Source organism: Lotus japonicus, chromosome 4, assembly GCF_012489685.1.
Source record: "Lotus japonicus ecotype B-129 chromosome 4, LjGifu_v1.2".
Classification (NCBI taxonomy): domain Eukaryota; kingdom Viridiplantae; phylum Streptophyta; class Magnoliopsida; order Fabales; family Fabaceae; genus Lotus; species Lotus japonicus.
The window spans coordinates 26,886,198-26,958,286 of record NC_080044.1 but is presented as its reverse complement, the minus strand read 5'-3'; the positions used below and the strand labels follow the sequence as shown (position 1 = coordinate 26,958,286).

The 72,089-nt window shown below is 40.2% G+C and overlaps 3 protein-coding genes and 1 long non-coding RNA gene across 4 annotated transcripts; 2 read left to right on the top strand and 2 right to left on the bottom strand.

Annotated features, from left to right (window-relative positions):
- Window positions 1–16,712: 16,712 nt before the first annotated feature.
- LOC130712563 (uncharacterized) lies at window positions 16,713–17,813 on the bottom strand. Its single transcript, XM_057562391.1, has one exon. The coding sequence runs from the start codon at window positions 17,811–17,813 to the stop codon at window positions 16,713–16,715; it is 1,101 nt and encodes a 366-aa protein (XP_057418374.1).
- A 28,275-nt stretch (window positions 17,814–46,088) lies between these two features.
- LOC130711383 (protein NSP-INTERACTING KINASE 3-like) lies at window positions 46,089–56,649 on the bottom strand. Its single transcript, XM_057560969.1, has 11 exons — window positions 55,900–56,649; window positions 50,215–50,347; window positions 50,003–50,074; window positions 49,549–49,692; window positions 49,354–49,425; window positions 49,185–49,244; window positions 48,990–49,084; window positions 48,749–48,895; window positions 47,612–47,953; window positions 47,074–47,465; window positions 46,089–46,696 (listed from the first exon to the last, which is right to left on the bottom strand). Exons 1-11 carry the CDS (start codon window positions 56,000–56,002, stop codon window positions 46,379–46,381), a joined length of 1,878 nt encoding a protein of 625 aa, XP_057416952.1. The 5' UTR covers window positions 56,003–56,649; the 3' UTR covers window positions 46,089–46,378.
- LOC130711384 (uncharacterized) lies at window positions 50,242–60,614 on the top strand. The gene is made up of 3 exons (XR_009010687.1): window positions 50,242–50,369; window positions 59,802–60,197; window positions 60,340–60,614. It is a non-coding gene; the product is annotated as an uncharacterized LOC130711384 (long non-coding RNA).
- Window positions 60,615–64,222: 3,608 nt separating this feature from the next.
- Window positions 64,223–65,314, top strand: LOC130712562 (uncharacterized). Its single transcript, XM_057562390.1, has one exon. It carries the CDS (start codon window positions 64,223–64,225, stop codon window positions 65,312–65,314), a length of 1,092 nt encoding a protein of 363 aa, XP_057418373.1.
- Window positions 65,315–72,089: the final 6,775 nt, after the last annotated feature.

The following is a 72,089-nucleotide window of genomic DNA, read 5'->3' as shown; positions in this document are numbered from 1 at the left end:
GTCTTATTTTATAACCCTTGTTGTTTGTGCGTTACCTTGGCAATATAGTGGGTTGTATTACCTATATGCAGGATTTTATCTGTGATTTGTTTTTACCTTGGCTATGTAAGATCAAGTTTTGATCGAGTAGTACAACTCTATGTTTTGATGATTACAAGTTAACATTTTAGTATGAACAATTATGGTACTCTAACGTGTTTTTCTGAGTGTGCTATTTACAGGCTCTGACCTAAATTTTATCTCACACAAATCAGAAGCACTGTGCTTAAAGAGTGACCCAAGCAACGCTTTCGCAACATCTATGTTCACTCTGAACAGTAGAAAAGCTTCAGAAGATCTGAAGTCAAACAAGCTCTGATATGGACTCAGTCACTTGAAGTTCTGAAGATCCAGACGTTCTGACAACCCAGACACTCTGAAGGTTCAGATGTTCTGATGGTGTAGAAGACTTTGAAGATCCAGAAGCTGAAAAGTGGAGACTCTGAAGTCCAGAAGCAAGATGGCTCTGAAGACCAAGCACTTCCCTCTGAGTTCAGAATCAGAAGGTACAACGGTCAGAGGATCCATGCTTCCCTCTGACTCTGATCAACAAGCTTCACAAGTTTCAACATGAAGCATTCCTCTGATCAGAAGTCTACTAGGTTAAAGGTCAAGTCACTTTCCAAAGTACAAAAGCAAATGTACTATCCTGACGACCTACCTAACATTCTCAGCCACAACAGAAGCTGGAATTTCCAGAACTGCCCTCCAACGGTAGCATTCTCATGCAGCGTTCAAACCCTATTCCTTGGAGTATAAATAGAGGCTGAAGATTGAAAGATGCGATTGGAAGAATCTCACACGCGCAAGCTATATTCAAACCTTCTAAGCATTCTTTCATCTTGAATTCATTGTGTTTACCATTAGCTTTTCAGAAGCAATCTCTTTGTAAACATTCTTTCTTAAACAATTGTTTAGTTATCTTTAGGAGATCAAGTTTGATCGGATCCTAGAGAAGACTAAGAAAGTGAATCTTAGTGTGAGCTAAGTCAGTGTATTGTTAGTCACTTGTAGGTTTCAAGTGCAGTTGTAACAAGTACCTGATTAGTGGATTGCCTTCATTCTAAGAAGGAAGAAATCACCTTAACGGGTGGACTGGATTAGCTTGAGTGATTCATCAAGTGAACCAGGATAAAATTCCTGTGTGCTTTTCTATCTCTTATCTTAAGCACTTTATTTGTTCTCGAAAGATTTGCCAAAATCTTTAAGGTGGAAGTTTTATTCTGAAAACGTTATTCAAACCCCCCCTTTCTACCGTTTTTCATACCTTCAGGCTAATGTTACTCAATTCAAGAGGATTGAAATACATTTCCGTCACCAGCCTGTCGCTGCTGCATCGCGTCCATCTTTGGTGATAACAAATACCACATGCGCCCAACCTCTAGGGAGCTTCCTCCGGCCTGGGCTCGACCTTTTCCAGATGTGGTGAAGGTCAATTTTGATGCTTTTGTTTCATCATTTATTTCAACTAGTTTTGACTTTTTGTTTTGAATTATTATTTTTTTTTGAAAATTGTGATACAATATTTTGATGAAGTTGAAACTTCCTGTTGTTATTGTCATTCCACAACAACAACTTCTTCTCCAAAAGGTTGGTTGAAATTGAGCTTATTAGTAAATATTATAATATCTTTGAGTGTTCAGTCTACAACTTCAAAATAACGCTTGCAAATATTGGGTTCTTCGTCCTTTGATCTTATAGATGTTGTTTATACTCTCCAAATGAAAGTTTTCTCTGTTCCTCCATAGCCATAGAAAAAACAACACCCATTTATCTTAATTAATTGTTGACATGATCGTTTCATAAACATTTTTTTATTCCGGTGTCATGTTAGATAGAAGATGTACATACTATGCTGGTAGTTCTTGTCTATCATAATATAATTCATCCATAATAAGCTTATTTTGAGAAGTTGGTATTGAGGACCTATCAATTTGAGTCATTTGAGGGAAGCCGAACTAATGACCTGATGTTGCTTTGCAATAAAGTGATTAGATTTGCAAATGCGAAAAATTTTATTTGCTCCTTAGTAAGTTATAAATCTACAAGAATATAAGTAGTAGTGTAAGAAAACTATTGCATTATAATTTTTATTTTGAATAGTGGTGTTTTTATTTTTTATATGCAAATGTTAGTTGTTTGTAATGTTAGTAAATTAGTCCCTCCTCAGGATTCGAACCCTGAAACCTTCACCCTTCATTTTACTCAATCCTTATATCTCATAACTCTTACCACTTGAGCTAACCCTCGGGGACATTAAAAGTCTTTGTCTTGCAAAATAAAGCATCATTCTAAGAACTTTTTTTTAAATTTTAAAATGACATTGTTTATTTTTTATTATCATTTTTTCTTTTTAGTTTACACTCATAAAAATATGATCTTTTTTTATTTGGTCTATGATTACTAAATGTTATGAGTGCATAATATGGAACCCCTGTTTTACATATTAAATATATGTAAATATTACACATGTTTTATGGAGTTATGAATGCGAAAAGTTTTTTGCCTCATGAATTTAATTATTTATTTTTTGTGATTATACATTTTAAATAGATATTCAAACTCAAGTATTGTTATATCAACCTTAATTATTCATTCAATTACACAATCAAAATATAAATAGATTAAATGGTATTTAAATGATTTCTTTCAGTTTCAATTTAATTAAATTTCTAATTGTTGTGTTTTTAAACACAAAAAATTACATTAGCTTTATGAGTAAATGATATTTAAATCATTTATTTCAATGTAATTGAATTTTAAATCAATGAAATATGAATTAAAATTAAATCAAAATTTTATTTATTTTAATTTAAAACTGTAATATTGGATACTTAAAATCAAAATTAAAGGAATTTTTTCTTTTAAAATTTAACGTTTGTATTTATTTCAATTTGAGCATATACTTTGGTATGATACATATCTCATATCTATATCTCTGACATTTCTTTCTTAATTATTTTTAATCAAGTTTCATATATTATTCTTATAATTTAAAAAATTTCTAACATTTTCGCATATCTCATTTATATTATTTATTCCATCCTACCACTACAATAAAAAAAAAGTGAGTGTCATATATTAAGATTAACTATGACATCAATTATTATAATTATTAATATAGAATGAAACTTGAAAAGTTTGTATTCTATATACTAGAAATTTATTGAATGCACTTCAATTTTATAACTTATGCCCCTTTACAATCCACTTGCAAGCTTCACCCAAATTCCATGTAAATGACATTGTCTCAGGTTCTATGACTCATATAAATTTATCAATTTATGATTAGATTTAAAAATATTATTTATATTTATATGTCTTGATCTGTTATTTATTTTTTGCAATAGTGACATAGAACAATTTATTTATTTATTTTCTCTATTTGAAACAAAATATGTGTTTTAATATATGTTCCTTAAAATTGGAACAACATAGAGTTCACTCTATTTAGCTCATGAGCTGTCAATCAATCTAATGTAGTGGTGCAATGCACAGGGTCCAACTTTCGACAAAATAGATCGGGAAAGCAAATACATATTATCCACTAACAATCACCAAATGTAGATAAAAAAACATTAACCACTAAATTATTGCCTTAAATCAAATAAAAATATTAAACAATTTAAGTTTCTTTGTTCGAAGAGAAAAATGTATAGCACCGGATAGCAACCCCCAAGACATATATAATCTAGTCCCTTAATGTATCAACCGCATGTCATAAAAAGTTTTAAACTTCTTTAAGACAAAATATCCAATTCTTTTATGCAAAGAGGTTCAAACGTTATAGTCACCATAGCCACCGCCACGTGAATTGTGACCTCCACGTCCACTGTAACCACCGTGATTACGTGAGTCGCCATAGCCACCGCGATCATCACTGCGATCTTCGTAAGATCGATCATCATAAGATGAATCCACGGAACTAGAAGCATAGTTCGCTTCAGAAGGCACAGGCAACGATGCTGACGGTGGCACTGGCGGCACTAGTGGCGGCGCGGCCTGAGTCAAAAGTGCTGAGTTTGGATTCGCGCTCATCTGAAGAGAGCAAGCACGATCTAAACACGCTTCATGCGCGATAATCATTGCCTCCACATGCGAGATTGGACTAGGAGCCTCACGATTGTGTACAATCGTCATAAGATGACTATAGTCATCAGGAAGACCATATAAAATGGCTTGAAGATGCTCGCGATAGATAACTGGAACACCGATGGTGATCAACGCATTTACAATTGACTTGATGCGTTTAAGATACTCTGATGTGCTCTTCGAGCCTTTGGTTATGGAGCGCAACTCAGATCGAAGTTGTGTAGACTAGGCAAGTGAATGTGCTTGGAAGAAATCGAGCACAGCCTCCCAGATCTGCCATGACTGAGTGCAATTGACCACTGTAGGTAGCACAGATAGCGAAAGAGAAGAGAGAAGTCATGTGAACAGTGCAGAATCTTGTTGTTCCCAAACTAGATATGCAAGATTCTCCACTACATTCACGCGATCTTCTTCATTGAGAAAACGAGGTGGAATTTCGGGACTGTTAAGAAAGCTCTGCAGTTGATGAGTACGAGTGATTCCTACTATATGTTGCTTCCAAGAAAGAAAATTGGAATCATCAAGCTTCAAGGTGAGCTTGTGTACCAAGGAAGAAGACCTCAATTGAGGTTAAGCCACTCGAACTGGAGCTTCTGGAACTTCACCAGCCATGGTGAAGAAGAAGAAAAACTAAGAGAGAGATCAAGGATCGAACCTTGCTCTTGATACAATGTTAGAAATGCTAAAATGATAAACTGAATTTCATTAATTGTAAAAACTAAAGAGTACAAGAGTGGATCTCAGTATTTATATAGAATCTACAAAGCTTGCATGAGAAGCTAACTCTAACTAATTTTGTTATATGACAGCTAAGCTTGAAATCTAAGATAACTAACTTGACAGCTAAGCTAACTAACTTGCCATAACACATTCAGCAGTTACTTAACAGTAACTCTACTAACGTAACTATAAACCTAGTAACCTACTAACAATAACTTTATCAAACTATATAGTATATTCTAATAGGGAAAAATGTTAAGCGACTCAATGAAATCAGAGATCATAAGTTATATGCTGCTTTGGTAGAGAATTTGCCTCAAGATTGTTCAAAGGAAAATAGTCAAAAAATATTTCATGAAATTGGAAATATAAAGAGGATAACAATTCATGATTCATCTTCTACGGCAGATACAAAATCAAGAGTGTCCAACTATTAAAGTCAAGAGCAAATTTGTTGAGAATATGCCTATAATAGCTGAAATTAAGAGGAAATATTTAGTTAGGATTTAATTTTTGTTTTAAGATATTGTTTAGATTTATTTTCAAATTAGGATAAGATTAAGATAATATTAGTTATTTATAAAATTAATATGACTTGATTTTAAGAATCACATTTTATCTTATATGAGTTTATGAGTAGATTTGTTATCTTTCTATTATGCATTTGCTTTATATATAGAGATCACAATCATCAATAAATTTATCTCCTTCAAATAACAAATTTTGTCTATATATCGAAAAAACCCAAACAAAAAATGATACTCCCTGTGTTCCTTTTTATAAGAGTAAATTGAAACGCATCTTAGTCTTTTTTATAAGAACCAACTTGAAATTTGTAGTCCATCAATTATTTTTTGACAAACTTACCCTTATATAATTGGATTTCTCTCTCTTTTAAAATCTGGGTTGGGGCAATTTTGAAAAGTTGATATAAATTGAGAACAAATTTAATGCTAAAAATTTACTTTATCGACATTTCTTAAAGGATGTGCATTGGTAGTATTGGACTGGGCGAGCCCCTAGGGGGCCTACGCCCAGGGGCTATCCGTCGAGCGGCTGTTGCCCAGCCTGGGAATTGGGTCTCCTCCTGCGAGACCCAACAAGCCCAACCGAAGCAGTTACGCATGCTAGGCTCAGCTCCCCCGCTATAAATAGGGAGCGGTTACTATTTGTAAGGGGCTCTTAGCTCATTTGCTAAATAACACATGAAATTCAGTTATTCTCTTTCTCTAACTTTCTCTCTCTAAGTGCAATGTCTTTTACTCTAGGGACTATACATTTTCTCAATGTTCATGGTAAGAACACGTGTATGTATATATAGATACACGATTTGTGCTATAAATAGGTACAAGCTAGAGGTGCAAGCAAATGAAATCCATTGGAGGGGCATGTATAGTAGATTGCTGAAGAGGTGAAACGTGGCTCACCCAAAAGAACACCAACCGAGCTTGGTGTGATTGTGAGCGATGCTTCTTCTGTTAAGTGCGAGGCATGCGGTGCAGGTTAGCACCGCTGGAGTTGCCCAATGACACGACAACACGTGGGTTGCAAAAGTTAACTTTGCTGTTAAGCATGAATCATGGTGTAGTTTCGGAACACACAGGAGCACGCCGTGAGAGTGGGACCATGCCATTGATTGATGAAGAACAAGTATAAACAACAGAAGTATATAGCTATAGCAGCTTTGACAAAATTATAAAAAGGAGAACATAAGAAGCGACACGAGGTCGTAAATGAGGCAGGTTTGCAGTTCCATAGATAGTCACGAACTGGCGCTAGTGCCACTGCAACATCCCGGTTCGCCACGACAACCTGCCTCAATTAAGTTGAACTCCACCCATCTTTGTATGCTTCTATTTAGTAACAGGTCTATTGATGTCACACGTTAAATATGTTTTGGAGTTCCCATGTAGCCAGTTTTTTAGTTTTGTAAGGATTAAAGTTGTATTTGTATCTTCACATTAGAAAAAAGTTGGTTGCTGTCATACTTTAAGAGAAAGTAAGGTGCGGTCCCTAAAATAATATAAATTAATAAAAAAAATACACAATTTGAATTTAGAAGAAGAGGATGGGTAAAGATTTGCAAGGTTAATGTTCCGGTCTAGAACTCCGGTCAGGGCTAAGCAATTAAGCAACAAAAGTAGAATATGACAAAGTAGCAAAATGAGTAAAAAGTGTTGGATTCCCCACCGCATGGGCGGTGTCCTCTTTATATATCATGATGTTTTGACCCGTTCGGATCATGGGTCGCCTGGCCCAATAGTACAAATTCAATAAGCCCATTAGACTACAAAGGTTGTAAGCCCAATAACAGTACACAAGCCCACAAGACACCTAATCTTAAAAGTCATTTTGAGATGTAGTGTGTCATTGACGTAAGCCCACAATACAATACTCAAAGCCCCTCAAGGTACAAAGACAATAACACTAAAATTACACTAACTTTAGATAATTGTTACATGTAAAGAAAAAATAGCTTATAATAAATGAAGAAAGCTTCGCCCTTATCATTATTAGTACGCCCCTGTCATTTGCTGATGCTTTCTTGCCCGCTTTCTTCACTACGATTCTGACCATAGTCTTTGCCTGTCGCTTCAGTGTCATGTCCCTATCATAATCACAAACAAGATATGCAAATATTTCGAAACTTGAATTTACCTTCCCTAACATTTGATGGCACAAAACCTGACGACTCTCATAATTCCTTTCCACTCAGCATTTAATACTCACTATCTTAACCCTTTCAAACAGCACTCGTAAAAAAGTAATTATTACATTCAAACCTAAAGAAACGCGACTGTTTACTTCCACGAGACGTTTCACCAACGAAATTTTACCGGTCCACCAAAGGACACGTCTCCTCTCTTAAAGCCTAAAAATTTATGTGAAACCACGCGACTACTCCTAGTTATGACTATAAAAGCACCACCTCTCCTCATTTCTTACCACTTTCAATCTCCCCAGTAATTTCCTCACAAAATTCCAACGAGTGCTTGCTGCCTACTTTTGGGAAACAGAAGAACCTCTGAGAATTTTACAAAAGTACCCCGCATCTTCTTCAAAGCTCTACTCTTTTCCTCCTGGTAAATCCTCGTCCCCTTCAACTATTTGTTTATCAACTTTAATGTTCACATCCCATCTTCTCATATTTCTACTCTTGGATTCAAAATCACATCAAATTTTTTGCACACAAACTCTTTTACCCAGAATTCTGAGACCTAACTGCCTAACATACCCATAAAACGGCTCATTCGCAAACTTCTCCACCCTGATAACCCCCTTTTGCTTTTAATTTCAGGTAGGTTCTCAAAAATGGTTGCAAAAAATTCTCGTAAGGCACCTAAGAACCGTAAAAACCCCACGGCTGCTGATTCCCTATGGGTTTCACGAAAAATCACAACTAGATTCAGTGATTTCCGTACCATTCCTAAAGTAATGGACCTGCTAACCAAATACACTTTTAGGGCTGACGGAAATGATGCTCACTTAGACATAATCGCATGTGCCCCTGATGAACCTTGTTGTTTTGGAAAACCTGACTCTAGTGGAAGAAACCACACATATTTTTTCCAAACCATATTTCTTGATCTCGAATACAAACTTCCCCTTTCAGACTTCACCTGTTCCAGCCTATCCCTAATGAATATCGCCCCAACTCAGTTATCTGCGAATGGCTGGGCTTATCTTAGGGCTTTTGAGTTGTTATGCATCTGCCTAAACATAGTTCCTACCTGTAAGAAGTTTTTCTCCTTTTTTGAAACCTCTGGGATGAAAGTGAAAGGTGAGTACATTTCTCTATCTTCCGCTAGAGGAAGTGGGCTTTTCACTCTGTTTAGGAGCAACTACAAACACTGGAAAGAGAAATTTTTCAAGTTGAGGGAATCTGAGAAAAGTAAAGACGTTTTCTACTATGATGACGGCACTCCTCGGTTCCCATTTTACCAGACTGATAAGCCCGAACTTATTTACAAAGTACCTGAATCTTCCTTAACTATTGATGAAAAACATGAAGTTGATTTCTTGTCAACAATTAATTTAAACCTCTATGACTTTTATGAAGCGTTTAAAAAGAGAGACTTAGCCAGATTTGTTGGTAGGAATCTCCTTTTATATCTCTCCCACCCATCTCTTTCGCCCCAAAGATTTATGACTTTCTACTTCTTAATTTCATTGCAGCTAGGATGGCACGCCTCTCTGAAGATGACATTCTCCGCTTCCGTCGCGAACAACAGGCGTTGAAGAACAAGCCCTCTCCCGCCAAGACTTTGACTGAACTTGAAGGAAGCCATTCTGAAACTGACAAGAATCCCGCCCAGAAAAGAAGAAAAAGAAATCAAGATTCTGAGAAACCCACGGAGAAGAAGTCACTTCTTTATGGGATTCCCGTATCAATTTCAACACCCTGGTGGACACGAACCTTGTGTTCGAGGCTGACAGAGAGAAAATAAGAAAAATTGGGCTTCAGGAAGCCTGTCAAGCTGTTATGACCAAGAGCTTGGAAATTGCTGCGATTTCAAAAATGATAGAGCTTGAATCTAGTAGCTTCGATGGGCTTTCTACGGCCAAGAAGCTTGAAGACAAGGAAAAAGAGAACGCCAAATTGAAATCGACCATGAAGCTGTTGGAAAATCTAACAAAGTCAACGAGAAAAAAGCCGCGGACCTGGCTTTGGAACTTGATAAATTGAAGAAGACTTTAGAAGAAAACCAAGCCTTGATGAAGGCGAAAGAAGAAGAGAATAAGAAGATGAAGGAAGAGGCAAATCTTTTCACCTCTGAGAATACAAATTTGAAGGAATTTGTTGCCAACCTTTCCATCGAAACCACCTCCTTGAAGGCCTCCATCCTCTCCCAACTTGAAGCTGGCTTTAACAAGGCCAAAGAGAAAATTCTGTTCCTCAATCCGAACCTGCCTATCAACACTGATGGTATTGATCCTTATGCAAGGATCATTGACGGAAAGTTGGTTCTGCCCAACTTTGAGGAAGAAGAAGAAGAAGATGAAGAAGAAGAAGAAGAAGATGAAGGAGAAAGAAATGACAACAAAGGTGAAGATGCCAATGACAAGGAGGGTGAAGGAGAAAACCACTAATCCTTCGCCAGAAAAATAGAGAATGATGTTTTGTTTCCTACTTGGTCTTATACCAAGTGGATGATTTAGTTTCTTGCTTTCCTGCTTTTCAATTATCTCCGGTCTGTTTAAGGCGTACCGCCTCCCCTTTATTTTAATACAAGCGTTCTTATGTTGAAAATCTCATTGTTGAAAACTCTGCATCGCCCTTCCTCACCTAGACTCATCACCTTTTCTTGTGATAATGATTAACTCCAAAGCTATTTTGCTTTTTTTAAACCTTAAACAACATATCAATAATATGAACAAATGAAAATCCCTAAGCCACATATCAATACTATGAACAAATGAAAATAATTCACAGCACAGATACCTTTCACCCGGATTCTTTTTAATCACAGAACGATGGGTTCATTCAAGCTTTTCACGCAAAAGAAACTTTCCCAATTTTAACAACTATTCTTTGAATTCATAAGGCCTTTGCAATTTTGAATTGAATCAAAAATAAAGGGATCAGAAGCGCAATTTGTTCTGATACAGAAATTTGCTCGCTTGGAGGCTTTGTGCTTAAGTTGGACAAGCTTAATCCAAGTTAAGGCTTTGCTTATGAATTCGTGGCCAAATGCTCTAGTTTTAAGAGACTTACTCTTTCTCAATTGTCTAGAATCGCCCAATTGATAGACCTAAGTTGTAAAGTAACTTAAATGCGAACAAAGCACTCAAGAAATTTTTAAAGGTTATGCCTCGTTAAAAACTCTCCCGCCAGGGGTAGAGAAAAGAGTGCATACCTGTTTTTTCGGGTAAATAGTCACATTGGTCCCTGGATGTTCGCACCGACTTCAGAATCGTCCCTGGATGAATTTTATTAGGCTCGCGGTCCCCAGATGTGGCAAAAAATAGTCATATTAGTCCCTGACGTTAAAATCCCCTAACGTCCGTTAACCCAATTAATAAAAGTCAACATTATCTTTCTAATTTTCTTTCACTTTGGTCCCTTTCTTCTTTCTTCCACCCTCTTCACCCCCTCCTTCCATCATTTTCACCAAAACCCACCCCCCATCATGCTTCAGAAACCCAGAACGTAAACCCACAATCTTCACCTCCTTCATCTTCATCTTGTTAAAATTAAAAACCTAAATTTCCTCAAATTAAAAACCTAAATTTCCTCAAATTAATCAATTAAAGATATTAATTAAAAATCAAATTAAAACTATTGATTTTAAAAAATCCTAAATCCTAAAACCCAGATATCTTCATCATCATCCATCATCGATTCTTTTCTGAGTATATCAGTGTTTTCTTTAACGGATAAAACCCAGATATCTTCTCCATCTTCTCATCTTCCTCCCTCTCCCACCTTACCCACCCACTCCCCACCGCCACCCTTAACCTCAACCCCACCGCCACTGAAACCCAAACCACTCACAACCCACCGCCATCCTTAACCTCAACCCCACCGCCACCCTTTACCTCAAACCCGTCAATCTGAGTTTATGAGAGAAGAGGGTGAGAGAGAGAGGATCTGCGATTGGATCTGCAAACACCGTTTTCGCACCCCAGAACCCTAACCCCACCCCCACCTGCAACCGATTGCAAGAAAGGCACTGTCGTTTGCAAAGGATTTGGGTTCTATTCGCGATTTGGGTTCTCCTGCGATCTGGGTTATGGTTATCTTTCTCTCAAATCTCTATTTCTTTCTCTAGATTTTCATTCTTTTGCTTGGGTTCCTCGGTGGGTTTTTTTGTTTCGAAAGATAAAGAAGAAGATGGTGGGAGGGCGAGGTTATAGGTTGTATATCAGTGTTTTCTTTGACTGTTTGTATGGTATGTGGCTGCGTTTGTGGGTGTATCTGCAGCACTAGGGGGTGCTGGGTTTTGTTTGTTTTTATTCACTGGTTGTTGGGTTGGTGGTGCAACTTTCTGATTTAAGCACCTGTTCTATGTAATTTGTTTTAGGTTTTGTACTCTTGGGTGAAGCACCCATTGTGCTTTGATAATAATATCTTTTGGCTTTTTCCAGAAAAAAAAAATAGTGTCTCTCATTCCCCAAAGAGCAGTACCCAAATCCGGGTTTAGGGATTTGGACACAGATCTGAGATTTATCTTGGGTTTGTGTTAAATCTGGGAGATAAGGTTTGAGCATGGTTGGTTGAAGAAGGAGAAGAAGAGTGTTGATGATGATGATATGAAAAAAAAGAAATAAAAAAAAAGGAATGGGTTGATGAAGAAGGGGAGGAGTTTTTGGTGAAGATGATGGAAGAAGAGGATGAAGATGAATAAAGAAAGAAGAAAGGGACCAAAGTGAAAGAAAATTAGAAAGATAATGTTGACTTTTATTAATTGGGTTAACGGACGTTCGGGGATTTTAACGTCAGGGACTAATATGACTATTTTTTGCCACATCTGGGGACCGCGAGCCTAATAAAATTCATCCAGGGACGATTTTGAAGTCAGTGCGAACATCCAGGGACCAATGTGACCATTTACCCCTGTTTTTTCATTAAAATTTAACATCATGCCTCATTAAAAACTCTCCCTAATGGGTAGAGAAAAGAGTGCATGCTACTGAGTTTTACTAAACAACCACATAGTCTTGACACTTAAACAAGTACAGGAACCACCAAACAAATAAACACGACGTAGTCTTTGAACAGAATAAAACACACTGAAGCGAAATTTTTCAGAACACAACTTTAACTGTAGTAGTAGCGCAAGTGTTGTGCGTTCCATGCTCTGGAACCCTGCGCCCAGATAACTCCTCCAAGTGGTAAGCCCCTTGTCCCAAATCTCGCAGAATTCTGTATGGACCTTCCCAGTTAGGTGTCAGCTTTGAATCAGTTGGACTCTTTGCCTTTCTGCGTAATACCAAATCGCCCACTTTCATTCTCCTAGGCACCACTTGAGTATTATAACGCCTTTCTGACCTTTGTTTGACTGCAGCCTCCCTTAAACGAACTTTTGCCTTTACCTCATCTGCCAAGTTCAAATCCACTAGAACATTTTCTCGATTCTTGTTTTCTTCATATGTAGCCACTCGAAAAGTCATGTCTTGTATTTCCACTAGAATCATCGCATCAACCCCGTAAGCAAGCTTGAAAGGTGTTTCTCGAGTAGTGGATTGGGGTGTTGTGTTGTAAGCCCAAACCACTGTGATCAATTCATCTGCCCATAATCCTTTTGCTTCGCCCAATCTCTTCTTCACACCATTCAAAATCACCTTGTTTGCTGCTTCCACCTGCCCATTAGATTGTGGGTGTTCCACTGAGGCGAACCTGTTCTCAATCCCCGTCTCTGCACAAAAATCTCTGACCTTCCTGCTTGTAAACTGTGTTCCATTATCAAAAACAATGGTTGCTGGCACTCCAAACCTGCATATTATTTTCCTCCAATAAAATTTCTTAACCTTTTCCACTGTGATCTTTGCCATTGACTCTGCTTCAATCCATTTCGTGAAATAATCCACTACCACTAGAACAAACTTGACCTGTGCCCCGCTGGAGTGAACGGACCCAAAATATCTACGCCCCACATTGCAAATGGTCACGCAGAACTCATTGAACTCAAAACTTCAGGAGGCGCCTTATGAAGATCAGCAAAAACTTGACACTTTTCACATTTCTTAACATATTCCATACAATCGCCCTTCAAAGTTGGCCAATAAAATCCTGCCCTCAACACCTTCGAAGTCAAAGATCTTCCCCCTATATGACTGGCACAGACTCCCTCATGTACCTCAAACATAATTCTTTCTGCATCCTCTTTGCTAACACATCTTAACAGTGGGACTCCAACGCCCCGTTTGTAAAGTTGTCCACCCATCATTGTGTAACGACTCGCTTCTCGAATCTGATCCTTTGAAAATAGAGCTAAGTCTGATCCATCCGCTTCCAGACACATTCGAATTCTATCCATCCAATCTATAGTTGCTCCGCCCGTTGCCATCACAACATCATCCTCCTTCACACTTGGACCCTTCAAAGTCTCTTGAATCACAGACTTGTTGTTACCTGGTTTCTTTGTGCTTGCTAGTTTGGATAATATGTCAGCCCTTGTATTTTCCTCTCTTGGAACATGATTTACCTGAAACTTGTCCATCTGCTTCAACAATTCTTGAACCATCACCAAATACTTAGCCAACTGAACATCCTTCGCCTGATAATCTCCCTTTATCTGATTTGCCACAAGCTGAGAATCAGTTTTTATTACAATACAACGTACATTCATCTCCAAGGCCAGCCTCACCCCTGCTATTATTGCTTCATATTCCGCTTGATTGTTGCTCGCCCTGAAGTCAAACTTGAGAGATTGCTCAATAATTACTCCGCCTGGTCCCTCCAAAACTATACCAGCTCCACTTCCTTTTAAATTTGATGAACCATCAACAGACAAAAACCATTCCACTTCTTCTGATACTCTCTCTTCTGGAGACATCTCATTCACAAAATCTATTAAGCTCTGCGCCTTTATTTGTCCCTTCTTCTCAAACACTATACCAAATTCTGACAATTCGACAGCCCAAGAAACCATACGCCCTGCTAAATCAGGCTTTTGAAGTACTTGGCGTAGGGGAAAGTCAGTTTTGACTTTGATTTGAAAACCTTGAAAATAAGGCCTCAACTTTCGGGCGGTGATAATCAAAGCTAGTGCAGCTTTTTCTATTTTTTGATACCTTGACTCAGCCCCTTGTAAAGCATGGCTCACAAAATATATAATTCTCAACTCCTCTTTACATTCTTGCAATAAGACAGAACTCACAGCACTATCTGATATGGAAATGAAAATTGACAACGGAATACCTGGAATTGGTTTTGACAATATGGGAGGCTTAGCCAGATGCTCCTTTAGAGTTTGGAAAGCCTGCTCACACTCATCTGTCCATTGAAAAGCTTTGTTCTTCCTCAAACACTGAAAGAACGGAGCCGCCTTACTCCCTGAGCATGGTAAAAATCATGACAAAGCCGCAATTCTTCCTGTTAGCTTCTGTACTTCTTTCACTGATGTTGGGCTTTGCATGTCTAGAATTGCTTTGCACTTATCGGGATTAATTTCAATTCCTCTTCTAGTAATCATAAAGCCCAAAAATCTTCCACTCTGAATTCCAAAAGAGCATTTCTCCGGATTCAAACGCATGTTATGCTTCCTGATTTCTCCAAATGCTTCAGCCAAGTCCATACAATGACCGCCCATTTCTTCTGATTTGACCACCATATCATCCACATAAATTTCCATGTTACACCCTACTTGCTTTTCAAAGACTCTGTCCATCAATCGCTGATAAGTTGCTCCTGCATTCTTAAGCCCAAACGGCATGGTTTGATAGCAATAATTTGCTTGGTTTGTCATAAATGCCGTTTTCTCTTCGTCTGGCGCATACATTCGAATTTGATGATAGCCCGAATATGCGTCCATCAAACTCAACATTCCCAATCCCGAAGCCTGGTCTACCAACTTATCTATGTTTGGCAGTGGATATGAATCCTTTGGACAATGCTTGTTTAAATCTGTATAATCTGTGCACATTCGCCATTTTCCATTACTCTTCTTGACCATGACAACATTAGCCAACCAAGTAGGATACTTCACTTCCCTTATAAAACCTGCATCAATTAACTTGTTAGTTTCTGTTTTCACTGCAAGTGCTTTATCTTCTCCCATTTTACGCTTCAACTGGGCGATCGGCTTCACACCAGGATTCAATGCCAATTTGTGGCAAATGAACTCTGGATCAATTCCTGGAAGATCTCGTGCACTCCAAGCAAATAAGTCCATGTTCTCAGCTAACAGTTGCACCAGTCTGTTTTCCTGGATTGGAGTCAAGTTTACCCTGACTTTCAAATTCCTCTCGCCCACTTTCGCTGTCTTTGTTTCCTCTTCTGGAGTCATCTTGAAATCAGAAAAGCCCTCTCTCGGGTCCAAACTAACCTCATCTTGATCAACATCAACCCCAAAAACTCTATGTCCCTCCTTCACTGCTCTCTTTCCCATGTGACCATACTGCTTGAAACTGTCGGAATAGCATTTCCTAGCAACCACCTGATCAGCCTTCAAAGTTCCAACTCCGCCCTTGTCCAATGGATACTTAACTGTTTAATGTCTTGTTGAAATAATCGCCCCAAGTTTGTTGAGCGATGGTCTTCCAATAAGCACATATACGGCGATGTACACTGTACCACAACAAACTTAATGGCAAAGGCTTTCTCATTTTTACCTTCACCTAACACGGTATTTAGCTCCACATACCCTCTAACAAATACTTTCTCACCTGAGAAGCCAACTAACGCCCCATCATATGGTAATAAATCAGTTTCTGTAAGCCCTAATTTTTCAAATGCATCGCCATATATCAAATCCGCAGAACTTCCCTGATCCAACAGTACCCTCTCAATTTCGTAATCAACAACTTTTAACATCACCACAATGAGATCATCTTCATAAGGCTGAACTCCCTCAAAATCTCTAACAGTAAATGTAATATCGGGCTGATTGATCCCCCAGCTTCCCCAATCATTAGCATATACTGCATTAATGGAATGAACATACCTTCTTCTTGAAGAATTAGTCATACCACCTCCTCGAAATCCTCCAAATATGGAATGAATGCGCCCTTTAGTTTCACCTCCAGCTTGCTTCTTTGGTTCAGACTCTCTCTTTCCCTGTGTCATCACGCTTCGTTGAGGTTCCAGCTCCCTCTCACTCCTTTCGCCCATCCAGTTGACGCATGTAGCCTGCCTTTATCAAAGCCTCAATTTCTTTCTTTAGGGTAAAACAATCATCTGTATTGTGTCCCGCAATTCAGTGATACTCACACCACTTACTTCCGTCCACGTTGCCTGGTGGGCGTTTTGGTTGTTTAGGAAAACGAATTGTGTTAGCCTCCAAACACATGTGCAATGCTTCAGTTAAATTAACCGCAAGTGGGGTCGACCTGTCTTGTTGGTTTCTGGCCCACGTCATCGACTTTCCATAACCACGATTTCCATAAGGCTGAGCACGATTTCGAAAATTAGAACGGTTATCAAAACGACTTGAATTATTGTAACTTCTCTCTCCTTTTGTAACTGCTCCGCCCGAACGTTGATCGTTAACCGCCGCCTTTTTCGAATCTGACTGTTGTTGTTGGCCAGTAACCGCCGCACTCTTGCGGTTTCTCTTTATGCGATCACTTTGCTCCTCCCGAATGAAACCTTGTACCCTGCTTCGCAACTCCGCCATTGTCTCCACGGGCTTACGACTCAAACTACTGTTCAGACTTCCTGATTGAAGGCCCAATTCAAAAGCAGCAATACAAATTTCTGTCATTTTATCCTCCAAATGCACTGATAGTTTATTGAAACGCCCCATAAAGGATTTCAGGTTTTCATTATGCCTCTGTTGCAAATTAAATAAAGCTGCTGGGGTCACTTTCTGGGCGCGACTAGTTGAGAATTGGGACAGAAATTTCGCCAATAAATCCATGAACCCTGCAATTGAACGCGGTGGGAGCGTTGTAAACCAAGTCATTGCTGACTTTTTGAGAGTTGAAGGAAGCATTTTACACTTCAGAGCGTCTGAAGCGCCCACAATAACCATTTTGGTGTTGAAATAGATCAAATGATCCTTTGGGTCAGAATCTCCGTAATAAGAATCAAGAACCAAAGTCTTCAAGTTGTCTGGAACGGTTGTGTTTGCAATGTCTTCTGTGAACGGTTGAAAATCTACCACCATCTCTGCCATTCTACGATCGCCCTCATGCAAGCCCCGATCCTGATTGATCTCAGCAAGTTGAGTTTGCAGTTGTTGATTGTGTTGACGAAGATTAGTTAGATCCGCCATGATCTGTTGCAAAATGTCGGGCGGAACATTTTCATGGTTAACATGATTGTCCCTTCCGTTTGCTCCAGATCGATTCACCATTTTCAGTGAATTTGAAGCCTAGGATTGAATTCCTCGGCCCCACAGTGGGCGCCAATGTTCTGGTCTAGAACTCCGGTCAGGGCTAAGCAATTAAGCAACAAAAGTAGAATATGACAAAGTAGCAAAATGAGTAAAAAGTGTTGGATCCCCCACCGCATGGGCGGTGTCCTCTTTATATATCATGATGTTTTGACCCGTTCGGGTCATGGGTCGCCTGGCCCAATAGTACAAATTCGGTAAGCCCATTAGACTATAAAGGTTGTAAGCCCAATAACGGTACAGTTAACATGGATGGGGCATGGATAAAGAGGATCCCGACAAGAAAGGAACTTAGATGATCTCTTAAAATTGCAAATTAAACTTAAAACCCTAGTTTTCAAATCCTTCATTGAATAACATAAATGAACTTAAGAACAATATGTTATTAGTTCATTTTTTTTATACATCTGAAAACTACCCAAAGAAAAAACAAAGAATAAACAACACTAAGGGAATCTTCAAGAGAAGGATTTGCAACTCAATAGGAGGAACATCCATCACAAGAATCCCTGAAGTAGAGAGAAACAATCTGTGCTTTGTTAACCAATCCGCAACCAAATTTCCTTCCCGGGCGACCCACAAAAGCTCAATTCTCCAGTTCCAATGAAGCATGTCACGAATCTCACCGAGAATGGCACGGTGGCTATGACCACGCACCCACTCCAAGTCTGCCAGATTATTAACCAGCTCCCTGCAGTCCGATTCACAAAGCAAACGACGACAGCCCCGCTCCCAGGCAAGCCGGAGACCACACCCCAGAGAAATTCTGGGTACCACACCTTAGAAAAATTGTAATGATTGGTAGATATAATTGTAGTGTTGAGCCCTGCTGATATATACATTTATAGCGGTTCAAAATGGAAACAAATTTAATTTCAGAGTTTAGACAGCCCCAAATTGCAGATGCTTAAGTGGCATATTGTCCACTTGTTTAAGTAAATGTGATGATGACTTACACATATATTTTTAATTAAAAATAAAATAACACAAAAACAATTATATATTAAATATAATTAAAATTTCAAAAAATTATTGGCAAAGAGAGTCAGGTGCAGCTTGAGGAGGGGAATCCATGGGCTATTTACTGTAGGATGACAAACTCACATGGCGAAAGCCCAGGACGATACATAGCCCCTAAGACTTGAGTAATTTTTAATTGAGTGAAATCTTAAACTTGCATGATCGATTCAATTGAATTCTCACTTTTGCAATTAGTGTTTGTTAATTAGTCATCTTACTCCTATGCCTTACTTTTGTGCTTGTTAGTATGATTAACTTAATGCAGGGTCCAGGCTTTTGCTTAACCTGGAGTAAACGCTTTTTTTAGACTCTACTTTTTTATTTAAATATATCGGGAGCTTTGTTTTTTTAAAAAGCTTACTGTTTACGCTGATTTTTGGTAAACAAATATCCTCTTAGTTCGACTAAAGGAAGTTTAGATTCAGGGTCCTTTTGGGAAAACGTCTTGCCAAAGTGTTGTGTGTGAGTGGGCGTTTTTCGACAACAATGAACAATTCAAAAGAAACTGGATTTCATTTCATAAGGATCAATTACATAAAGATCAAAGTGTGACAAAGTGACAAAGAAACTGCAAGGAATATAAATTTCGACAAGAAATTAAAGAACAGAACTGGTAAATCCTAGGAAATTAACAAATAACACGACGAGCTTAAACGTAGTAAAGATAAACATGTGGTTCTGCAACATACTCCTTCATCATCACGTCTTGCTCTTCGAGTCTCATTGATGCGGACATTAGAGCTTTTTAGTGAATTTTTCAGAGTTGAGTTGGGAACCCCTTTTCTGAATTAGGTTCTCCTATTTATAGAGCTCCATGTCTCGCGTGTTCTTGACGGTTTTCTTCCTTGCTGGACGGGTTAGTGGACGGTTTTCTTCCTTGCTGGACGGGTTAGTGGGTCTGATTCCCCACGATCTGATGCTTGCTCTGGAAGTTCCATGCGTAGTGGTGAGAGTCGTGTTCTTCAACTGCCTCAACCGTTTATTGGCCACGTACTCGACCAACGTGGTGAGAATCTGACTTGGTCAATGCGGCACGTGTTACATGTGCCTATGTTTAGCAGTAGTTCCTATTGTCGAATTCGGCTGCCTCCTTAACTTGGTGCATTTTCTTTTCCTTTCTTTAGTCCGAATTCGACTACCTTGGGTGCTTTGGGCCGACTGCGTTTTTTCTTTCTTGGGCCAAAATATTGGGCCAACAGATGCCCCCCAAAAATGTTGATTCTCGACTACCAGACCTTGGAGGGATCAAGCATTTTTTGCTCGTGCATTTCGATGGAGCTTGACGGGTGTTCGCGACTTTTCACTTTCTGATTTCAAGTCCCATCAGAGATCCTATCGTTTGACTTTTGCTCTAATCAGAAGCCTTGGCGTCTGACTTCGTCTGTCGTCTGCCGTCTCTATTCTAGGGTAATCATGACCCCTTTCTAGCCTTTATGTTAGGGTTTGCGGTTATATAATAAAATAACCGTTGGATTTCAAAAATTTTTATGCACCATCCTATAATGCAGCTTCACGTCCGACTCTTCATTTGCCTATAAATACGCCATTGTTGGCCCTCTGCAAGCTTTACCATTTTTCAAACACTCAAGCTTTTGTCTGATTCTGCTTGTGATCATCTTTAGTCGTTTGGTTTCTGCTTTCCTGGTGCACTCTCTGAACGTTTCTATGGCTTCCGATTCTGACAATGTTATTCCTTTGGCCGCTGCGTGTGAGATGAATGAGGCCAAACGCACTCCCATTCCAGACCCGCCGTACGAAGTGGAGAAACGGGCTATCTGGAAATCCCAGGTATTTATTCCTATTTCTGTAAATGGCAATCTACGTGCCATTTTAGGCCCTTTGAAGAAGGCGAAGAAGGGCTGGCCTAACAGTCTTCCTGAGGGTTACGAGCAGTTTCACACCAGTGTTCGTGGGGATGAGCTTATCCTTGCATTTCGACCCTCTTACCGCTTGCCCTTTCTGAAAGATCCCAAAAGGACTTTTAGATCTGCGCCTCCTAACCCAACTGCTGGTGAAGGAGCCTATCTGAAATTGCTCGACAGGGTGGAGGCCAGTAAGTATGGGCATTGGAAAGTCACTGGAATCTTCGACCTCATTCAGTTGTCGAGGTCGCCAATTTCTTACAATCCTGCTATGCTTTTAAGTTCTCTTTTCTTTTGGGAGCGGTCTACCAATAGCTTCCATGTCCCCTTTGGGATTCTTTCTCCCACTCTCCTTGATGTTGCTGCCATTACTGGCCTTTGGGTGGTGGGTGATGATTACCATTCCTCTGCTGCTCCCACCAATCCTATCGCCATTCCGACAGATAACATCGCTTTTAGTAAGTTTATTAAAGATCACTATGTCGAGAATGGTGAAGTCTCTGATGCTGAGCATGTCGCATTTCTGCTGTATTGGCTTTCTGCTTATGTGTTATGCACCAAATCCTTGAGGATTCCGGCTAAACTTCTTCCTTTGGCCAATCTGTTACATGAGGGTCGAATTATCGCCATGGCCAGGCTTGTACTTGGCAATCTTTACCAAATGATCAATGAAGCGATAGCCGACATTCGAGATCCTAAGGTTGCGTCTTTGAATGCAGCTGGTTCTTTCTGGCTCCTTCAACTTTGGATGAATGCGGTTTTCGAATTGTTTCTTCCAGCCAAGAACCCCCCTCCTGTGGTGTCTAACACAAGGGTTGATGCTTTCAGGCTTGAAGCCCTCACTCCCCCTTATGACGCCTCCACGTTCGAGGTTGACTTTAAGAAGTATTTCACCATGTTTTTCGAGCTGAAACGTTTCCGCTCGAGCTTTGCGTCGTATCACAAACCTTCTTATGGCCCTCGGTGGCTAAGGAATTCTTACCCCAATCTTCCTGGCTCAGAGAACCTCTCTCAGCATCAAGTCGAGCTTTGGCAGACTATATTATCTCCCAGGGTGTTGACCATCAACTTTGCCAGTAATGACTTCACTCTTTGTGGTTACAATCCTCAGCTTGTGTCTCGACAATTTGGGTTGAGCCAGGATTTGCCCAATACTTTGTTCGACAAATCCCTCGTCATCTATCCTGGTACCATCACCAAACGTAGTGCCTTCGACACTACCATTAGCTACTACAACGAGGAGGAGCTGCTTGGTCTTAGTCCTTTCAGTTTTACTCCATCCTTTTACGTCACCCAGGCGTTTAAGGCGTGGTGGTCTGCTTATTGGCATGATATTTCGACGCCAATTGAAGATTGCTTCCAGCGCATAACGAATATTTTTCTTTTGTAGAAGCAGGCCCCAAAGAAAACCAAAGGTTTGCATACATCTGAGATCAACGCTTTTCAACAATTCTTCGGTGTAGTATACTTTCCGGGTCCTCGACTTCAGGAAACGGTTGCCAAAGCAGCCCAAGTTCTAAGGCAAATGTGGGAAGCTAAAGCCAAGAAAACCCGATTGAGCATTCCCTCTAATGAGGATGGTCTTTCTTTCCTTATTCGAAAAACAAGCTTTAGGTTCCCACCACTGCCTACTTGTAAGTATGCTTTGGCCTTTCCGGTGGTGCTTCCTAAGTGGGTTGATCATGTAAGTATCAAAAACTTTTACCATAGTGCACTGCCCCCTCGGAAGCGGGTGACCTGGACCAAGCGTTACCTATGGAATTACCCTCTCCATGTGCCGGTTGAAATCTTCAACCACATATCGATAAGAACGCTTATTGGTCAAGGTAATCATTTCGACCTGGCATCTTTGCGATACTTATGACTTAATTTTCCTTTGTTTTCATTTTGTAGCTGAGCCGATTCCGCGATCGACCCCTCAAGCTTCTCCTCGGGTGACTTCTGCTACTGTCGAAGTTGAGGATGATGATGATGATGTTACTCTGGCTGATAAGCTCAAGATGCCCAAGGTAATACTGAAACCTGTGAAACTTTGACCTTTATTCGACATGTATATCTTTGTGATCATTTGTTTTTTGTTTCAGAGTCGAAAACGAGGGGCCACCTCTACCACTTCTGCAAGCCAAAAAAGGGCTAAAGGTGCTGGTGAACTTACTGTGGGAAATCCCTCCCCGGCTAAGTCAGCCGGCCAGCGTGAGGAAATGCAGCAAGGTGGTGATCAAGGTGTTGATCAACAGGCTTCCAGCCCTCTGCTTCAAGGTACTACACCGATTCCTGTCGAGATGGCTCCGGCCAAGAAGACCTCCAGGAAGAAGTCTAGTCGTAAATCTGGCAGCTCTTCTTCCCACCATTCCAAGAGTTCAACCAGTTCCAGTCCTCTCAAAGAATCTGGCCCTAAGGTAAATCATTAGTTCACATCTCGTCTCAATTCGCTTTCTTTTCCTCTTTCTCAATCATTTTTACTTTTATTCTTCAGAGGGTTGGCATGTCTAAAATGGCTGTACCTCGAGCCACGTGGTTTTCTTCTAAACCCCCACCAGTTGTCCTATCTAGCTCTTCGAGCAGTTTAGAGTCCTCTAGCTCGAGTTTAGACTCTACTGAGTCAGACCCTGTGTGGGACAAGCTGACATTCTATTTTAACTCGAAGCCAATTGCTTGGCAAAATTCTGGTTGTGAACCCTATTATACCAAAGAATGTCGAGATAACCTTTCTAATTTTCCTCCGCAGGATATGCAGAACATGCCTTCCCCTGCTCGTGAAGAAAATGTACCACATGATGAGGTGCAGGGTAGTGAGGGTCAAGTGCCTCCAATCATTCAGCCTGACCAAGTGATTGGTGTGATGCCCCCACCCAAGGCTGATGTTCTGGCCTCAACTCATTCTGAACCTTCTCCTCGACAGCTTTAAACTTCTCCCCAACAGCCTCAACCTTCTCCTCAGCAACTTCAACAAGGTGCCAGGGTCGCTTTTCTTTCTCCTCATGCTAAGGGAGGTTCAGCTTCTTCTAAGACGGCTGCCTCTTCCCATACTTCTGGTGAGAGGCTTAGTGCTCTTTTAGTCGAGGATCCTCTTTCCATCTTTCAGAGCTTCTTTGATGGCACTTTGGATCTCGAGTCTCCGCCACGCCAAGCTGAAACTACTGAGACTGCTCAGTCTGGCGGAGTGGTTAATGATAGCCAGATTGAAGAGGCTTTTGGCAAGTTGAAAAGGCTGGTTTTCGATGAAGGCTTCATCGACGGGGTTCCAGCTAACCCTCGATTAGGCCAGGAGGTTAAAGAGCTGCTTGCCTTCCTATTGGGCCAACGACTTGACCAAATTCGGGCAGATGCTCTCGTCGAGCTTCAGACTCTCTTGGTCGATATCTTGGCCACACTTGACAAAGCCATTGCGGTGGAACAACTCATCGAGACTAAACAGGCACAAGTGGCTTCCAACACCAATGGACTCTTGCCTGCGAAAGATGAAATTCTCAAGCTAACTGCTAGGAAGGCTCTTATAGCAGATGAGTTGTCAAGTGTTGATGCTCAGGTGGCAAGGTTCGAGAAGCAGAAGGCAATGTTGATTGATGAAGGCCCAGCTGTGAATTCCCGGCTGAATACTCTAGCTGCCGAGTGCACAAATGTGATGTTATCGACATCTCAACTCTCTAAAGAGGTTGCAGCGGAGCGGCGCGTGAAGCAAAGCTTGGATTCTAGGATTTCTGTTGCCGGGGTTCAGCTTGAAGCCTTCAAGTCGAGGATTTAGGTTTCATAATTGTTGTTTATTGTAGTGGACATGGATCTATTGTGGCCTTTGTTGCCGATTTTGTAACAATCATTCCTGTAACTCTATTTGACTTCTGATCAATGAATGAATTTGTATTGGCGATACTCGACATGCTTTATTTTTCGATTTGCATTTTATTGTCGATTCAGTCTTTGTTACATTACTTCCTGCATTGTATTGTTGAGTTTCACACCATTTAACTTGGCGCTTAATCTAACCTTTCATCTTCTAAGTTTCCTTGAAAACCACGATAATTTATAACGCTTTTTATCACGTTCTTGTTCAACGAATTAAGAACTTCCTCCACTTGCGGTCGTGCTGACGTGGTTTGCTGTGTTTGGCTGACGCTTTGGTAACTGCATGCTTGCATTAATGCGGCTGTTTGTTACATCCCTATTATAAATGGAGCCGTTTTTTACTCGTCTTTCACCAGTAACTCCTCTTCCTGCAATCTAAGAACCTTTCACCCTTAACCATGGATAGTAGAATCATTCTTCGTCGTATCAGGGACTTGGCTTTCCAGGATGACCTTTTCCAGAACCTGTATGACTCCTCTGCTGGCCTCGATGAGATTTTAGGGCTCATTGATCAACTGCTTCATAGGCCAATCATCGCGCGCGTTAGAATTCCTCTTCAGGAATTCCAGGGGCTTCTCTTGGAAGCCAACCCTCTGTTCGAAGAGTTCCGGGAGCTTTCAGTAATGGTGTTCTTTCAGGAACACCAAATAGATGAGTGGAGGGAGAAATTCGATTTTCTCCAGGCCTCTTTGGATCAACAAGATCCGGAAGGTCTTGTTCGATTAGCCGTCGAGATATCTGCAGCCTCCCTTGAAGACCTGGTTGCTCGTCAAAAGAAGGCTCGACTTGAGGGTCAGATGGTGGCGCTGGTGGATCGATTAGCACCCATGCAAGCTAGATATGACGGATACAGAGCCATATTTCCTTTTTAGGCTTCTAGTTTTATTTGTATTTTGCCATACCTGTAATGTTTTTGCGATCAATGAATGTGATTTGGCAATTTCAATGCTTATGTTTCATTCGATTTTAATTTCGTGCAACATTGGCTTATATGCTTTTAAATACTTGTCATTTATCGTAACACATTGACGCTGATTGCTCAATTCCTTAATCACGTAAGCATTATTAGGTAACGTTTTCTCGATTGTAAATGGCCCTTCCCAATTGGGGGTCCATTTCCCGTAGGCTTTATCTTTTTTATCCATTGGGAGGATAACTTTCCACACGTAATCACGTGTGACAAAAGATCGATTTTTAACCTTTTTGTTGTATGCTTTAGCTATGCGATCCTTTTGCCTCATTAAAATGTCTAGTGCCGAGATCCTTTCTTCGTCGAGGTTAACCAATTCATCTAACATCATATTCCAGTAAATTTCACTTGGGATTTCCTCTTGTCTTTGAATTCGACACGACTGCAAATATACTTCCGCGGGCAGCACGGCTTCTTGGCCATAGGCCAGTCGAAAAGGCGTTGTTCCTGTCGCTTCCCTTGGTGAATTCCTGTAAGCCCACAGAACTTGGCTTAAAGACTCATGCCAGCTTTTTGGTTTTCGACCCACATGTTTTTTTATTAGGCTTATTAGGGTTTTATTGGCCGCCTCTACTTGGCCATTTGCCTGAGCGTAGTAAGGGGTCGAGGTCAAGAGTTTGATCCCCCAGGATTCTGCAAAAGCTGCCACTTTGCGTCCCACAAACACTGTGCCTTGGTCCGTCGTAATTGACTCCGGTAATCCAAACCGATACACAATATGGTTTTGTATAAACTCGATCACCGTTTCTTGTGTCACGTTCTGTAGTGGAATGGCTTCGACCCATTTAGTGAAATAATCGACTGCCACAATGATATATCTGTGCTGCCTTGATGAGGGTGGGTGGATCTCGCCAATTAAGTCTATTGCCCATCCCCTAAAAGGCCATGGCTTGATAATGGAGTGCAATTCGCTAGCTGGAACATGTTGGATTCCTGAGTGTTTCTGACACTCTTGGCAACCTTTTGCGTATTCAATGCAATCTTTCATGATAGTTGGCCAGTACAACCCTTGCCTAAACAGAATCCGCTTCATCTTTGCCCCTGCTTGGTGAGCACCACACAGTCTATCGTGAGCAGCTGATACGGCTATGAAGGCGTCATCTTCGCTTAGACATTTCAACAATGTGCCATCGATGTTCTTTTTGAACAATTCATTACCTAAGATAGTGTAACTTAAAGCCCTATACTTGACTTTTCTATCAGTTGCCCCCACTGGATTCTGCAAGTATTCGACAATTGGCTTTCTCCAATCATTGGGGGTCAGGTTGTCGATAACCATAATGTCGAGGTCGGAAGGGCTCAACTTTTCTTTGATCTTAATCAACTCTCTCAGTTTCAGTTTATCTATCATGTACCCGGAAGCAATTTGCGGCCAACTCATTGGCTTCTTGGTTGCCTGTCCTAGGAACGTGACCTATTCCAACATCGTCGAATTTAGCCAATAAATTATTCGCTTTTACGTAATATCTGGCTAGATTTTCACTAACACACTTGTATTCCTTGGTGAGTTGCTTTATCACCAACTCGGAATCTCCTTTTACGACAACGTTCTTCGCCCCAAGAGCTAACAAGATCTCGAGGCCTGATATTAACGCCTCATACTCAACTTCATTATTTGAGCAATTACCCTTGATTCTAAATTTGAATTTAGTAGGGATGCCCTGCGGGGACACTATAAACATTCCAATTCCAGTTCCATCTTTATGACTGGAACCGTCGAAAAACAACTTCCAAGGTTGAATGCCTACATAAGTTATGATTTCTTTAGGCAAAGTATGATCTGCTAAGAAATCAGCGACTGCTTGCCCCTTAATTGCTTTTAATGGGGCATAAGTTAGTGAATATTCGGTTAGGCCCAAAGCCCATTTACCAATTCGACTATGCAAGATAGGTTTGGATAACATGTGCTTTATTATATCATAATGAGAAAAAACCATTACATCGATTGACTTTATATAATATTTCAGCTTTACACAAGAGAAGTACAAGCATAAACACAGTTTCTCGATCATGGTGTATCGAGTTTCTGCGCCATTTAACACCCTACTCAAGTAAAATATGGCCCTTTCGTTGCTATCTTCATCTTCTTGAGCCAGCATGCTTCCAATGGTTTCATCTGTGGCAGAGATGTACAGGTGGGTTGGATAGGTACTCTTTGAGTTCATCGAATGCCTTTTGGTGCTCTGCTTCCCAGCGGAACACATCTTCCTTCTTTAGTCGAAGAAGCGAGGAAAATGACTTGGTCTTCTCACTAAGGTTGGTAATGAATCTCCTCAGGAAGTTAATCTTTCCCAGTAACGATTGTAGTTGCTTCTTGCTGGTCGGTGGACTTGTGTCGAGAATGGCTTTAGCTTTGTTTTTATTGATCTCAATGCCCTTTTTGTGCACCACAAAACCCAAAAAATCACCTGCAATAACACCAAAGACACATTTAAGGGGGTTCATTTTCAAGCCATATTTTCTCATCCTCTCAAAGGATTTCCTTAGATGCAATAAATGGTCATCCCTTGATGGGGATTTTACCACAATATCATCGATGTACACCTGCATAAAAGTTTCAATAAAATCATGAAAAATGGTATTCATTACCCTTTGGTAGGTCGCGCCAGCGTTTTTCAACCCAAATGGCATGACCACCCAGTCATATGTCCCCAAGGCACCAGGACATCGAAAAGCCATCTTCGACACATCCTCTTCTGCTATGAAGATTTGGTTGTAGCCTGAATAACCATCCAACAAGCTTAAGTATTCGTGACCAGCAGCTGAATCCACCATCATCTCAGCAATAGGCATGTGATACTCGTCTTTTGGAGTGGCAGCGTTAAGATCTCGAAAGTCAATGCAAACTCTCATCTTTCCATTCTTCTTGATCACTGGGACCACATTGGCTAACCAATCCACATATCGAGTTGTTCTGATAAATTTGCACCTGGGGAGCCTTTCTACTTCGTCCTTGATTTTTACCAACACATCTGGATGGAACCTCCTGGGTAATTGCTTGACTGGTTTCTTGTCTTCTTTGATGGGTAACTGCAATTCCACCAGTTCTCGACTAAGTCCTGGCATCTCATCATAATCCCAAGCGAAACAGTCTTTGAATTCTTTGAGTAATTTCACCATCCTATCCTTTAACTCTGGGTCAATAAGAGCACTGATGTATGTTGGCCTCTTTTCTGAGCCATCACCCAAGTCCACTTCTTCCAAAGGGTCATGTGCTTCCATCTTCTTGGAAATGTCGATCGCTGGCTTCTCGAAACCCAATGGGCTATCATCATAGATGCAATCCAGCCTCAAATTGCGGAGATCTTCAAATTCCTCGACACTCTGCTCGTCTTCTTCCACGTGCGTGTTATCCTTATTTGTCGTTGCCTCATTCTGAAGTGTCGTTTCGGCGGGCAGAATTGAGACATCATCAACTTCATCAATAGCCATTTCTTTGGCCATTCTTGCGGCCTCTAAGGCCGTTCTTATTTTGTTTTCGGCTGCGTAAGCCGAGATTCGAGCTATGCTCGAATTAATCATCCTTAACATTATTCTGCCACTCAGTAGTGGCATCTTTTTCTTCATCGCTGTGCCATCCACTCATGGCATCAGGTTTGCATGCTTCATTGAGGTTTAGCCCCCGGATGGGATCCAATGTCACTGAGTACTCTGAGTATGGATTGAAATATTGATTGGCCACTGTGTCCAAAGGAGCAATCGTGGCTAAGCTTTTCTCGAAATTCTTCTTACCAACGTAGCCTGTCTCTGCTAAATAGTAGTTTTGATCTGCTTGTACATTTTCGACAACTCCATCAGCCTTCCAAATGGATATACGTTGGTGCAAACTTGAGGGCACTGCTCCTACGCCATGAATCCATTCTCTCCCCAGCAGCAAATTGTAATTGGCCTTTGAAGGGACCACAATGAACAATGTGGAGCGGGCCACCGTTCCTACGGTTATGTTCAGCATAATTGCCCCCAACGAAGAGCCTGTTTTTCCTTCATAATCGGAAAGTACCATATCATGGGGGATTAGGTCTGCTTCAGTTTTGCCCAGCTTTTTGAGCATAAACTTGGGCATCAGATTGATTGCAGCTCCTCCGTCGACAAGGACTTTGTTCACTCCTTTCTCTTCGACCTTAGCCCAAACGAATAGTGGCTTCAAGTGGTTCTTCATCTGTTTTGTTGGCCTCTGAAAAATAGCTCTCTCATCTTCGACAGACCCTTTTTGCATCACGTAGTAACACAAAGGGTTATCATCTGACTCTTCTTCGTCATAGTAGTCTTCCTCGCTTTCAGTAACCTCTGAGATTCTGTCGAAATCAGCGGGTAAGATAGACACTATGCAGATGATGTTAAGGTCTTCTCCATCACTGTCATCGAAATCTTCAAGCATGTCTTCATCCTCATCTTCAACAACATCTTTCCCCTTTTCCTTGGCCGGGTTTGGTGACACAGTTGTTCCTTGTTTGATGGCGTGGTCCAGCTGATTGATAATCGACGCCACACTGGGTTCATTGCGAGGGTTGTCTTCTGGCTTTATGTCCCATAGTGAACGAAACTTGCCACCTCTTTCTCTCTCAGCTTTTCTTTTTCTCAGGAAACGTCTGAACTGAGTTCTGGTCATTTGCTCAGGGGCATAGTAGTTCCCAGAGCCATAGGAGTAGCTTCGTGACACGCGGGAATTGTTGATGTAAGAAGACCCCTGGCCCAAGTCGATTTTCTGCCACTTGTGGTGTGGTTTTAGCCTTGGAGGTGCTGGCCTGAACCATTGGTTTTTTGGTAACCCAGCATCGGGGACATAAGTCTTGTCTTTACTTCTCGGCTTCTGGTCTTTATGGCCATCGAGTTCTTGGCCTCTCTCAACCCACTCCTCGTGGGGATATTTCAGCCTTCTAGACACAGGCACTTTGTTCTGATAATGTCTTTTCATTTCAGAATCTTGGTAGGCTTTGGCTGCAGACTTGTCGAAGACGGCGCTGCATCGAGGGCACAGCATGACTTCTTTCTCGCCATCCTTGCTCCGGGATAAAAACTCAACAAGAGTTTCTCCGGCTTTGGGGTAAACCTCCTCTAAGCTCACCTCTTTCTCGACCTCTGGTTCTTCGACAGCCATGTTTTCCTCCTTTGCCTCCCCGAGTGTCAGGCCCAGATCTAGCTTTTCTGAAATGTCGACCATGCCAATGTAGAAAGGTTCCACATAGTTGGCCTCAGCCACCTGCAACGGATCAGAGTCAATCTTCATTTGGCCTTTGGCTTTTTCATCATACTTGAGTCTTCCTGAATCCAATGCCCCCTGCACAAGATCCCTGAAACGAACACACTGTGAGGTCCAATGACCAAAAAAGTTGTGATATTTGCAGTATTTCTTCCCTTTCCTTTGTTCAGGAGAAGGAAGCTTTTGGTCTTTAGGGACCACCAGCAACCCATCAGACACAAGTATATCATAATTTGCATCACATTTGGTCACATCAAAAGTATAAGTTTTCACAGCAGGAATCGTGTTCTTGGGGTTTTCTTCCCCAAGTTTGTTTTCATACGGTTTCAATGCTTTACAAACATAAGGATCGCCTGGCTGGAGTTCAGCCAGATTGACATCATTTACGTCGACATCCGTAGGGACTTCTCGATAAACACATGAACTTTGACACACTGGATCAGTATCTATGTACGCTACTTTTTCCTTCTTTGGCCACTTAGTAGTCTTGGCCCTTTCTTCAGACTTTTCAGCCTTTAGTAATTCGATGTGCCTCACTCTGTCTGCGAGTAGAGACATATCTCGAATGTACTGAGTATCGATTTTCTTTCTAATGGAATACTCTAGACCACCAGCGGCTAAGACAACTAGCTCGTGTTCAGGGACATGAGTGAAACATCGAGATTTAAGCATCCTAAACCTGTTTAGGTAATCAGCAATGGACTCTGCTGGCTTTCTTTTGACACTAGCCAAATCTTTCAAACTCACCTTGCACTCTACCCTAAAGAATTGTTCATGGAAAATTCTTTCCAATTGGGCCCATGTATGGACTGACCTAGGGGCTAGGGTGGTGAACCAGGTAAACGCATTCTTAGTTAAAGAACTTGGGAAGTACTTCATTTTTAAATTTTCATTGATGGCTAAGTCCCCTGCTTCGATTTGGTACCTGGCTATGTGTTCTACAGTAGACTCTCCTGAATCCCCAGAGAACTTAGTGAATTTGGGGACCTTCCAACCTCGAGGAAGCTCTGATTCGAGAACCTCTTCTGTAAAGGCCGACACAAAATGGGGTCTATTCGCGAAACCCACGTTGAAGCCATGTTGGTTCAACAATTGTTCCACCACAGCAGCAACATTTTGTTGCCCCCCAGCGTTCTGGTGTCGAATTCTTTCTAGCACACCATCAGCGTGTTCTTCTCTGTTCACCATATACACATTTTGCAGTGGTGGTTGCACTGCCTCGTTTCCCCTAAACAAAGGGTTTGCCCCCATATCTTGGTGTTGTGGCGCTTGATAGCGCACAGGGGCAGGGACATGGTTAGGCAATGGGATTTGGTTAACCCCTGGTGTTGGTTGAATTTCGACTGGTGCCCCCAGGGCTGTAGCCAAACGATCCATCTGACGTGCCAAATGCTGATTATTGGCATTATTATTTTGGAGCACAGGGTTAATTAGTTCACCTATCTGACGAGATAGCATGTTAACCATTTCATGGTTACTATCATCTACTTGCTGCCTAATGGCTTGAAGTGAGCCAGTGTTCATACATGTAGACAAATAAATTTGTGAACTGGACCCAGGAATAGGGCCAGGAGGACTAACTCGACTCCCTAAATTTAGCATTGTCCCATTTGCCCCAAAGGGGGGTATGCTAAATGAAGGAACGTTCTCAGGGAACGTCGAATACGTGCCTTGTATGCCTTGCATTACAGATGTAGGCATACCATAAGGCATATCTCCCCTTGTAACCGTTGGAACAATTTGTGCCTGCACTGATGTAGATGCAGGCATTTCTGCAACGGGAGAAATTGCCACATTATGGGTTGGCATAGTGGTGCCAGGCCCCATTCCAGTGGATACTTCTTCATTATTGTTACCGCTACTTCCCCCGGGACTGCCCTGATTGCCCACGTTAGACCCTTGGGGGAAGGTCCTTCCTCGATTGCTTGCCATACTTACGGTCTTACCACTTCTCAGGTGCATATAAAACGTAAATCACAATCTGTGAGACCTAAGTTTTTAAGTTGGAATAAATCGAATAAAATTTCTTTTCACGATTAATTGGATGTAACGTGAAGGAAAAACCTGAACAAGTGTTTATTGAATGGAATAAATTTGTGAAGGAGAAAGTTCAGGAAAAAGCAAAGGATGGTATCCAAGTCGATAAAAGTTATAGTACGATTAGTATTCGCTTAAACCTAGGTCAAAAAGCTAGTAAATAGCTAATTTACGTTTTAAGACACGATGGAAATTAATTCCAAAAATCTTCAGAGAAATGTTAGAACTTATCTTATTCGTCTATAAACAAGCGTTTCGATACGAAACCCTGGAATGTACGAACGTCAAATTCCAATACTCGGAAGTTCGCCGAAACCGAAACCCTAATAGTTCAGAAACCCTAAAATCAACGAACGATGAAGACTTTTTCTATTCGGAGCTTCAAATAAATATTTTATCCGCGTACGCCCACTCTAATCGACGTTCCGAATCTTTCTTCAGAAGGAAGTTTCTGCATCCGAGGTCAAAACCATAAAGTGCATAAAGTGCATTTTTAAGCCAGTAAACATTAAAAACAAGCCTCGAAAACCAAAAATCATACTGATATTTCTTTGGAGAATTAGAAGATTCAGCGGGAAGAATATCGTGTCTAAAATACGTAGGAGTCAGTAGGAAAAATCGGAATCACGAAATAATCATTTTCTCACGTTTTCAATTTCCTATATATACTTTGAAAAATGAAAAAAAAAAACAAAAAAAAAAGTCACAAACACACACACACGGCCGAGAGCTCTTGGAGGAAAGGAGGAAGAAAAGTGATTTTTCCAATTCTTGACCGATCGTCGTTCCGTTCGTTGCTACGCGTAGACCTCGAGGTACTGATGCTATTCCTTACTTCTGATCGTCAATTATGTCGCTTTTCTCTATGTTTTTCTGTGCTCAAAGTTTTGAGCTTTTTGTAAAACTGTCCAAATAAGCTGATTTTGGTGTCTAAACTTATTGCCTACGTGCTCTAGAGCATGAATATCCAGTTGTTTTCGACTGCATCCTGCCGAATCGTCGCAGAGGTCCAGTTTTCTGAAAATACCCATTTTCTGACAGAGGTTCCGCTTTTTGGATCAAAAACTCTCGACTGAGCTTAGCTTCAGTAGGATTAGTTGTTATAAATGTCGTTAGGATCGAGCTCATCAAATTTGTTTTTCGAAATTATAATTTTGAGTTTCCGAGCTAAAAATATTGACCAAAATACCCCTGCGACAGTTTTCGACCCGATAATTTTTCTGAGAGTTTCCCTGGCCTAGATATCGCCTAAGAATACCTAGGAATTGATTTAGATCGAAGAAAAAGTTCGAAAACCCTATTTTCCATAGTGGCCGAAACCTATTTGCTTGGGTACCGTGTCCAAAAATAATTTTTGGGTCTCTATCACCTGAGCCATTGCGTAACTCTTTCAATTGTCGAAATTTTGGCGCCGGTTTCGTGTCATTCCGAGTTCCGTAACTCGAGTTATGCACGTTTTAGCGAATAAAGTGTTTTTGTACAAAACTTGAATCGAGTCAAAACTCATCCATTCGGGGAAAGCCCTTCCATTCGTGCCTAAATGTTGTACTCTGAAGCTTCTTGAGCTTTGTCGAACATTAGTTAGGATTGTTTCGACTGTATCGACTTGTGTTGATTCATTATTGCTTTGTTTGCTCAAAGGTTCAATTGTGGAAACTTTGGGATTGACTGAACAAGCTTGTGAGGAAGACCTACACCGCGAGACTGGAACAACTCGAGGTTAGGGCAACTTACTTACTAGCTATTGATTTATAAGCGTCGATAAATTCGACTTGAATATTGCTTGATATTGAATATTGCTTGTTATTGAATATTGCTTGGGTATTGTTTATCGTTTGAAATGGGAAAATGTTTTCTGGAGGCTACAGCCGAGTGAACTTATATGAGACGTGTGTCTCCGTTTTCTGAGAGGCTTCGGCCGTTTACTGGTTTCTGTCTTATGATTTCCGCACCGTATTATTGTTGCATCGCTCTTTAGAGCTGAATGTTGTTGAATTGATATCGAATTGTGCGTGTTGACACGATTGCGGAGTGTAGGACATTTGAGTTTATTTTGTTGATCTTTCGGGTTGAGAGGAAACCCTAGGCAGGTCCTGACCTGAAGTCTGAGATCTAGCCCTCTTTGGAATACTTAGACTTTTCCCGGGGATTTTATTTGGGAGGTTTGGGAAACTTTGAATAGTTGGAATTTGGAACTTGAAGAAATTATGGAACTTGGATTTCGATAATAAACCTCATAATTTAATTAACTCAACTTGAAATGCTTTGATTAATTAACGAGACCTTTGGGAAAATTTAAGAGTTGAAAATGATTGTGAAAAACGGGAAATAGTCGAAAAGCCTTGAACTTGAGATGATTTGATGGTTGTCACGGGGATGAACCATAGTGACCATGGAAATTTCACTGAGTGCAATATGTACTCCGGCTTTTCACAGCCTAGTCGCAAGACGACTTTGATCTTCGGGTCCTTTTAAATTGAGATTTGTGGTAAAACTCGTACGTGTGAGGACGATTCGATGTTTTGTTAACCATATTGCATTATGCATATGTTTGGGGTTTGGGACGGTCAGAAGACTAGGCCTTCACGAAGAACACCAAGAGTGTAACTTCGACTTTGCGGCGCGAATCTGTATGTTCAAACCCGACGGGTTGGACCGATTCGGCAATAATTGTTGACACGCGCGGATCCGTATATTCGATCCGATGGATTGGATCGATTCGGCGGTAGTCACTCAGGCACGCGTGAGTCCGTATGTTCAATCCGATGGATTGGATCGATTCAGCGATTGCCATTTTAACTCGCGTGAATCCGTATGTTCAATCCGAGGGATTGGATCGATTCAACGATAACCTTTCGACTCGCGCGGATCCATATGTTCAATCCGATGGATTGGATCGATTCGGCGATAGTCTTTGGACACGCGCAGCGTCCGTTTGTTCGACTCTTTTGAGTGAATCGACTTGGCGTTGTCACTTGTTGCGTGTGCGAGTCCGTATGTTCAACCCGATGGGTTGGATCGACTCGACATGCCTAATTGTTGGGATAATCTTCTGAGTTGACATTGCATGCATACATGCACCCCTACTGATTTATTGAGCCATTGTTTATTGAACTGTTGAGATAGCAGATATCGAATTGTTTATTAGAGCCTTGATAACATGTTATGTATATACCTTAGGGTAGGCAATACATAAATTACATGTATATATACAACATATATATATATATATATATATATATATATATATATATATATATACCCCCTTATTCTTCACATGTTGTTTGTATTATCTTTTTTATTCCGTGAGTTGACCCTAGCGCCTTGGCTTTGTTTGTATGTTTGTGTTTGGGCGGTCGGCCTGCTGCCAGGCGTCCGTCAGCCGATTCGTGATGATTCGTCACTCGAGGAGGACCAGGAGCGTAATGACTATTACTGAAGCTTTCGACGAGGACCCGGACTGAATGCATGACCAGATGAGGGTCGATGATGGAAGTATAGGGTATGGGTGTTTAGAGCCTACTAAGGTTGGGTGTTAGTGTCATAGCTCTGATTCGTCATTTGTACTTTTGGGACAGGGTAGTTTCCGACAGGTTGCTTTCGGTGTGGTTCTCCGTAGATGGGAATCACATGGAGTGGTCGGACGTAAGAAGTCTTTTTTTGGAAGCCATTTTGGGCTGACTTACTCTTCGGAGGACTGTATTTATAAAACTTATGACTCTATTTATGAGTCGCACTTGTTTTCCGTTGGGCAATACTTTTAGTTACTTGATGTTACTTTCCGTCACTTGATGACACTCGTGACGATGTTTTTAGTTACAGCGAGGGTGTGCTTGTATTGTATATTAATCGCTGTTAATTGCGATTGGGATGAGTCTTTATATCGACAAGTCTTTTTATTTAAACAAAACGAAAAAAAAATACCTGCTTTTCCGCTTTATTTTATTCTTGAGTTACTAAAGTGAAGCCACCGAAATCGGGGTGTTACATTGTGGTATTAGAGCTTGTCGAGTCTTTCGGGAGTCTTTGGGGAATAGGTCTTCTGTGCTAGGTTGTGTGACTCTACAAAGAGTAAAAATTGATTGTCTGCAAGCGATTTTTCGCTTAGAATTTATTGAAGTTAGTGCTTAATCATATTGTATAGTTATGTTAGATGCTATCTTATGATGAGTACTAACTGTTTGTTTAACTAAACAGAACATGGTGAACATGAACCAACTCGCTGGGGCAATGACTGCTATGGCCCAGGCAATGACAAATCAAACTGCGGAGAACGCTCAGTGGCGTGCTGATAAGGCTGAACGTGAGCGACATAAGCGTGAGAGGGAGGTAGCCCTAGACCAGAATAGGGGGCTGACTGATTTCAGGCGACAGGATCCGCCCAAGTTTACGGGTGGGACTGACCCAGACAAAGCGGATCTATGGATCCAAGAGATTGAGAAGATTTTTGGGGTACTTCATACCGCCGAAGGAGATAAGGTGGGCCTTGCCACCTACCTACTACTAGGAGATGTTGAGTACTGGTGGAGGGGCACCAGAGGGATTATGGAAGCCAATAACGAGGTGGTGAACTGGAACTCGTTTCGAGTTGCGTTCCTAGATAAGTACTTTCCGACTAGTGCCCGAGATGAGAGGGAAGCGCAATTTCTGACTCTTTGTCAAGGGAGCATGACCATACCTGAGTATGCTTCTAAACTGGAATCATTGGCAAAGCACTTCCAATTTTTCAACGACCATGTGGACAAGCGCTATATGTGCAAGAGGTTTATGAACGGGCTACGGGCTGACATTGAGGATTCCGTGAGACCATTAGGGATTGTACGATTTCAACCTTTGGTTGAGAAGGCAACTGAAGTTGAGCTTATGAAGAACAAGAGGAGGAATAGAACAGGCACTGGTGGACCAACGAGGTCGAACTTTCAGAATAATCAAGGGAAAGAGAGATTCCAACAGAAGAAGCCGTATCAACGTCCTTTGAGGGAAGGTTTTACCTCGGGGCAGTATAAGCCCATAAATGCTACCGGAGGAACAGGAAACAAGACTTCGGGTCAAGGAGTGACGTGTTACAGGTGCAAGAAGGTGGGGCACTACTCTAACAAGTGTCCATACGGGGGACCTCTATGTTTCAAATGCAACCGCCCGGGGCACCAAGCCAAGGATTGCAATGTAACCAAGGTTGAGCCATCTGTGCCTATGGTGAGAGGAAGACATCCTGCTGCACGGGGAGGAGTCTATGTCTCGTGCGGCGAGGGAGCTGGTAGACTAGGCAGAGGAGAGCGCACGAACGATGGTAACCTTCTAACTATTCCTTCTCATTCTAGGATAACATGCTTTATTACTCTCGTAGAACGTGCAACACACCTAACTTGCCTTTACTGTCGAGCTTTGACTTTATAGTTATTACGCCTAATAATACTTTATTTGACCGTTGCTCGTGTTTAAACTATAGAAGTTACACGAGGTTTAGAATAACGCGTTAAGCCTAGAAAAGTAGTCTTGCACCGATGCGATTATAAGGAAGCTAGTAGCTGAAGAACGAATCTTAGGGAGATTCCGTATGGGTAGTATACGTGTTATGTTGAGGGTGCGTAGTTCCGTAGCGGGACCGTTAAGGATTGGATGTCGGGATAATTGTGACTACTGGATGATAGGAACGCATTGACTGTTCCAGTGGGTTTATTTCTAAATTTTCACCTTCGATGTATTAGGCCTGATCAACTTAATATTGAGGGGGTGATATTCGGAATCACAGCTGGTAATGGACTTTGATAGAAGGATGTGTAAGATGAATTTGAATTGATCGAGGATTAGTCGGATTTGGGAGGCAAGTTCGTGTTAAGCACTTGATTGTAAAAGATTAAGATTTAAATCTTTGGAAATTGATGATTGTCGTATAGACATTAATTGGTTAGTTCATGTGATTACTCCAAGTAGAGGTAGACCAAGCCAAGAGATTTAATGTTGGAAAAATCTCAAGTATTTTCTCGGAAGTTATGAAGTCATAGGTTATGTGATTTCTGAATGGAGTTGTTAGAGACTAAATAGGTTGGATTTAATATCAGGTTATAGATGATTGCTTGATGATAACAAGATTGAGAAGGATTAACTGTGAACTAGATTGTTGTTAGCCGAGTTCGAGGAATAAATTTTGCTAAGTGCTTGAGTTCTTTGTGGAGACATTATAGTCTTAAGAGATGAATTTTCACTTGAAAAGTGTTGAATTAATGATTAAGTTAGAAAAAGAAAGTTTTAGCATAAGTTGAATACTTGAGATTGTTGATATGGATTTCAGAGAAACATGCTGAGATTACTAAGTGAGATTTACTAAGTTGGATTGAAATCTTAGGGTTAAGATTGACCTTGAGAGTTGAGAATCGCGTACGAGTATGAGATCTTATGGTTGTAGGTGTGACAATGGGATTTGAATCTTAGAAGATTGGAGATCTGAAGATGAGTTTCGGGTTAAGACCATTGAGGTATAGTATAAGAGAGATCTTGAAGTAAAGGAATTCTGAGTTGTGTAGAGTGTTAAGATTGGTTATAAGTTGGTGATCGATCGATGTTGATTATGAGGTTGCGGACATAATGAACCATGTGATGAGATTTGAATGATGTTAGCATAATAAGTTATGATTATGGATATCAGGATCAAGTTGTGAGTGTGAAAGCATGACGACACTTATCAGGTCATTTGTGTAAGCGAAGGAGTTATAGTTTTAAGAAATGGATATTCATTTAAGAAGTATTGAAGGATTAAAGGCCATTAGAGGACCAAACTTGGAGAAGGTTTAGGTTTTAAATCTATGAATCTCTGTCTAAGGTACGTAGGACTCAAAGTTTGTCAGAATTTGATTGAAAGATTAAGAAGTTGATTGACAAGATTGTGATCGAGTTACAGAAAGGAATTTAGTGGTGTTAGCGGTTACGAAAACGGTTAAAACTCGGAAGGTTGAAGGATCGGATGATAAAATGACTAGTTAAGTCCCTTGGGGTATAGTTATAAGTTGATCTGCTAGGGGATGAGTCCTTATTTGTGTGAAGTGTTAGGGATTTCAATAAGTGTAAATTGGTTTGAGTGAGGAAAGTTTTGAAGAAAGAGATGTCAATAATGGTTTGTTAAATATTAAGATGAAGATTAGCTTATAAGTTGTTGATAAGTTGATGTTAAAGGGGATGAGTCTAGTGATGTACTAGGTATTAAGGCGCAAGTCGAGATTTAATTTGAATGGTGACTAAGTAGAAGACTGATTTCATGGTGCTATATGGGAGTTAGAGTAAGAGACCAAGGAATAATATTCGGAGTTTTACTGAATCCTAAGTTTCGAGGACGAAACTTTCTTTTTGGAGGGTAGTAATGTGAGACCCAAGTTTTTAAGTTGGAATAAATCGAATAAAATTTCTTTTCACGATTAATTGGATGTAACGTGAAGGAAAAACCTGAACAAGTGTTTATTGAATGGAATAAATTTGTGAAGGAGAAAGTTCAGGAAAAAGCTAAGGATGGTATCCAAGTCGATAAAAGTTATAGCACGATTAGTATTCGCTTAAACCTAGGTCAAAAACGCTAGTAAATAGCTAATTTACGTTTTAAGACACGATGGAAATTAATTCCAAAAATCTTCAGAGAAATGTTAGAACTTATCTTATTCGTCTATAAACAAGCGTTTCGATACGAAACCCTGGAATGTACGAACGTCAAATTCCAATACTCGGAAGTTCGCCGAAACCGAAACCCTGATAGTTCAGAAACCCTAAAATCAACGGACGATGAAGACTTTTTCTATTCGGAGCTTCAAATAAAGATTTTATCCGCGTTCGCCCACTCTAATCAACGTTTCGAATCTTTCTTCAGAAGGAAGTTTCTGCATCCGAGGTCAAAACCATAAAGTGCATAAAGTGCATTTTTAAGCCGGTAAACATTAAAAACAAGCCTCGAAAACCAAAAATCATACTGATATTTCTTTGGAGAATTAGAAGATTCAGCGGGAAGAATATCGTGTCTAAAATACGTAGGAATCAGTAGGAAAAATCGGAATCGCGAAATAATCATTTTCTCACGTTTTCAATTTCCTATATATACTTTGAAAAATGAAAAAAAAAAAACAAAAAAAAAAGTCACAAACACACACACACGGCCGAGAGCTCTTGGAGGAAAGGAGGAAGGAAAGTGATTTTTCCAATTCTTGACCGATCGTCGTTCCGTTCGTTGCTACGCGTAGACCTCGAGGTACTGATGCTATTCCTTACTTCTGATCGTCAATTATGTCGCTTTTCTCTATGTCTTTCTGTGCTCAAAGTTTTGAGCTTTTTGTAAAACTGTCCAAATAAACTGATTTTGGTGTCTAAACTTATTGCCTACGTGCTCTAGAGCATGAATATCCAGTTGTTTTCGACTGAATCCTGTCGAATCGTCGCAGAGGTCCAGTTTTCTGAAAATACCCATTTTCTGACAGAGGTTCCGCTTTTTGGATCAAAAACTCTCGACTGAGCTTAGCTTCAGTAGGATTAGTTGTTATAAATGTCGTTAGGATCGAGCTCATCAAATTTGTTTTTCGAAATTCTAATTTTGAGTTTCCGAGCTAAAAATATTGACCAAAATACCCTTGCGACAGTTTTCGACCCGATAATTTTTCTGAGAGTTTCCCTGGCCTAGATATCGCCTAAGAATACCTAGGAATTGATTTAGATCGAAGAAAAAGTTCGAAAACCCTATTTTCCATAGTGGCCGAAACCTATTTGCTTGGGTACCGTGTCCAAAAATAATTTTTTTGTCTCTATGACCTGAGCCATTGCGTAGCTCTTTCAATTGTCGAAATTTTGGCGCCGTTTTCGTGTCATTTCGAGTTCCGTAGCTCGAGTTATGCACGTTTTAGCGAATAAAGTGTTTTTGTACAAAACTTGAATCGAGTCAAAACTCATCCATTCGGGGAAAGCCCTTCCATTCGTGCCTAAATGTTGTACTCTGAAGCTTCTTGAGCTTTGTCGAACATTAGTTAGGATTGTTTCGACTGTATCGACTTGTGTTGATTCATTATTGCTTTGTTTGCTCAAAGGTTCAATTATGGAAACTTTGGGATTGACTGAACAAGCTTGTGAGGGAGACCTACACCGCGAGACTGGAACAACTCGAGGTTAGGGCAACTTACTTACTAGCTATTGATTTATAGGCGTCGATAAATTCGACTTGAATATTGCTTGATATTGAATATTGCTTGTTATTGAATATTGCTTGGGTATTGTTTATCGTTTGAAATGGGAAAATGTTTTCTGGAGGCTACGGCCGAGTGAACTTATATGAGACGTGTGTCTCCGTTTTCTGAGAGGCTTCGGCCGTTTACTGGTTTCTGTCTTATGATTTCCGCACCGTATTATTGTTGCATCGCTCTTTAGAGCTGAATGTTGTTGAATTGATATCGAATTGTGCGTGTTGACGCGATTGCGGAGTGTAGGACATTTGAGTTGATTTTGTTGATCTTTCGGGTTGAGAGGAAACCCTAGGCAGGTCCTGACCTGAGGTCTGAGATCTAGCCCTTTTTGGAATACTTAGACTTTTCCCGGGGATTTTATTTGGGAGGTTTGGGAAACTTTGAATAGTTGGAATTTGGAACTTGAAGAAATTATGGAACTTGGATTTCGATAATAAACCTCATAATTTAATTAACTCAACTTGAAATGCTTTGATTAATTAACGAGACCTTTGGGAAAATTTAAGAGTTGAAAATGATTGTGAAAAACGGGAAATAGTCGAAAAGCCTTGAACTTGAGATGATTTGATGGTTGTCACGGGGATGAACCATAGTGACCATGGAAATGTCACTGAGTGCAATATGTACTCCGGCTTTTCACAGCCTAGTCGCAAGACGACTTTGATCTTCGGGTCCTTTTAAATTGAGATTTGTGGTAAAACTCGTACGTGTGAGGACGATTCGATGTTTTGTTAACCATATTGCATTATGCATATGTTTGGGGTTTGGGACGGTCAGAAGACTGGGCCTTCACGAAGAACACCAAGAGTGTAACTTCGACTTTGCGGCGCGAATCCGTATGTTCAAACCCGACGGGTTGGACCGATTCGGCAATAATTGTTGACACGCGCGGATCCGTATATTCGATCCGATGGATTGGATCGATTCGGCGGTAGTCACTCAGGCACGCGTGAGTCTGTATGTTCAATCCGATGGATTGGATCGATTCAGCGATTGCCATTTTAACTCGCGTGAATCCGTATGTTCAATCCGAGGGATTGGATCGATTCAGCGATAACCTTTCGACTCGCGCGGATCCGTATGTTCAATCCGATGGATTGGATCGATTCGGCGATAGTCTTTGGACACGCGCAGCGTCCGTATGTTCGACTCTTTTGAGTGAATCGACTTGGCATTGTCACTTGTTGCGTGTGCGAGTCCGTATGTTCAACCCGATGGGTTGGATCGACTCGACATGCCTAATTGTTGGGATAATCTTCTGAGTTGACATTGCATGCATACATGCACCCCTACTGATTTATTGAGCCATTGTTTATTGAACTGTTGAGATAGCAGATATCGAATTGTTTATTAGAGCCTTGATAACATGTTATGTATATACCTTAGGGTAGGCAATACATAAATTACATGTATATATACAACATATATATATATACCCCCTTATTCTTCACATGTTGTTTGTATTATCTATTTTATTCCGTGAGTTGACCCTAGCGCCTTGGCTTTGTTTGTATGTTTGTGTTTGGGCGGTCGGCCTGCTGCCAGGCGTCCGTCAGCCGATTCGTGATGATTCGTCACTCGAGGAGGACCAGGAGCGTAATGACTATTACTGAAGCTTTCGACGAGGACCCGGACTGAATGCATGACCAGATGAGGGTCGATGATGGAAGTATAGGGTATGGGTGTTTAGAGCCTACTACGGTTGGGTGTTAGTGTCATAGCTCTGATTCGTCATTTGTACTTTTGGGACAGGGTAGTTTCCGACAGGTTGCTTTCGGTGTGGTTCTCCGTAGATGGGAATCACATGGAGTGGTCGGACGTAAGAAGTCTTTTTTTGGAAGCCGTTTTGGGCTGACTTACTCTTCGGAGGACTGTATTTATAAAACTTATGACTCTATTTATGAGTCGCACTTGTTTTCCGTTGGGCAATACTTTTAGTTACTTGATGTTACTTTCCGTCACTTGAGGACACTCGTGACGATGTTTTTAGTTACAGCAAGGGTGTGCTTGTATTGTATATTAATCGCTGTTAATCGCGATTGGGATGAGTCTTTATATCGACAAGTCTTTTTATTTAAACAAAACGAAAAAAAAAAATACCTGCTTTTCCGCTTTATTTTATTCTTGAGTTACTAAAGTGACGCCACCGAAATCGGGGTGTTACACAATCAAGGCAAGTAACAACTACCAGATATCATGCAATAAACCAAACACACAAAACGCTTCTGTAAAACTTAGTTTTCACAAAAACGGTCCCACTGGGCGTGCCAATTTGTTTACGCTGATTTTTGGTAAACAAATATCCTCTTAGTTCGACTAAAGGAAGTTTAGATTCAGGGTCCTTTTGGGAAAACGTCTTGCCAAAGTGTTGTGTGTGAGTGGGCGTTTTTCGACAGCAATGAACAATTCAAAAGAAACTGGATTTCATTTCATAAGGATCAATTACATAAAGATCAAAGTGTGACAAAGTGACAAAGAAACTGCAAGGAATATAAATTTCGACAAGAAATTAAAGAACAGAACTGGTAAATCCTAGGAAATTAAGAAATAACACGACGAGCTTAAACGTAGTAAAGATAAACATGTGGTTCTGCAACATATTCCTTCATCATCACGTCTTGCTCTTCGAGTCTCATTGATGCGGACATTAGAGCTTTTTAGTGAATTTTTCAGAGTTGAGTTGGGAACCCCTTTTCTGAATTAGGTTCTCCTATTTATAGAGCTCCATGTCTCGCGTGTTCTTGACGGTTTTCTTCCTTGCTGGACGGGTTAGTGGACGGTTTTCTTCCTTGCTGGACGGGTTAGTGGGTCTGATTCCCCACGATCTGATGCTTGCTCCGGAAGTTCCATGCGTAGTGGTGAGAGTCGTGTTCTTCAACTGCCTCAACCGTTTCTTGGCCACGTACTCGACCAACGTGGTGAGAATCTGACTTGGTCAATGCGGCACGTGTTACATGTGCCTATGTTTAGCAGTAGTTCCTATTGTCGAATTCGGCTGCCTCCTTAACTTGGTGCATTTTCTTTTCCTTTCTTTAGTCCGAATTCGACTACCTTGGGTGCTTTGGGCCGACTGCGTTTTTTCTTTCTTGGGCCAAAATATTGGGCCAACACTTACCACTTTTGTTTTTTGGTACATCGGAAAGATAAATTGCACCCTTCAAGAATTGATTCTTAGACCTTCCCACCAAATCCATATGTCCCCCTACTTATTACCACTTGAGCTATTATTCGAGGACACCAACATTTTCTTTAACAATGCCTATATAGATAAGTGACTATCTAGTTAATTATTGGGATAACATTTGAAATGTTAGTTATGGATTATATCAACCAATTCTTCCAAATTAGTATTTTAAAATAACAAAATTCTAATTAATATTGTACTAGTTATGGATTATAGCATTTTTTTAAAACATGCATAGCACGTATTGATTGCAAATAAAATTTGAGTAAAATATTATTTTTATCAATAAAAGTTATCATGTCGATCATTTAAGCCTTGAAATGAGAAAATTATCTTTATCAATGTAGCTTGCTCCTATTACAAACTGACCCAACTAAACTTAACAAAGAACACTTCTAACTTTTTTTTTACATCGGAAAAATAAATTGCATTCGCCAGGGATTGTTCTCCGGACCTCCCCCACGCAACCTACATGTCCCCTAGCTCGTACCACTTGAGCTATCATTCGAGGACATAACACTTCTAACTTTAACAGTATAGACTCTAAAAAAGGAAATATAAATTGAAATCAAGTGGCAATTTTTTAATTTAAAACTGAAAACATGAAATGAAAACAAATCAAAAACCCTAAACTCTAAGTCGAAAATTCCTTAAGTTGGGCTATATGGAATTGCTTAGCCCCCAAAATAGAACGTATGGGGGTGTTCATAACTCAGCCCATATCGCAGGCTAGTCCTGACCCAACCTATTCAAGTTGGCTATAAACTTACACCCAAAAAAAAAGTTGGCTTTACCCCACATGAAATTATAGGCTCATAATGTGTTTCGTTTAATGATCTGATATTGGACTAACAAGCTCATATTAACCTAGAAAATTAAAGTTCAAACAAATTAACCTAGTAAAAAAAGTTGGGTTAGGATTAAACTTGGATCAACAAAGCTATCATAACCCGTCTCATGAGCACCCCTGATAGAGGGCAAGATGAGGTTAAGTGCAACCATCTAATATGTGCTAAAAATTATTCCAATTCTTCTAAACAAACCAACTAAATTGACATTACAACATGACAAGAGATGCTTTTATAATACATGACTTCCTATTTTCTTTATACAAATGAATACAAGCAATCATAGCTTTTGAAACCAACATATATTCCCATTTAAGAGTGAGCTATAGTGGAAAAAGTGAAAAACAAGATGCTAGTCACCTAGGGCCAGAAAGCTCCATAGCTTCTACCATGAGTGAAGATTCTTCAATAAAATCTGAATATCTTTGAGGCTTGTTTTCACAAGACTGGAACCTTGGCGTCTCAATCATCTGAGAAGCTTCCCATCTTTCAGCTAAGCCATCTCCTTCCAACATCTTCAATACTTCTGACATCTTGGGACGACGAGAAGGATTAAACTGTGTACACAATAGTGCAACCTGAACCATCTCTTCTAATTCAATCGAATCAAAGTTAACCTTTAGATCTTTATCCACCATTTGGTTTAATCTTCCATCCTGGTGGAGCTTCTTAACCTGAAAGAAAGTTGGATCACATGAATCACAAAGGTCATTGAAGAAAAACTCAAATTTGAGGTAAGTTACTAGTACGAAAAAAAATAGCAGTAAAGTAGGGTTATTTTTCTTATTAAGAAGAGAAAATACTCAGCTTTCAATCAGTATGCTAAAAGTGTCTAAGGATGTGTTATTTTTCCGTTTTTATACCATCAAATAGTAAACAAAACAGACTCTAAGGCAGGCAGTCTATATTATATAAGTGGAAAATTATTCATAGTGCAAACAAATCTTTTCAATCGTAAGTTGTGGAAGGAACCGTTCCGGAAGTTACACCAGTTTTACATGCAAACTTAGCAGAAAACTAGAGAAAAGGTAAATGTGGAGAAAGAGAGTACCCAATCAAGCATGACACCTTTCTGGGATGCCGCTCGCCCGAAATCTAGAGCCTTGTGGCCAGTGATCAGCTCAAGCAGCAAGATTCCAAACCCAAACACATCAGTCTTTTCTGATGATTGACCTGTAGTTAAGTACTCCGGAGCAATGTGGCCAATGGTGCCACGCACTGCCGTTGTCACATGGGAATCTCTCTGATCCAGAAGCTTAGCTAAACCGAAATCACCAACAACTGCTTCAAAGTCTTCATCCAGCAATACATTGGCAGCTTTGACATCGCGGTGAATAATTTTAGGGTCACACTGCTCGTGCAAATACACCAACCCTCTTGCTGTACCTATAGCTATTCTCTTCCGCCTTGTCCAATTTAAAGCTGGCTGACCATTAACATGATCTGGTATGAAATCCAAATCCAGAGCCAGGATTAGGTATGGAAGTCTTGTAGAGTAAGAGATAGGATTATAGTTTTCAACCTCAGCAACAACCAGCTAAATATCAAGATAAAACCCAAACCTATAATGTTCAAAGATCTCTACTAACCTTTTAACCTAGATGCTACACTTCCATTAGACATATAAGGATATACGAGGAGCCTTTCATTCTGAGTGCTACAAAATCCACAAAGCCTCAGAAGATTCCGGTGCACAGCTAAACCTATGGTCTCAACTTCTGTTTGAAATTGGATCTCACCGCCAGCAACATTGTAGTCATTCAATCTTTTAACTGCTACAAGAGACCCATCATTCATGCAGCCCTTGTAGACTATTCCAAAGCCACCCCTTCCTAAAATGTTCTTCGAACTGAAATGGTCTGTTGCAGCTCGAAGTTCTTTGAAAGAGTACCTCTTTAGATGACCAAGGCGCACCTCTGGGTCATATTGCTCTATTAAGTAATAAGGAAATATGTTGAATACTGTTTATAGGAGGAACAGAAGAAACAACATAACAATATTCACATGTATCAAAATAAGTTCATACCTAACATCAAAGTAATAGTTCAAGGAAATTAGGACTCTTGGATTCAAGAAACAATGTTGGTCTTACATAGGATGTGGAGACATAATCAAATGCTGTATTAAACTACAAATGCATGATATACCAATTAAAACTGCTAATACGCCCTTTAAATGACAAGCTTGTTTCTTATTTTCTGATTGTAAGAATTATAGATTTAGCGATTATAAGAATTATAGATACCAAGAGGGTGCTAATTTTCGTATTCAACCTTATAATAATACTAACTACAACTTCCTTCAAATGAAATTCTAGAAATAGAACTTTCAATACCTAAATTGCTTCATACTCCTAAAACATAAAGGGAAAACATTTAAAGACGTACTTTGTTATGTGTATTACATTAATTTAGGTTGTTATTTTGATAAGCTCAAATCAGATGGCAAATGACCAAAAAACAAGCAAGGAACAACAGTGTGTTAATTCTGAACTGGTAAAATTAACCACTTTGTTTTTTAGGCCCTGAAACAAAAACTCTGACAACGGTTTAATCAAGCAAGCCTACGAAGATGTGAATTCCTTAAAAATGTTTCCTAATTGGAAGTTTTTGACATGAAACAGTGATTATCTTCAAAGTCTTTTGGACTTGTACTGAAGTTACTAATGATGTGAAAGATATAAAATAACAAAAGGAAGGAGGGAGTACTTTAAGTGAAAGACTAACCATTAATGTCGAAAAATATCTGCTTATTGTTTCTATACCACCACCAAACGAGAAACCCGACAATAATCACAATGACAAAAGCAGAACCAAAACTTGCACCAAGAGCAATCGCCACACGATGGCTTTTTTTAACGGAGTCTGATTGCTCTAAACAACCAAAATGCCAACATCCAAACATGTCATGAAATTGTTAGAAATAAGAAATTTGAAAGTAGAGTACTAAAATAGATTTCACAGATACCTCTTAGAGTGTCTGGAGGGAAGGAAAGTGGCTCTGGCAAGACAGTAGAACAGTTATTTGCTTTTGGGCCACAAATTAATGGGTTACCGACAATTCTGGAAGTAAGAGTTAACCATGATATTAACCAAATTACTTTGTAAGTTTGTAAGTAGAGCTAATTAGCTAAACACTACAAGAAGAAGAAAATGGTCTTACTTGAATGTTCTTGCTGATATTCTTGGCAAGGAACCACTCAGATTGTTATAAGATAGGTCTCTACATAGAGTTTTAACTCATGATAGTTAATGTATTATTTCCGTTGGAGAAAACAAAGCTTAAAAGATATAACAGAAACTAATGGGTCGATAAGGTAACCGAGACCTACACTAGGGTTAGACCATCAATTTTGCTAAGAGACTTAGGGCATGCTCCTGTGAGACTGTTATTATTCAACCGCCTAGCATACATAAAAGACAATTTAAACTGTGTCATAAACAGAGTTTCAAAAGTCAGAATCTAAGCAAGTATCAAATTCACAATCTCGGCATATATAAGATGCCAAAAAAGAGTTGTAACTTACAAATAATTTAGGTTCATAAGGCCTCCCAAAGAACTAGGTATCTCACCACTAAATGCGTTATTGGAGAAGTCGAGCATCTGAAGTTTTTCTAGCTTGCCTATTGCAGCAGGAATTGGACCAGATATGGCATTATTTTGAAGCAACCTGGAGACGTGTACAATTACTTCAGTTTTAGTATCAAGTTATATGCCCTCACATTGTTTGCTTATAACTCTTTGCCTACAGAACCTTGGTGTGTGTTTGGTCGTTTGGATACCAATTGAGTTAACATAAACAGACATTCAGCTCAATGCATAAGAAGAGTTTCGTTAACTTTTTATCTTGAAGTAAGTGCTAACGTCTGTTTTTAAACAGGTGTCCAAAACATAGCTAGTGTACAGAAAAATAAGGCAACCAATAAGAATCATGGCACTGATGTCAAATCCAACGAATATATAAGTTAATAGCAACTTACACAGATTGCAAGTTAGTAAGGTTTTGAATCCCAGGAGATAGAGTACCAGACAAATTCTGACTAGGCGACCCCCTGATAAGGAAAAAATGAAAAGTAAAAGATTAAAAAAAACTAGTAAAAATTACTCAATTCGTTTTCTCTAATCATTATATCTTGCCATCTTGGTACATATTTTGCCAGTTTGAAAACACTTCAAAATCAAAACAACTTACAAGATAGAAACGGAGCCATCTGAAGAACAAGTAATCATCTTCCAGCTACAAGGATCAACAGAATTAATATCCCAGTTGTCCAGGACATTGTAGGGATCAACCAAGCTCCTCTTAATGGACATCAGAGCTACCACTGCTTAAGAAACAAAACAAAAGTAAGACTATAATGTAAGAGCTTCCATCTGAAAACTCTCTTTTTTCTCCTGCACAAAGAACAATAAGCCACAAAATAGCATCAACTTAGTAATTTCCAGCATAATTTGATAGAGACTCGAATGCTAAATGGGGAATGGGCTTAGGTAAGCCCAAGATATGGAAAGTTTATGAGAGGAAGAGAGGGAAGGGTGCTGAGGTGTCCAAACCCACATGAGGAAAGAAGGAATTAGTTAGTAAGTTAGTATATAGTATGATGAGGTGTGGTGTGAGAACGCACTCTTGATTACATTTCTGTTATAGAGAGAGAAAGAGGTATCTTTCTTAGGGAGGTAGCCATTAGAGCTCCTTTGGGGTTGTTAGAGTTTTCTCTAGCAATACACTTATCTTTACTTCTGTAATTCTCCTTCTACAATCAATATATAATTCAATTCCAGTCTATTCTACTCTATAATTCACTTTTCTGTTCCAAACATCCATCAATTGGTCCGACCTGCCGGATCTTCATTACGCCGGAGAATCAGTTTCCGTAGATGCCACCCAAGATGACTGATCGCATGGAAGCGTTGGAGACTCAAATGGGAACGGTGACTGTGACGCTGCAAGAGCTCGCACATCAGTTGCAGCAGCAGAACTTGGTTCTGACTGAACTGAGCAAGCAAATGGGGAAGAAGGTAGTACACGATCTCGATGGGGAAACTTCAACCGGAGATTCCAGCCTTGGGGAATCGCGACTCGCCGGGAAGAAGGTGAAGTTGCCAGTATTTGAAGGCGACGATCCAGTGGCTTGGATTACCAGAGCGGAGATTTACTTTGATGTGCAAGGCACTCCCGATGCACTCCGGGTGAAACTCGCTCGACTGAGTATGGAAGGATCGACGATTCACTGGTTCAACTTGCTGATGGAAACAGAAGATGAGCTTTCTTGGGAAAAGCTCAAGCGAGCGTTGATCGCACGCTATGGAGGGCGACGGTTGGAGAACCCCTTTGAGGAGTTGTCGACGTTGAGGCAACGAGGAAGCGTGGAGGAGTTTGTCGAGGCTTTCGAGCTTCTGTCTTCTCAGGTGGGAAGGTTACCAGAGGAGCAATACTTGGGGTATTTCATGAGTGGGCTGAAACCTGCGATCCGACGACGGTTGCGAACCTTGAATCCCAGTTCGAGGATGGAGATGATGAGGATCGCGAAGGATGTAGAAGATGAACTAAAGGAGGAAGACGATGAAGAAGGGAAGCGGGTGATAAGGAAAAACGGGTTCGAGCGTGCGGGTCGAAACGAATGGGCTGGGTCAGTTTCAAATAAGAGTGGGCTTTTCAGTAAAGATCTGACCCGTTACAAACCAAGCGGGTTCAACCAAACCCGATCCTTAAGCACACCTGGATCCCAAGTGAATTCGTCGTCCTCAATGAACTCGACGGCGAGAAAAAGCGACGGCGACCACCGTGCAGGTTCGTCGGAGCGGTGGTCAGGGGTCAGAAGCCTCCGAATGAACGAAATTGAGGACAGAAGGATCAAGGGGCTGTGCTTCAAGTGTGGAGGAAAATACCATCCCACTTTGCATAAGTGTCCCGAGCGTGCTATGCGAGTGTTGATCCTGGGAGATGGGGAAAGCATGGATGATGATGGAGAGATAGTAAGGCTGGAAGAAGAGGCTGAGGAGATCGAGGAAGAGGAAGTGGTAGAATGTAAAGTAATGGGAGTTTTGGGTTGTATGGGGGAGTACCAAACGTTGAAGCTGGTTGGGTTGGTGGACAGTGTGGAGCTTCTTGTCCTCATAGACAGTGGGGCTAGCCATAACTTTATCTCTCCCAAGATAACTTCAGTTCTGGGCTTGACCATCACTCCAATTACCACTAGGAGCATTAAATTGGGAGATGGGCATAAGGTGCCAACCAGAGGCATCTGTCAGGGCATTAAGGCAAAATTGGGGAACATTGAGATCACCATTGATGCATTGGTCCTGGATTTGGGAGGTTTGGATTTGGTGCTTGGGGTATCCTGGCTTCGTACACTTGGGGAAGTAATCATGGATTGGAAACTCTTAACAATGCAATTTGTCCATAAAGAGAAAGTGGTCAAGTTACAGGGAATCAAGGGCAGAGACAGTTCCAGCAATCTTCATTCCTTCTTGAGTGACAATCAAGGAAGAGAACAACTGGAATGGTGGAGACCTCAACTACAATTGGTTGAAGCAACGAAAGAAAGCCATGAGGTTCCCCTGGAATTGAAGGGTGTATTGGCAGAATTTCAAGCAGTTTTCCAGAACAAGATTCAGTTGCCCCCTGTCAGGTCTAAGGTTCATCAAATTACCTTGAATCCTGAGCATGGGCCAGTCAATGTTAGGCCTTATAGGTACCCTCATCACCAAAAGGAAGAAATTGAGAAGCAAGTTACTGAACTCCTTGAGGCAGGTATCATCAGACCTAGCATGAGTGCTTTCTCAAGCCCTGTCATACTAGTCAAAAAGAAGGATCAAAGCTGGAGAATGTGTGTGGACTATAGAGCATTAAATAAGGCCACAATTCCAGATAAGTATCCTATCCCTATTGTTGATGAGTTGTTAGATGAACTGAATGGAGCAATCATGTTCTCCAAGATTGATTTAAAATCTGGATATCATCAGATTAGAGTTCATGAGGCTGATATAGCCAAGACTGCATTCAGGACTCATAATGGTCACTATGAGTACCTTGTAATGCCTTTTGGCTTGATGAATGCCCCAGCCACTTTTCAAGCCATTATGAATGACATTTTTAGGCCCTACTTGAGGAAGTTTTTCTTAGTTTTCTTTGATGATATATTAATTTATAGTAGGAGCTTGCTGGAACACCAAAAGCATTTGAAACTTGTCCTGACAAGGCTGCTATCTAACTGTTTTGTAGCTAATCAATCAAAGTGCAAGTTTGGCTGTGCACAAATAGATTATTTGGGGCATATTATATCTGGTGATGGAGTGTCAGTAGACCCTGAGAAGGTCCAGTGCATTGTGGACTGGCCAGAACCTAAGAATGTGAAGGGAGTAAGGGGATTTCTGGGTTTAACTGGCTATTATAGGAAATTTGTCAAGAATTATGGGAAGTTGGCAAAACCTCTAACAGAATTGACCAAGAAAGATAATTTCCATTGGGGTGAAGAGGCAAGGCAAGCTTTCCACAACTTGAAAACTGTCATGACAAGCTCTCCAGTTCTAGCACTTCCAGATTTTAACAAGCCTTTTGAAGTTGAATGTGATGCAGCTGGCAGAGGCATCGGGGCAGTTCTAATGCAACAGAGACAACCTATAGCTTATTTCAGCAAGGCATTGTCTCAGGGAAATTTGGCCAAATCAGTATATGAAAAAGAACTAATGGCCTTAGTTCTTAGTATACAGCACTGGAGACATTACTTGCTTGGCAAGTCTTTCATTGTGTATATACTGACCACAAGAGCCTTAAGCATTTCTTGCAGCAGAAGATATCTTCTCCTGACCAACAGTGCTGGCTGGCCAAGCTCTTGGGTTACCAGTTTGAGGTAAAATATAAGCCTGGCCAGGAAAACAAGGCTGCTGATGCCCTTTCTAGATGCTATGATGAGGGTGAGTTTGCTAGCTTGGTTTCTTTTCCTTTGTGGGAAGACAGGAAGAAACTCCTAGAGGAAATTGCGTCTGATGACTACATCAAGAAACTGTTACAAGAAGTCCAGCAAGATCCCCAAGCCAAGCCTGGTTTTACTGTCAAACAAGGGGTGCTCTTATATCAAGGCAGGCTAGTCTTATCACCTACATCCCCATCAATTCCATGGTTGCTGGAAGAATACCATAGCTCACCTACTGGGGGTCATTCAGGGTTCTTAAGAACTTACAGGAGGCTGGCTGAAACCCTATATTGGGTAGGGATGCAGAAGACAGTAAGAGACTTTGTAAGGGCTTGTGATATTTTCCAGAGACAAAAGTACAGTGCCATGTCTCCAGGAGGGTTACTTCAACCCCTACCAATTCCCAATGCTGTGTGGGAAGACCTCTCCTTAGACTTCATCACTGGTTTACCCAAGTCTAAGGGTTATGAAGCTATCTTGGTGGTGGTTGATAGGCTTTCTAAATACAGCCATTTCATCTTGCTCAAACATCCCTACACTGCAAAGTCCATTGCTGAAGTTTTTGCCAAGGAAATAGTGAGGCTTCATGGCATTCCTAACGCTATCATCAGTGACAGAGACCCAATCTTTGTGAGTCATTTCTGGACTGAATTGTTCAAGCTGCAGGGGACCAAGTTGAAAATGAGCTCCTCTTATCACCCTGAAACTGATGGCCAGACAGAGGTTATAAATAGGTGCCTAGAGAGCTATTTGAGGTGCTTTGCTTCTGAACATCCTAGGACTTGGTCTTTGTGGGTTCCTTGGGCTGAGTTTTGGTACAACTCTACTTTCCATTGCTCAATTGGTCAAACTCCTTTTGAGGTGGTCTATGGCAGAAAAGCACCACCCATTATCAGGTTCTTGGCTAATGAAACAAAGGTAGCAGCTGTTGCTTTGGAGTTAAGTGAGAGGGATGAGGCTTTAAAGCAACTCAGGGCACATCTACAAAGGGCTCAGGAGCAGATGGTTAGCTATGCTAACAAGAAAAGAAGGGATTTGAGCTTTGACAAGGGAGAGTGGGTGTTCCTGAAACTCAAGCCCCATAGGCAGCAATCTGTGGTCAAGAGAATCAATCAGAAGTTGGCAGCTAGATTCTATGGTCCATTCCAAATTGAAGAACAGATTGGAGCTGTTGCCTATAAGCTGAAGCTTCCCCCGGAGTCCAAGATCCACCCAGTCTTCCATGTGTCTCTTTTAAAGAAGGCCATAGGAAGTTCTCAAGTTCAGGGAGAGTTACCAACAGAATTGGAAGTAGGAGAAGCTACTGACATTTATCCTGAAGTAATCTTAGGCACGAGAAGCATCAGACAAGGAGACAGAGAGGTTCCACAGAGTTTGGTCAAGTGGCAAAACAGTTCTGTGGATGATGTTACATGGGAAGACAATGAAGTCCTAGCAGGCCAATTCCCAAACTTCTGCCTTGAGGACAAGGCTGTTTCTAAGGGGGAGGGAGTTGATAGAGACTCGAATGCTAAATGGGGAATGGGCTTAGGTAAGCCCAAGATATGGAAAGTTTATGAGAGGAAGAGAGGGAAGGGTGCTGAGGTGTCCAAACCCACATGAGGAAAGAAGGAATTAGTTAGTAAGTTAGTATATAGTATGATGAGGTGTGGTGTGAGAACGCACTCTTGATTACATTTCTGTTATAGAGAGAGAAAGAGGTATCTTTCTTAGGGAGGTAGCCATTAGAACTCCTTTGGGGTTGTTAGAGTTTTCTCTAGCAATACACTTATCTTTACTTCTGTAATTCTCCTTCTACAATCAATATATAATTCAATTCCAGTCTATTCTACTCTATAATTCACTTTTCTGTTCCAAACATCCATCATAATTAAATAGGCAATATACACAAATATCAACCACCAAATGTTAGTTAAAAATGGCAAGATAAGAGAAAGAGAAAGTTCCAAAAAAATATTAACCTTCAAAATTTATGCCAGAAGGAGAAAGAGCCGCATGAGACATCTCTAACAACTTCACTAGAAAAAAACCCAGTACCCAAAATACTGAATTACTACCTTCCATTCTCTATTCTCAGTTCAGTATCTCTCTCCTTCAAAACCACCATAATTGAGAAATGGACTTGCCATTTGGATTGGGCAGAGAATTGAATTCTATATCACCTTATCCAAACCAAAAAAAAAACTAGTGATTATTGGAAACAGATTCCCATAAAGCAAGCTCAAACTTATCAAGATAGCAACATTCCTCAAGAGCCAATTCAATGACCATTACTCCAACCGACCCAGATGGCAAAATTGCATTTTCACCGTAGAAGCAGCTTAAAAATGAAGAGTTTGGATCAAACAAGCAGTGAATGAGCTCAGAAAAACTAGCAGCCAGAAACTCAGTGTAAAACTTTATTGAGAAGAAACCAAAATTCAAGCCTGAAATTCTGAGATCCTTGAGATCTGAGAATGCTCTGATAGATTTTCAGTGATTCCACTTCCCCACCATGAAACTCAACTTGCACACCTAATTGAACCAAACACAATATGGCCAAAACAAAATGCCAAACTGGACACGAATGTGGTATGTACAAGCAGAAACAGAACCAGTAACGTAAATTTCAGAAAAACAGAGAAATGAAAAACAGTGCAAATCAAATAATAGTTTTTAAAAGTTACTTTTTGGTCGAAAAAAATAAAAAATATATATGTGACATATTGATTGGACTGAAAGGATGTGTGGGGTTGATCAGAAGGGGATGTCTCTAGCAAAAGAAAATATAGCAGGTAAAGTTTTTGTCAGGTCACGTGGTTGGATTGTCTTGGTCTTTGTTTGCTTTTGGCTTTAAAATTCAACTTTTTCATATTGAATTTGAACTTCTAACTTATTTGTAATAAATTACTAAAACCTTAAATTTATTGACACAAATTGTTAGTTTATTTTTAAGAAAATGCAAATCACACTTAGCCAGTTTTAACGTTATTATTGCACTAATCTCTTATCTATTATTGAATAAGTAATAATCACTATTTTATTAGGTACATTGTATTGACTCTCCTTTAGATTTGTTATTGTTGTATCGAAGTCTCCTAGAATTTAATAGCCAATTTAATATTATAACACTTTATCTCTTGATTATTTTAAATGATATTGCATTCCACAAAGTAGATAAGAGGTCAATATGATAATAATAAACATAAGAGGAGTTGAGTACAATTTTCCCTTAAAAAAATTATGTATGAGTAAATCAATAGCATCAACTTACTAATTTTCAGCATAATTAAATAATAGCATCTCTGAAGACTTCGTAACCTCGAATTACCTCATTGTCCTTGTTGCACAACAAGAATCTAACATCGCCTCTCGAATACGCTTAGGGTTCCAAGAAGCAAGAACAAACTTAGTGATGGAAGGAATGAGAAACTCATAGATCTAATTTATTTTTTTATAAACCAAATTGAATTAAATAAAAGTTAGGAGGGCTTTAAACCCAAATATAAGAAGAGAGGTATAGAATGAAAATACATGCGGTGGCAATATACACCGCAATATAATGATTATGATTAATGAATGACATTAGAATGATTAGTCTCAATAAAAGTATGCATGATCATTATAATGTCATGTGTCCTTATTTTAATTATAAAATATTGCTAGGCCAATAGTTATTTGAAAAGTTTTGACTTATTCAGATTATTTTTTTAGTGTAGACCAATTTAGATCCAAACTTATATTCAATGGATGATGGACAAAATAAATATTTATCTCTTTATTTTTATCATCATTTTATAATATTAATATGTACTATTTTATAATTTTATTCATCACAGGAATTTAATATTAAATGAAAAAAATTATGTCAAGTAAAAGTATTTTTTTTGAAAGTCATGTAAAAGTTAAATATATGGTAAAAAACTTAAAATCATTTATACATGTTTTCAGTAATTTAACACTACAAGAATTATGTCTTTTAGTGACAAAAATTAAGTGACGATTATTAATATCGTCACTAAATATCTATTATTTGTGACCGTTTTCTATTTAGTCACTATTACTCTTCATAATTGTGACCAAATTTAAAATTGTCACTAATACTCTTTGTAATAGTGACAAAGTCATAAATCGTCACTAATATCATTTGTATCAGTGACCAAATTAAAAATCGTCACTAATATCATCTGTAACAGTGACCAAATTATAAATCGTCACTAATAATATTCGTAATAGTGACCAAATTAAAAATTGTCACTAATACTCTTCATAATAGTGACCAAACTATAAATCGTCATTAATACCATCCAACCAAAAGACCAAGATAAAACCCAAAACCCACAAAGATCCCCAAGAAAAAAGTAAAACCCACATCACTACCATGACTACCCTAAGAAAAGCTACGCCTATTGATCTGGGCAGCAATTTGGTTGATGGAAACATACACCATACCTGAACGCTTCCCCATCAGAATAACACTCTGGGCTCTTGTCATGATGTCATAAGGGTCTGAAAGCTTCATCGGCAAAACCACCAACTCTCTACCTATCGACTCTGCATCACCAGCGCCTTCCACTACACCATCACATGGCAAAGCTTGCAAATTTTCCTTGGCAACATCAAACATAAATTTTTTATCGCTCTCGAGGCCGTTGAGGAGCATCTAAGAGAGCACGCTTGATGTTATAAGATAAGATGAGATAATATATGATAAAACTATAGAAGATATTATGAGATGACATATGATAAGAAGATAAGGCAATACATGATAAGATAATATGAGATAAGTACTATTGTATTTTCTTCATTTTCTTTCTTTAAACTGCCTTTGAGATCAACACTAAGTCACATTTGGGTCCTATGAGCCTCTAAGGTCAATATTAAGCCTAATCGGGCCTAATAGGATTTTGAGATTAACATGAAACCCTAGCGACATCATATGAGTATGAGATTAACTTGAAATCTCACTAGCTAGGGTCGTATGAGCTACTAGATTGTCATGAAACCTCATTGGGACCAGATAGGTCTCTGAGATCAACTTGAAACCTCACTTGTCCTAATGAGTCTTTGTGATCAAAAGGAAGCCTTAGGACTTCATAAGCATGAAAGACCAACATGAAGCCTCCTTGGACCTTATGGGCCTCTAAGATCAACATTGTACCTTATTGGGCTAGATGAAACACTGAGATTAAAATGATTTTGATTGGGCTCGATGAACCTCTACAATCAACATGAAGTATAATTGAGTTTTATATGTTTTGGAGATAGATATGAAACTTTATTGGGCCTCATGGACTTCTAAGATCAACATAAAGTTGTGTTGGGCTTAATAAGCCTTTGAAATCAGCATGAAACATGGTTGAGTTTTATAGGCGTCTAAGATCAATTATAAGTCTCATTGGGCTTGATAGGTCTTTGCACTATTAAAAAATGTTGATTAGCGATCGTTTTGGTGACCAAAATATTACGCCACCATAATAACTGATTTAGTGATATAATTCAGCGACTGTCCGTGTCTTCCTTCAGAAGCAATCTTGTTCGAGTCGAAAACATTCACATCATGGTAGGGCTAATTCTCCGAGCGGAAGTTTATTCCATCCACAAGACTCGAGCCCCAGACCTTGCTTAAGGGGAATTAAACATGTATCACTTGAACCAATCACCAGTTGATAGTTGCTAATTGTTTTAGCATATAAAGTAAAGTAATGAAATGTTCATTTTGAGAATTTTCTACCGTCATTATTTAGCGATAGAAATAAGTATCATTTGCTAATTAATTTAGTTTAAAAATGAAGTTACTAAAATTTCTTTTTTCTTGGGGAGAAGTTACTAAAATTTCATTTGCAAGGTTAAAGCAAAATTTTCTCCCTCTAATTTTTTTCAGTCCCGCTATGTTTAAACTTAATCCCATCATGATTCAAGTATCAAAGTATCTCTCCTATTTCGGATCCCCTATTTCGCGTTTCCAGTCCACAACTCCAGCACTTCTCTAAAAAAAAACCTAACCGTCCTGCAGCACCCAAACCCAACTCCGTCATTCGATCTGCCTGCGTCAACGCCGTATAGATGCCAACTTGCAGTTTGGGTCAAGCTTTCCCTCGCCGCCGCAATTGAGGCGCCACTGGATCCTGACGTTAAGTCACTCTGGCCAGATCAAATGGGAGGAGGGAATGTAAGTCTCTCTACTACTGCCCTATGCCAATTTATATCATATTTGGAATTTCTGGATTAATCTGGTGGGTGGCAAGTTTTGTGGTTCTATATCAAAGGAATGTAGCAGGTAAAGTGTGTTTGAAGTTATTATAAATTTTTGTCCCACTTTTCATTAACATGTACTTCTTGTTTAAGTCATCATATTTCTTACTTAACATCTGAATTTTTTTTAATCTAATTAACTATTTTTACTTGGTTAACATGAACAGCATGGTATCTTGAAGAAGGATAATACAAGATTCATGGTTTCTTGGCACATGGAAACTGAAGGATGAGGATAATCAATTTAACAAAGAGTTCACATAGGCCAAGAACTTAGCGAGTGCAGATTAGGTGCTGGTCTGACATGGGCGCACTAACTTATTTCATAATTGGGCTGACCAATATAATGTACAAAATGGGCCGGGCAACCCATGGTTCAGTCGAACTAAAACCCAAGCTATAAATAACAGGCACCACCCAAGCGGTGGGGGATCTATCATTTCACGCATTTTCATTCGTTTGTTTACTTCGCTTGCTCTCTAATTTGATTAGCCCTAGTCTGTAGTTCCATACCGGAACATTGGCGCCCACCGTGGGGCCGAAGGAATTTTCCTAGGCTTCATTTTTTCACTACAATGGTGACTCGATCCGGGGCAAACGGAGAGAGGAACCACATCCCCCAGGATAATGTTCCTCCTGATGTTCTTCAGCGGATTATGGACGATCTTAATGATCTCCGTCAACACAATCAACAGTTACAAAATCAACTCACTGATCTCAATCAGACGCAGGGGCTACGAGAGGGCGATCGACGAATGGTTGAGACGGTGGTGGATTTCCAACCTTTCACGGAGGAAATAGCAAACACAATCGCCCAGACAACTTGAAGACGCTAAAGCTTGATTCTTATTATGACGATACTGACCCAAAGGACCATTTGGTGTATTTTAACACGAAAATGGTTATTGTGGGGGCATCGGATGCGTTGAAGTGCAAAATGCTTCCATCAACTTTCAAGAAGTCAGCAATGATTTGGTTTACAACTTTGCCTTCAAGGTCAATTGTGAATTTCACAGAATTGTCAGCGAAGTTCTTGTCTAAGTTCTCAACTAGTCGTGCTCAAAAGGTGACTCCAGCGACATTATTCAATGTTCGTCAGGGACCAAATGAAACTTTGCAGTCTTACATGGGACGTTTCAATCAATTATCAGTTCATTTGGAGGATAAGATGCCGGAAATTTGCATCGCAGCTTTTGAATTAGGCTTGAGGCATGGAAGTTTAAACAACAACTTAAGCAGGAAGCCGGTGGAAACAATGGCGCATTTACGTAAAAGAGTGCAAGGATTCATCAAGGAGGAGCAAAGTGACCAAATCAAAAATAACCGCCCGAATGCAGCAGTTACAGGGCAGCAACAGCAGTTTGAGGCGAAGAGGGGAGCGGTTACTGATCAGCGTTCAAAGGGATGGGCCGAACGTGGAGACAAAGGATACAACAATCAGAACTGTTACGATAATCGATATGATAACCGTCCCAATTTTAAAAATCGTGCTCAACCATATGGAACTCGTGGGTATGGACATTCGATGACGTGGACTCGAAATCAAAATGATCGTGTCACACCTTTGGCGGTTAACTTAACTGAAGCTTTGCACACGTGTTTAGAGGCGAATGTAATTCGTTTTCCTCGACAACCAAAACAACCAACAGGTCACGTGGATAAGATAAAGTGGTGTGAATATCACAGAATTTCGGGACACAATACTGATGACTGTTTCACTTTGAGGAAAGAAATAGAGAAGTTGATAAAAGTTGGATGCATGAAACAATTGGAGGGGCGAAATCATTCTGAGGAGGCAGGAACTTCAACAAAGCGTACTGAAGATGGTAAGGAGATTGAGAATGAAGGTCAAAATAGGCAGCCAGAAGGAAAAGCAAAGGGGCGAATTCACTCCATTTTTGGTGGATTTCGTGGTGGAGGAACGACTAATTCAGCTCGAAAGAGGTATGTCCATTCAATTAATGTTGTTTATTCTAATGATTGGGGAAGTTGGGCAATCAATCAACCCGATATTACTTTTACGGTGCGAGACTTTGAGGGAGTTCAGCCTCACGAGGATGATCCAATTGTGGTAATGCTGATGGTTGCTGATTATGAAATTGAGAGAGTTCTCCTGGATCAAGGAAGTTCGGCTGATTTGATTTATGGTGATGCTTTTGAAAAATTGGGGCTGACTGAATCTGATTTGTTACCTCATGATGGTTCTTTAGTGGGTTTTTCTGGAGAAAAAGTATTTGTTAGAGGCTATGTGGAGTTTAAAACTGTCTTTGGAGAAGGGAAGAATGCGGAGACATTTGCTATTAAGTTTTTGGTAGTAAAATGTACTTCGCCATACAATGTGCTCATTGGGAGGCCTTCATTAAACAGATTAGGGGCGATCATTTCCACAAGGCATTTGACAGCCAAGTATCCGTTAAGTAAGGGAGGAGTCGGAGTCCTAAAGGCTGATCAAGTTGTAGCCAGAAAGTGTTATTCTGAAAGTTTTAAACAGTATGATCATATGGGCAAGAAGGCTATAAAGAAAGGACATCGAGTGTATGAGGTCAATATGAATCAAGATGAAGCAAGCTTGGATCCTCATGATGGATTTTTGGAGCACAAGATGATTTCAGAGGAGGAAACTAAAGTTGTGGCGATTGGTGAGAGAAATCTAAAAGTGGGCGTAAGTTTAACAGCAAGTCAACAAGACAGGCTAATCAAACTTTTATCTGAGAACATGGATTTGTTTGCATGGAGTGCGAAAGATCTTCCTGGGATTGATCCGGAATTTATTTGTCATAAGTTAGCTCTAAATCCAGGGGCGAAGCCAATTGTTCAGTTTAAAAGGAAGATGGCCGAAGAGAAAGCGGAAGCTGTGAAAGTGGAAACTAATAAGTTGCTAGAGGCTGGATTTATCAGAGAAGTGAAGAATCCAACTTGGCTAGCAAATGTTGTTATGGTGAAAAAGGCTAATGGAAAGTGGAGAATGTGCACTGACTATAAGGATTTGAACAAGCATTGTCCGAAGGTTTCGTATCCTTTGCCAAACATTGATAAACTTATGGATAGGGTGTCTGGATTTGGTATGCTCAGTCTTATGGATGCATATTCGGAGTATCATCATATCAGAATGTATGGACCGGATGAGGAGAAGACAACTTTCATGACGAATCAGACGAACTACTGTTATCAGACTATGCCATTTGGGCTCAAAAATGCAGGTGCAACTTATCAAAGGTTGATGGATAAAATTTTTGATAAACAAGTGAGGCGGAACATGGAAATTTATGTTGATGACATGGTGGTTAAGTCGGATGAAATGTTAACACACTGTTCAGATTTGAAGGAAGCTTTTGGGGAACTCAGAAAACATAATATGCGACTTAATCCAGAAAAGTGTTCGTTCAGGATTCAGAGTGGAAATTTTTTGAGTTTTATGATCACAAGGAGGGGAATTGAGGCAAATCCTGATAAGTGTAAAGCCATTCTTGAAATGCAAAGTCCCACTTCAGTGAAAGATGTGCAGAAATTGACTGGGAGAATTGTAGCTCTGGCAAGATTTTTGCCATGTTCTGGAAACAAATCAGCTCCATTTTTCCAGTGTCTGAGAAAGAATAAGGCATTCCAATGGACAGAAGAGTGTGAAGAGGTCTTTCAAAATTTAAAGGAGCATTTGTCAAAGCCACCAATTTTATCAAAGTCAATGTCAGGTATTTCGCTGTCAATGTTTATTTCAATATTAATGCTGTTAGCTCAGTCCTATTGCAAGAAATTAAAGATGGTTTGAGGATCATATATTTTGTGAGCCATGCCCTTCAAGGAGCAGAGTTGAGATACCAAAAAATAGAAAAGGCTGCTTTAGCCTTGATTATATCCGCTCGGAAATTAAGACCTTATTTTCAAGGCTTTCCAGTTGTGGTCAAAACTGACTTGCCACTTCGCCAAGTGTTGCAAAAGCCTGATTTAGCAGGTAGAATGGTTTCATGGGCTGTTGAGTTATCAGAGTTTGGAATTTCGTTTGAGAAAAAAGGACAAGTTAAAGCATAGGCTTTGATTGATTTTGTTAATGAAATGTCTCCAGAAGAGAAAAGTAACGAACCAGGTGAGTGGAGTTTATCAGTTGATGGTTCATCCAATGTCAAAGGCAGTGGTGCTGGAGTGATTTTAGAGGGGTCAGGAGGCGTAACAATTGAACAATCACTCAAGTTTGATTTTAAAGCGAGTAACAATCAGGCAGAGTATGAGGCTATAATCGCAGGGTTAAGATTGACGATCGAAATGGGCGTACAAAACATCAGAATCAAAACAGATTCGCAGATAGTTTCAAGACAGATTCAGGGAGAATATCAAGCCAAAGATGCACAATGGGCCAAGTATTTAGTGAAGGCTCAAAATCTGATGAAGCAGGTGGACAAAGTGCAGATTAATCATGTTCCGCGAGAGAAGAATACAAGGGCTGACATATTGTCAAAGTTAGCAAGTACCAAAAAGCCAGGGAATAACAAATCAGTGATCCATGAAGTTTTGAATAGCCAAAGTGTTGAAAATGATGAAATTATGGCAATTCCGATGGCAATAGATCAAGATTGGATGGGCCGAATCAAGTTGTGTTTGGAGGCGAAAGGAACTGTTCTGCTTATGTTTACTAAAGATCAAATTCGGGAAGCAAGTCATCATACCCTTTTGGGCGATCAATTGTACAGGAGAGGAGTAGGAGTTCCCTTGCTGAGATGTGTTTCCAAGGAAGAGGCTGAAAGAATTATGTTTGAAGTACATGAGGGAGTGTGTGCAAGTCACATAGGTGGAAGATCTTTGGCAGCGAAAGTGCTAAGAGTAGGATTTTACTGGCCAACTCTAAGGTCAGATTGTATGGAATATGCGAAAAAGTGTGAAAAATGCCAGATATATGCAGATTTACATAGAGCACCGCCTGAAGTTTTAAGTTCAATGAGTTCATCATGGCCATTTGCAATGTGGGGCATAGATATCTTGGGACCTTTCACTCCAGCAGGGTCACAAGTTAAATTCGTTTTAGTTGCAGTGGATTATTTTACTAAATGGATTGAGGCAGAGTCATTGGCGAAGATAACAGTAGAAAAAGTCAAGAAGTTTTATTGGAGAAAGTTAATTTGTAGATTTGGTGTACCGACTACAATTATTTAATACAATGGAACTCAATTTACAAGCAGAAGTGTGAAGAATTTTTGTGCAGAAATAGGTATTGAGATGCGTTTTGCTTCAGTGGAGCATCCACAATCAAATGGACAAGTGGAGTCGGCGAATAAGGTGATTTTGAATGGAATCAAGAAGCGATTGGGTGAAGCAAAAGGGTTATGGGCTGATGAATTGATCACGGTCATTTGGGCATTTAATACAACACCACAATCTACAACTGGGGAAACACCTTTCAAGTTAACTTATGGAGTTGATACGATGATTCCAGTGGAAGTGCAAGATGTGACATTCAGGGTGGCAACTTATAATGAAGAGCAGAATGATATGAATAGACTTGTTGATTTGAATTTGGCTGATGAGACTCATGTAGAAGTTCGTTTGAGGCAAGCGGTGGTAAAGCAAAGATTAGAAAGGCGTTACAATTCAAGGGTAGTTCCAAGGCAGATGGAAGTGGGCGATCTAGTGCTGAGGAGAAAGGCAAGAGGACCAGATGATTCAAAGTTGTCCCCAAATTGGGAAGGACCTTACAGAATTCGAAGAGAATTGGGACAAAGGGCGTATCATTTGGAGGAGGACAAGGGGCGTATCATTTGGAGGAACTGTCTGGGCGAAGGATACCGAGGGCTTGGAATGCACAACATCTCCGTTACTACTACAGTTGATGTGCAAGATGTTCGTTCAGTTTGCATTGTGTTTGTACTGTTTGTTTCAGTTTGTGTGTGTTGAAGACTACGTTTATTCTCCATGTTGTTTAAGACTACGTTTGTTTGTGTAAGACTAAGTTTGGTGTGCTCTTTTCTCTACCTGAAAAGGAGAGTTTTTAACGATGCATCACATATTAATGAATAACATGTATGCACTCTTTTCTCTACCCCAGGCGGGAGAGTTTTTAATGAGGCATAACCTTTCAAAAATGTTCAAGTGTGCAACATTTTGTTTGTTTCCGTAAAGGAAAATATATCAACTAAGATCTATCAATTGGGCGATGCCAGACAATTGAGAAAGAGTAAGTCTCTTAAAACTAGAGCATTTGGCCACGAATTCATAAGCACAGCCTTAAATTGGATTTAAGCTTGTCCAAATTAAGCACAAGTCTCCACGCGAGCAAATAATGAAATCAAATTGTGTGACTTTGATTTAATGAATAACTTAGTCAAACTAAGTCAAGAGATGAGAAATTTTGACTAAGTTATATATACAAAGGCCTTATGATTCCAAGAATAGTTGATTGATATAAATTTCTCCAAAATCTGTGAGATTTACTTAAACGTTATTTTACTATATACAGTAAAGAAAGACGGAATGATTCTGATGGAAAGGTTAGTAAATGGAATTTTCATTAAGTTATATTTTTGAGCTTTAATATTTGAGGCCATATTTTTTAGTTTTGATAATTGCATAGAACAATGTGTTAGTCGGAGTATAAGTCGTATTTAAATTCTTTAGTTGGGCGAAGGAATAATGTTAGTATTGTGGATTATGTTAGAAGGTACGAAATACTTTGGTAGAAACAAGTGGAGCATACAAAGAAGATTTTTGATGGGCAAAGGACTTAGACATTTATGTAACACTGAAAGGAAATTCATTGCATTGAAGGAAAAGTCATTACATGATGGGAATAAAGGAACATGAAAGCAAAGAGACCGGAGTTCTTTAACATGATGTGATAAAAGGACAGGGTACAAGATTTGGAGTTAATTGTTTTCTCCTTCTCCTTCTTTGTTGTTGACATTTTCTCCCTCGTTCTTTCTTCCTTCTCCTTCTTCCTCTTCTTCATCTTCATCTTCGCCTTCTCCATCCGCGTTATCCGGGCTAATCAATTTGCTATCCACAATTCGGGCGTAGGGATTTGATCCCTCATAGTTGATAGCCAGGTCAGGATTGAGAAAGGAGATTTGCTGTATCGCCTTGGCGAAGCCAGCTTCCAGTTGATCTAAGACAGATCACTTCAATTCAGCAACTTCTGTCTTTAACTTAGAATTTTCTTCAAACACTTGGTTGTGCACAACAGTCAGTTGGGTGAGATCAGCCTTCACCTTCTTATTTTCTTCAGTCAATGCTTGAATAGAAGCATTGTTTTCTTCAGCGGTCTTCTTCAAACTTCCAATTTCTGAAGCCAAGTCAGCGGCTTTCTTCTCATTAGCTTTGTTGGATTTATCCAACAGTTTTAGTGTTGCCTTCATCTTTCCAATTTCTTTTTCTTTCTCTTCAACAAGTTTGACACTAGCAAGGCCATCAAATCCAGCAGATTCAAGATCAATCATCTTGGAGATAGCATCAATCTCCATACCCTTAGACATCATGGCTTGACAAGCCTCCTTCAAGCCAATCTTCCTCATCTTCTCACGGTCCGCCTCAAAAACCAGATTCGTCTCCACCAGAGAGTTGAAGTCATTTTTGGAATCCCATAGTGAAGTCACTTCATCCGAAGTTAACTCTTCGAATTCCTTCAACAAATTTTTCCAGCAAGGGGGCGGGGCACTTGACGAACAACCTTTGTTCGCCTCAACAGCATCACCTTTGCTCATAAACTGCTCCAGTGAAGTTTGGTTCGAAATTTTACTCTTAATAGAAGCAGGTTCTTCATTCTTCTTCTTCTTTTTGGCGGGGCGACCAATTTCGGTACCAGAATGACTGGTGTCATGGTCCGCTAGTGATTTGGCCGGATTTCTTTTTTCTCGAGCAGCTTGTTGCTCACGACGGAAGCGAAGGATATCGTCTTCAGAAAGGCGAGCCATTTTTTTCTACAACAAGAAAAAGACATTAGAATACAAGGAAGATTTTGTACACTATGTGAATGTGAACGCAAGTTAGGATGCCTTACCAATGTATGCACCCACTCCATTTTTAGAAAGAGCGGCCATAAAATCCTTAAGATTTAATCCTAGATTGGACAGAAACCGACAATCTACTAGCTCTTCTGGAGTCAAAGCATCATCAGGAATTTTGATGATAACTTCATACTGGTTCGTCCCATAGAATGGAAATCGAGGACCTCCATCATCAAAGTAGAATATGTCTTTGCAAGGTTCAGATTCGCGAAGTTTGAAAAATTTCCCTTTAAAGTGCTTATAGTGGCTTTTGAATAGAGTGAATAGCCCTAAACCCATAGCAGTAGCAAGCGAAACATATTCGCCTCTAAGGTTTCGCCCACAAGTTTCAAAAAAGTAGAAAAATTTATTACTGGTTGGTTCAATATGCAGAGTATGACATAGGATTTCAAAGGCTTTTAGGTAGACCCAAGCATTGCCATGAAGTTGGGTAGGAGCTACATTTAGAAGGGTTAAGATGGAGTAGGTAAAGTCAGAGAAGGGTAGGGTGTATTTCAAATCAGAAAACAAATTTTCAAAAAGGTAGGTAAAGTTTCGCCCTTGGCCGTCCATTTTTCCAAAGCAACAGGGTTCGTCAGGGAGCAAGGTAGTATGTCCAGGTGGGCATCTAAACCGTCTTTTCAAAAATTATATTTAGTGACTAGATTTACGATGGCCTTAGGGGTGCAGATTTTTGAAAATTGTTTTTTAATTTTACTAGCGACCCATAGAGAATCGACAGTAGTTGGAACATTAGAGGTGGAGGTTTCTCTACGAGTACGTTTGGCAGCCATTTTCAGAAGAAGTCCTGAAAGTAAAAGTTTAGAAGTGTGAGATGAAGAAAGAAGTTGGGTTTGAGTTTCTGGGTATGAAATGCAAAAGACTCATGCAATGTTTCTCGGTTGTGAAAGTTTAAGTTTCTAGGTTTAGAATGCAAGATATTCATACGAAGTTGGATGCAAAATTAGAAATGCTAAAGTTAAAGAAGGAAAAAGGAGATGAGGTTTACCTTAGAGAAATGAAAACTTGAACGATTTCTGGGAATGTTGATGTTGAGTGCAAGAGGGAAGTGTTGAGCGTTAAGTGAAATCGGTGTGGAAGCAGCAAAAGTTTGAATCTTTTTAGTCTATGGTGAAAAGAGAGAGCATGGGTAACAAGAAGGTGAAAGTGTTGGACTTTATATAGAGAAGGAGTCGAAGTTGAAAGGGTGAGATAAATGGTGAACAGACGCGTGTCTTCACTCGTGTACTTAAGGGGCATAATCTGACGTTTGATTTGAAAGGACATGCTAGTCTGAAAAATTTGAATTTGAAGGGTTGAGATTGAATTTGATAGGATGTGATTGTTTGAGAAATTTGAATTTGAAAGGGCATATTGGTCCGGAAGGTAGGACGTTTCAAAGATGGTTTAAGTTTTCATAGGTTGGAAGGGATATGTTGGTCCAAAAAATGAAAACTTTAGGAAAGGGTGTTGTAACACCCCGATTTCCAGGTGTCACTTTAGTAACCAAAAATAATCTTTACGCGGAAAACAGGTAATAATTTTTTTTTTGTTTTCTTTCCTTTAAATCAAAGTGATAAGAAAGTAAAGACAAACCCCAACAACTAACTAACCGATATACAATATATACATCTGTACAGCCTCAGCTGCACTCCATGTCACGCGAAGCCGCAGTGACTCCAAAGTAGTACGCCCGCAGGCAAATATACAAACCCAGAAGTGTAAGTGAGAAAATTATAATTACAAACCACTAGGAGAAAGTCGGCCTCAAAATGGCCTAAGCAAAGACCCCTATGGTCCGACTGACTCACTGTGATCCCTCCGTAAGAGAACCACACAAAAAGCCATGCATCGGAAACCTACCCTGTCCCAAAAGCAAAACGAATCAGAGCTATTACAGTAACAACCAACTCCAAAAGACTCTAACCACCCATACCCCACACTACTATCATCGACCCTCCCTCGATCAGGCATGAAGTCCGGGTCCTCGTCGAAAGCTTCAGTAATAGTCGTTCCGCTCCGGGTCTTTCCCGCACAACGAATCATCACGAACCGGCTGACAGACGCCTGGCAGCAGGCCGACCGCCCAAACACAAACATACAAACAAAGCCAAGGCGCTAGGGTCAACTTACAGAATACAATAGATATACAATCAACTTGTGATAATGGGAATATATACATATGTTGTATATTTATACATATAAATTATGTATTGCCTACTCTAAGGTATATACATAGCATGTTCTCGAATCTCCTACCCAGTTCAATCATTAATACCTAACGATGTTCATCAACATCAAATCATCATAATCTCAACATATGAAGTTAGGTGATAAGGTTAGTCAAACAATGTATCGTCCTCCCAACACACACGTATCCAACTAAACCAATGTTCCCTGTCGTTGCCCTAGGGTAAACGACGATGAAATCTCACGCTTCCATGAAGTCTCACGCTTCAATGGGGTCTTATGCTTTCACGAAGTCTCACGCTTCAGTGAAATCCGAAGGTATATACTGTACCCGAAGGTATATAGATATACTGTACCCGAAGGCATATACTGTACCCGAAGGTATATACTGTACCCGAAGGTATATAGATATACTGTACCCGAAGGCATATACTGTACCCGAAGGTATATATTGTACCCGAAGGTATATAGATATACTGTACTCGAAGGCATATGTCGATTCGGCGACAAAAGACAATTATTTATGAAAGGAGTGCGATCACCCTTGATGACTTCTTGAGTCATCTGACTCATCAAATCTCGATGGTCAAAAACTGCTCCGACCCAAACTCAAAACAACCCAAGAGTTAGTGTCGGTCAATACAACACAACTCCACCAACAAGATTACACGAGGGTCTAGTGTCGGTCAATACAACACGGCTCCACAACACTCCCCAAGAGTACTAACGTACTCGGTGACTTTCAATCATCACCATAGCTCACCTTAGTGGCTTTCCCAATTCCGATAACTCTCCAAACCCACAACAAAGGTCGACTTTTCCCCGCCTTTCGTAAATATTTTTCCCCTTCAGTTCTCCTATGCTTAAACGTTAATAAAAATGATTTCAATTCAAATTAGTCAAATTATGAGTTTATTTCTCAAAGTCTAAGTTTCCCAAGTCTTTATTTTTCGAAAGCTCTATCATTCTAAGTTTCCAAAAATCAACCACCCAAAATACATTTCCCGGGGAAAGTCTAGGAATTCCAACGAATCCCAACAAATGGCTAAGTCTCAAACCCCACATTTGGACTTGCCTAGGTTTGTTCATCCAACCCGAAATGTCAAAGATCACCGGATCAATGAACCTCCACTCTGAAGTTGCGTCAAAACGCTCAATTCAACACATCATCAATATCATAAGTTATGAAACAATCATAACAAGAAATCATCATCATATACAACATCAGATAAAGCATAGGTCGAGTTTATCGACGCCTATCATGAAATCATAGCTAAATATAGCAAGTTGCCCTAACCTCGAGCTGTTCCAGCTTCGAAATCAAGGTTGTCCTCAAACAGTTGCTCTGAATATTCCAAAGTTCCTCCAACTGAACCTCGGAGAAAAACAAAGCAGAATTCAAACAAAATCGATTAGTTCGATCGCAAAACAATACATAAACGATAGACAAAGCATCAAAGCATCAAAGCTTCAGAATACGACAAACGGATACGAAAGGACAAGTTTTCGAAAACGAAAAACTCCCCCCCCCCTTAGGAAAAACCCACGGCCATAAGGAGAAAAGGGCTTCGGCTCTTTTTCTTCGATCAAACCAGTTTACAAGGTAGTTTTAGGGTAAAACTAAGGCAAAGAAACTGTCAGAACAATTTTCGGACAATCGGGTCGAAATACGACTACGCAGGGGCATTTTGGTCCAAAATAAAGGCTCAAAACTTCAAAGTTATCAGTTCTGAAAACAGATTTGACAGCAACGATCCTCATGA

Excerpts from the sequence above, each read along its gene's own strand:
- LOC130712563 (XM_057562391.1), bottom strand. The coding sequence starts at position 17,813 with ATGGTGAATCGATCTGGAGCAAACGGAAGGGACAATCATGTTAACCAT.
- LOC130711383 (XM_057560969.1), bottom strand. The coding sequence starts at position 56,002 with ATGGAAGGTAGTAATTCAGTATTTTGGGTACTGGGTTTTTTTCTAGTG. Across the intron at positions 49,693-50,002 it reads CTTACTAACTTGCAATCTGT|GTTGCTTCAAAATAATGCCA; the intron begins GTAAGTTGCTAT and ends ACACGTCTCCAG. Across the intron at positions 49,085-49,184 it reads ATATCAGCAAGAACATTCAA|AATTGTCGGTAACCCATTAA; the intron begins GTAAGACCATTT and ends TCTTACTTCCAG.
- LOC130712562 (XM_057562390.1), top strand. The coding sequence starts at position 64,223 with ATGTCTCCAGAAGAGAAAAGTAACGAACCAGGTGAGTGGAGTTTATCA.